We start from the raw sequence: 72,089 nt of genomic DNA on the forward strand, positions 1-72,089 counted from the left end.
ATGTAATCAATTAGAAAAAGAAATGACTTTATAGGGTTGAGAATGCAACTTGGTAAAGCAAACATGAAAAGAATACAAACCTAAAAATACAGCAGTGGTGGGAAACATTTAAACCGGTGATTGATGGAGTCCACGAGTAATCAAGCACACAAACATGCAAGAGCAAATTAACCAGTAATGACACTTCATGGATGAATAAAGAAATAGGGCAAAATTGAAGAAAGAGAAAGCTAAGCGCATGGGCAACAAAGGCAAGGATAACAAAAAGGAAAATGAATCAGTTCAGGAAGAAATTTGAAAAACAATTAAGAAGGAAAATGCAGTATTAAATTCTCAAGGAATGAAAAAATAATGAAGTGTTCTGCACGCATATAAATAACTGAAGATAAATCAGGTTAGGGATAGTGCTGCTAATGTACACATGATAAGTACTTATAATGACGGTGAAACTGCAGAAATATATAATTACTTTGCCTGTTATTGCTGGAGAGACTAACATGGAGGACACGACATTAGAAGAAGAGAACAAAACAGATAAGAACACATTTACAAAAGAGAGGAGATAATTGGCAGATTAATCAAATATAGAATAAAACTAAGGAAGGATGTTCTTGCTACAGAGGGAGTACAGCAAAGATTTACCAGACTGATTCCTAGGATGGCAGGACTGATTTATGAGGAAAGATTGAGTCGATTAGCATTATATTCACTGGTGTTTAGATGAATGAGGGGGGATCTTATACAAACATACAAAATTCTAATAGGACTAGACAGGGTAATGCAGGAAGGATGTTCCCGATAGTGAAGGAATCCAGAACCAGGAGTCATCATCTAATGATTTGCCGTAAATGTTTTAGGACTGAGATGAGGAGAAATTTCTTCCCCCAGTGAGTGGTGGGCCTGTGGAAATCACTACCACAAAAAGCAGTTGAAGCCAAAACATTGCGCTGGAATTCTACCACCCCGCCATCCATGGGAATTGGAGCGAGCAAGGGACGGTCAGTGGGAAGGTCCCTTGAACTCGGGCAGGATTTTCCAGTCTCGAGTTAGAGTCTATAAAATCCTATTCTGTGTATTTTCAAGATGAAATTAGGTATAGATCTTGGAGGTAAGGAGATCAAAGGATATGGATGGAAGATGTGATCAAGCTATTGAGTTGAATGATCAGCCATGATCATAATGAATGGCAGAGCAGGCTCGAAAGGCTGAATGGCCTATTCCTGCTCCTATTTTCTATGTTTCTCAAACCTGTGGTAGAGATTTCATTTGAACATGTTCAAAGAAGAAGAGAAGAATTATCAGAATAAATGTTACATTTACTTATAAATTGGCAATGGAAATAGGGCTGGAAAATGAGCAGCTAATGTTATGCCTACATTTAGAATGGGAGATGGAACCTCCAGGGAACTGTAAACCAATTAGTATAACACTCTCAGAAAGAAAAATAATAGAACCCTGACTCAAAAATTTAACAGCAAAACATCTAGACACTGAAAACATAATCAATAGTAATCACCATGGATTCCAGAAGGAAGGTCATATTCAACCAAATTTACTGAGCTATGTTGTAAAAATAAAGGAAAATGCAGCTATGGCAATGCAGTTGACATAATAAAGGAAATTTAACATAGGCAAGTGCATGGATTTGGTTGAGGGTGTGAAATACCAAAACAATGTGAGTGCAAGTCAGTTCCAGCCTCTTACCTTCAACATGTAACTGCAGCATGTTAGACTGAATGCAAGGAATCCCCTTCAACACGTTCACAGATCAATTACAGCAATTATAAGGCAATGCGTTAAATGTCATATATTTGGATTTCCAAAAACAGTAGGCTCGTGATTAAGGTCGGACTGTGCGAAATCGGGGGATGAGTAACAGAATGTATAGCAAGCTGGCCAGAAAATAGAAAACAGTGAAGAGGGGTGGAAGTTTTGGCAAACAGATAGACTGGAATGTCACAGGGATTAGTACCAAGATACTATTGTTCATAACTGGGGGAGATTCTCCAGCCTCCCTGCCAAGTGTTTCCTGCTGGTGGGAGATGGCGCATTGTTTGCCAGCAGCGGGATTCTCTGGTCCCGTCGCTGCCAATGGGAATTCCCATTGATGTCACCCTACACTGGTGAGAAACCCATGGGCGGGGGTATGCTGCTGGCACGACCAGAGAAGCCCGCCGGCGTGAACGGCCAGAGAATTCTAGCCTTAATGTTAATATAAATGATTGATGGCTCCACACACACACACATCCACACACACACACACACACACACACACACACACACACGTGCAAACACACTCATGCACACACACCCACACACACACACACACACGTGCAAACACACTCATGCACACACACCCACACACATGCAGACACATACATGCACATACACACACACATGCAAACACACACGTGCACACATACCCACACAACCACACATTCCCTTCTGATTTAAAGGTTGAAGTAGATGTAAAAATGCATTTCCAACTTTCTACCCCTCACCACAACCTAGCCTTTGTGCCTTTCTGCGTCCAAAAAAGCACAGCCTAGCAAGGCAGCAGAGTAGCCACAGAAAGAGACAGAATCTGCATGGGGTAAGACATTGAACACAAATGGGCTAAGCCAGAAAAAGGGGCATGTTTAATGTAGGTGCCAGCTTGGCAGAAGATGAAGATGTACACTTATGAGCGCTTTGATCAGGCAGCCAACAGAAGAATATTAATGGGTAACATCCAATGAAATGGTTGGTGAATTGAGAAGCCTGCCAGAAATTCTCGTCAATGTTAAGGAGGTAGTGGTATATGGAACCAGCTTGGCACAGAACCTCGTACATAGTTCAGCGCCCATCCTCTTCAGCTTGGAATGATTGGCCAGCTTCATTCATGCACTCACATCCCCAATCATGATACAGCATCTCATAGCCAATAATTCAGCTCCCATTAAGTACAGCTAGCAGTGGAAACTCAGACTGCTGTCATGTAAGGCCAAGCAGCTGCCATCAAAGGGATAGATTACAGTATTCAAAGGGGCTTGCAGGATGCCACAGTAATCCATAATCTGCCCTCTAACAGCTTACTAAAATTCATAAAGCTCAAGTTATGAAATTGTACTGCACATAAGCTTAGCGATGAAAAGCCTTAATTTGTATCTATTATTGGAATGTTAAGCCTTGAACTTGGTAACTCTTGAAATGCCAAAATAGTGTACTGTAACATTAAAAAAGAACATGCGGAGTTACAGCTCTGGCACATCTGGCGGCTGCTTGGTCACCAAGGATCTTGACACTTGCTCTGCTGAGTACAACCTGCTCCTTCAGAGTACTCCAGGCAATGGAAACATTTCTTAAGCACACCAATGATCTGCTCTATTACATTTCATATGGCAGCAAGGCTAACATTATCTCCATACTGCACACACATATTGAGCTGCGCAGCAGAATTACCAGCCCTGCAGCCAGCAGATAAACCTTGTAGCCCAGTAGCCTCTCTTCAGTTCGTCATAGCGTCTGACGTATGACGCTATGTGGCAATGCCACACAATGAAAGCTGTAGGTGCTGATCTGCATGATTCACTACCAAAGGTCACACATCAGCTGGACACTGTGGGAGAGAAATCTCTGCTGATTCCGACACAGGACAGAGTTGATATATATGTGTGATTCATCTTTGCAGTGTGGAAATCCTACTGAAGCTGTATGCTTGCTTACTCTGATTCGCTCTGGCAACAGACAATGGAATGTAGTTATCTCTCTTTGTGGATGACCTTAGTGGTCACATGTACCCACAATGAAGAGTAAACTGCAAAATAATATTGGCGATTACTACCCAAACAATCAGAGAAAAGGATGCTGATGGGTTGGCAAGTCAACTCTAATTGGCTGAGGCATTGCCATGGAGAAAACAACAGGGAACTATTGGCTAAAATTAGCTGGGAGTTTTAGACTCCCCATTCTATTCTCCATGGCAACATCTCAACCAATTAGTGTCGACTCAATCAATAGCCTTTTCTCCGGTAGTATAAGTTGTTATGATTTTTTAAAATTTGGCATTCTTGGGCTTATCCTGATGAGTGTCCCAACAGTGTGTCTTTTTTTACAATGACATTCAAAACTGTTCAGCTTTAACTTGGAAGGAACCAACTCCATGAACATTCTTTGCCACAGTCACCCTCACAGTCACTGACAATGTGATTCTTGCCCTGCTCTGAAGTTGGAGTTGCAGTTGCAGCAGGTGACAGCTTTCATGAGGATATCCTTACTGAGATTGTTCCTTGCCAGCTTTCAGCTGGAGTTTGTTTTCCCTGAGCACCATGGGTGGATGGCCACCAGCTGAGAGCCCTTCTCCCTCTTTTAGCAGCTCCTTCTGCTCATTGTGACCTCTTTTCATTCTATCAATTGTGCTGTATTCCAAAGGAATGCCCACTGGTGCATCCACATATGGGAGCTATTGGTTTCTGCAGAAACCTTGAACTCAGCCAAATCTCCTTCAGCACATGTCATGCCATGATCTGCTTACTACTGATGGCCAATTACTGTGCACACACTGACATCCTTACTAACATGGCATCAGCTGCAATTTGCCCTGTGTCCACAGATATCACTTGGAAATTTAGGGGCACTTCGAGCTTTATGATTTCTGTATCCAGTGGCTTCTTTTGCCCAGCCAGACCAACATTACACAGAAAAAAAATGAATTGTTAAAACAGTTTGAAAAAGTGGCATTGTTTTTTAAAGCACTGAAGGTGTAACACTCTCCTGCAATGATTACAGTTTATCAGCGTGTAGCACACACAGAGCATTTGAGTTCACTCAACTTTCCTGGTCATGTTAACATGCACATTTTATATGGCATACAGCAAGCTAATTATTCACTAAAAATAATTGATCTTTGTGTTTTCCTCAAGGTTGGGGCTTGGTTTCTCACTAAAATCAACTATTACACATCCCATGACATTATTAAAATGAAATTTAATCTTGCTGATAAATGGATAAGCATGTTGCATGAATCAGGATGACTCCTGGTTCTTGAAAGTTTGAGGAATAAAGTAATAACTGCATCCCTTCTGCCCATATTAACTCTGCTAAGATGTTAATTAAGATCATTTTACATTGCACTAATTTATGTAATTAAGTAAACTAGTTTCTCCTCAGAGTGACTATATTCATGCACACAATATTTTATTATATTGCAGGAACAGCCAGTTGGTTTGTGGAGGCCAGTACAGTATGTCAACAGTAATAACAACCAAGAAGTGAGTAGTGTGGACAATCTGTGCAGTCTGGAGCTAATAGCGAGCAATATTGTGTAATGCACGAAAGTGTCAGCTCTTGGGCTGAGGGGAGAAATGGGAACTTAATCAAGGGACAAGTGTCACTGACAGGTCTGTTGTCACATCAGGCTGAATCATAGAATCCTTACAGTGCAGAAAGAGACCATATGGGCCATCGAGCCTGTACTGACAGCAATCCTACCCAGGCCCTGTCCCCGTAACCCAACGTGTTTATCCAGCTATCCCCCCTGAGCTAAGGGTCAATTTAGTATGGCTAATTAACCTAACCCACACATTTTTGGACTGTGGGAGGAAACCAGAACACCCAAAGGAAACCCACACACAGACATAGTACAAACTCCACACAGACAGTCACCCAGAGCCGGAATTGAACCCAGGTCCCCGGTGCTGTGGGGCAGTAGTGCTAACCTTTATGCCAGCAGGCCGTCATTGACCAAGTATTGAACTCGACAATTACAACTTGACATTAACAGGCAGGAAGATCCCCATGCCTACCCCTTGATGTGAGACCCAATCTTTCACCCAGTATGAAGCCCATTGGTGCGCCCACAATCTCTGCACACCACTTCACAGGTGATTCACTGTGAGGAGAAACAGTTTTACTCCGTTTTATTATTGATTTCTCCCTGTCAGCACTCTGTCCTTCAATGGGAGATGCAATCCCCTGCCCATCACTTCCAAAATCAAATCTGATCAATGCTCTTCACTTGGCCACTAATCATCCTGGTCCAAGATGCAATTTATCCATTCCCTAGTCCAAGGCTTAAATATCCCCCATCCCCAACCACCACCAAGGCCCAACCTCTTGCCCCGTCAGGCCAAAGCCTAATCTCTCATCTCCCTACCCTCCCTGGCCACTGCTCTTTCCACTTCACAGAAACACTATTAGGGGTATTTTGCATCTCACCATTCAGCTGAAGGTGCTGCACCCTGTGGATCCCCAGTGGACGCAAGTGAGCATGATCACATCTCTAAGCTAGAGATTTTGTTTTCATTTAACTTTGACAGTCTCTTAGACTGTTCAAAACCTGTAATGCACAAAAACATTTTTTTTAAATTACTTACGGCACAGTGAATGAGATTATATATTTCAAAATCTTACTTGTTATATGATCACCTATTCAGCAGGGACAAAGGAGAAAGTTTTAAAATTGAGCTGGCCAACTGATGGAAAGTGGAGTTTAATGCAAAGATGATCAAGGTAATTAGTAATAATGCAGGGAACTAAAACTGTATCTACATAGTGAATGGTCTCCTCAAGTCAAGAGTAGGAAAGTTGGAAAGATTTGAGTGTGACTACCAATCATACAATGAAGGTGGATACCATACTACCCATTTCAGCATGGAGCAGGGAATCCTCTCCCCTGCAGGTTCTAGAGATACAGGTGTTCTGGTTCTATTGTGCCTCCTTCTGCAGTGCAGGAGGAAACCATTTGGCCTATTGATTCTGCACCAACTCCATGACACAGCACCTTACCCAAACCCAGCCCTCTGCTCTATCCCATACATTTATCCCACTAATCCCCCTACACATTTTGGGACACAGAGGGGCAATTTAGCATTGCCATTCCACTAACCTGCACATCTTTGACTGTGGGAGGGAAGTGGATCTCTCGGAGGAAACCCAGGCAGATCACAAGGAGAATGTGCAAACTCCACACAGACAGTGACCCAAGCCAAAAATCAAACCCGGGTCCCTGGAGCTTGAAGCAGCAGTGTTAACCACACTGCTACTATGCTGCACTATGAAGACCAATATACCATTTGTCCTCTTTACTCCATGCTGTACCTGTGCGCTTACTTTCAGCTACTGATGCAGGGGATACCAAGGTCTCATTGAGTATCCACCTCTCTCAATTTACATCTATTCAAGTAATATTCTATCTTCCTACTATTGCTACCAAAGTGGATAACCTCACATTCATCCACATTATGCTGCATATGCCCACACATTCAGCCTGTCCAAATCATGCTGAAGCATCTCTGGACCTTTCTCACAGTTCACCTTCCCACTCAACTTTATAACATTTGCAAATTTGGAGATAATACATTCAGTTCCTCTTCTAAATCATAGTTCCCTTTTTCAAGTAAGTGGCAGTTGGAATTTAACCCTGAAAAGTGTGAGGTGAAATACTTTGGAAGGAATAAATTGACAAGGAAATATCCAATGAATGGCATGACACTAAGAAGTTCTGTAGAACAAAGGGACCTTGGCGTGAAGACAGTAGGGCAGGTTAGTAGGGTGGTGGAAAAGGCATCTGGCTCACTCGCTTTTATCAATCAAAGCATAGATTACAAAAGCAGGGAAGTAATGTTGGAGTTATATAGAATGTTGGTGAGGCCACAGCTAGAGGACTGTGTGAAGCTCTGGTCACCACATGTGACTCCACTGGAGAAGGTGCAGAGAAGATTCACCAGGATGCTGCCTAGGATGGAACATTTAAGTTATGAAGAGAGGTTGGATAGGCTTGGGTTGTTTTCGTTGGAGCGGAGAAGGCTGAGGAGCGACCTGATCGAGGTGTGCGAGATTATGAGGGGCATGGACAGACCGGATAGGGAGCAGCTATTCTCCTTAATTGAAGGGTCAGTCATGAGCGGAAATAGGTTCAAGGTGAGGGTCAGGAGATTTGGGGGTATGTGAGGAAAAACCTTTTCACCCCAAAGGTGGTGATGGTCTGAAATGCACTGCTTGGGATGGTGGTAGTGGGTTGACTTATCCTTTAAGAAGTATTTGGATGAGACCTTGGCACAGCATAGCATTGAAGGCTAGGAGCCAAGTGCTGGTAAATGGGATTAGAACATAGAACACAGAACATAGAAAAACTGCAGCACAAACAGGCCCTTCGGCCCACAAGTTGCGTCGATCATATCGCTACCTACTAGGCTTACCTATAACCCTCAATCCTATTAAGTCCCACGTACTCATCCAGAAGTCTCTTAAAAGACCCTATCGAATTTGCCTCCACCACCACCGACAGCAGCTGATTCCACTCACCCACCACCCTCTGAGTGAAAAACTTACCCCTGATATCTCCTCTGTACCTACTCCCCAGCACCTTAAACCTGTGTCCTCTCATAGCGACCATTTCAGCCCTGGGAAAAATCCTCTGAGGATCCATGCGATCAATACCTCTCAACATCTTATACGCCTCTACCAAGTCACCTCTCATCCTTCGTCTCTCCAAGGAGAAAAGACCAAGATCCCTCAACCTACCCTCATAAGGCATGCCACCAATCCAGGCAACATCCTTGTAAATCTCCTCTGCACCCTTTCAATAGCTTCCACATCCTTCCTGTAATGAGGCGACCAGAACTGAGCACAGTCCTCCAAGTGGGGTCTGACTAGGTTCTTATAAAGCTGCAGCATTATCTCCCGACTCCTAAACTCAATCCCTCGATTGATGAAGGCCAGTATACCATACATCTTCTTAACCACATCCTCTACTTGTGAGGCCAATTTAAGAGTCCTATGGACTTGGACCCCAAGGTCCTTCTGATCCTCTACACTGCTAAGAACCTTACCCTTGATATTATACTCCTTCATCCCATTTGACCTGCCAAAATGGACCACTACACATTTATCCGGGTTGAAGTCCATCCGCCACTTCTCCACTCAGTCTTGCATCCTACCTATGTCACACCGCAACTTCTGACTTCCCTCCAAACTATCCACAACACCACCAACCTTTGTGTCGTCAGCAAATTTACCAACACATCCTTCCACTTCCTCATTCAGATCATTTATGAAAATTACAAACAGCAGGGGTCCCAGAACAGATCCCTGGGGCACTCCACTGTTGACCGACCTCCATGCAGAAGAAGACCCATCTACAACCACTCTCTGCCTTCTGCAGGCAAGCCAGTTCTGGATCCACAAGGCAACAGATCCCATGCCCTCTCCCTTTCTCAAGAAGTCTTGCATGGTGGACCTTATTGAACGCCTTGCTGAAGTCCATATAAACCACATCTACCGCTCTTCCTTCGTCAATGTGTTTAGTCACATTATCAAAGAACTCAACCAGGCTCGTAAGGCACGACAAAGCCAATTAGGTGGGAGGTCAGGTGTTTCTCGTATATCAATGCAGACTCCATAGACCGAAGGGAGTCTTCTGTGCTGTATGATTCTATGACTCTATGGATCAGAAGCACCTCTCCTTCCAACACCCCCCACCTCCAACCTCGCACTCCCCCCACCACTACTCCCCCGCAACCAAATTGCCACATGCACCACCTGAGAAGAACTAGCAAGTGGGATACTAACACAAAAAAAACAAACTATGTTAAGAATTCATTTTGAATTAATTTTAATTTGGTAATAGAAAGCAAATACTTCAACATGAGTCTGAAAAATATCAGCATGCCAAATTAGGTGCAATTTAACTAATCAGGGACTGAATTATTAAGAAGTAGGTATTAAGTCAATGCCAACACTCAAGTACTAAACTGAAAAACGTGGAGTGTTCAGATAAGCCCAAGGAGTGTTCATTTTTTATCTGGCCATGCCAAAGTTCTCTGCGTAAAAATTGCTAATGAGGTCACTACCCCTTTAAGAAAGAGAGCAGTGCATAAGAATGCCCCACCCAGAACATAGTGACTGACAGAGAAAACAAGAAACCTGAGCAGTGTCTCACAGTGTCAGACTGCTTCACACAGTGTTGCGTATAACAATTTAGTGGGGAGCCCATCTCAGACTCTTGTGCTGTGGGACTTTCAGCCCACTCTCTTCCTGTGTCTGTGCCTGTGGATATAAAGCCTGAAAACAATTTTTTATTGAAGCTGGTGAGTCCTTTTATTTTAAGAATGAAAAGCAGCATTAGTATGTCATTGATTCATTTCGTGAAAGCTAAAGTTAACTTTTGCAAGGGTTGAAAGGATATTCCTAACTTATTCTTGGGAGCATAACTTACATTTAAGTTCACACTGTAATTAAAAACCACTCAAATAGGAATCATAAACTCAGCAATATTCCTAATTTTCACCAAACTGCCTGTTCTTCCATATGATGAACAGCAATCAGTAAAATTGCAGTTTACAATTGTGTTATTCCCTCCCCCACTCTACCATCCCCACAAACAATGTGGTTGTTCAAAGTGATTCACATTTTTGTCTTCTACTTTCCCCCAGGTGAAGAAGGCTCTGAATTTTCGTTCAAAATAAAGACACCATCCATTCAGGTAAGAAACAATGTGAGCCAGTCTGTCTCAAATATCAGTGAAGGAATTCGAGTGATACTCCTGAAACGAAAGGTGGGCAGAGTCACAAAAATCGTGGAGAAATGAGTTTCCATTTCGCAGGGTAGAACAATTTATTCTGTGCCACATCCCTGGGCTCTCCCTATTAAATGAGGGATTACGCCTGCTACTGTTTAAATCCTCTGACTGGAAGATGTTTTGAACTCTATACTTTGATAGTCAAACATTGATATACAGGAGATGAAAGGAAAAACCTCTCCCATAATAAAGGAAAATTGCCCTTCTTATCAAGCGAAGATACAGTCACATAATTTTACTTTTGAACTAGAATCACCATTCTTTCTTTCAATTATTGAATGCTTGTTTTTATTCCTTCCTACCTTGGGATATGTATATTGTCAAACTTTTTCGACAGAGATTGTGCAATAAAATTCCGAGTCTGGATGTCGAATGCTCCATGTTTACATTTGGGGGTGTGATAGTTATGGGAGGGGTTGGGGTGTGGGGTGTGGGATGTGGTGTGGTGGGGTGGAAAGTGGGGATACCTTTTTCAGCCCATTGATGCCAGCAAGGAAACGATAGATGGTGAGCTCCTGTCAATTATATGTACACTTTTATACTTCTGTTCATCCACCTTCTCCAGTTTTGGGTAACAGCGTGTACAGACTAGCAATGCAAATATCATGTGGCCAAGCTGCATACCAAAAGAATGTCATCCTGTACAATCTAGTGTTGCCATTTTAGCTCTTGTCCAGTGGCACAGGGGAATCAAATGTGTGAGTTGGCGCAGTGGTCACCACTCTGCCTCACAGCATCAGCGACCCATATTCAGTTGCCGGCTTGGGTCACTATCATTGTGGAGTCTGCATGTTCTCCCCATGTCTGCGTGGGTTTTCCTCAGGTGCCTCGGTTTCTTCCGAGGGTTAGGTGGATTGGCCACGCTATATTGACCCTAGTGTCAGGGGGATTAGCAGGGTAAATGCATGGAGTTATGGGAATAGGGCCTTGGTGGGGTTGTGGTCAGTACAGACTCGATGGGCCAAATGGCCTCCTTCTGTATTGTAAGGATTCTATGATATGTATATGTTAGGGGGATTAGCCATGCTAAATGCATGGGGTTGAAAGGATAGGATGGGGCAGTGGGTCTTAGGTAGAATGCTCTTTCAAAGTGTTGGCAGATTCAATGGGCAGACTGGCCAACTTCTGCACTGCTGGGATTCTATGTAATGTGAGATGGCATAGGCACTGCTTATATTGTCATAGAGTCATAGAGGTTTACAGTATTGGAACAGGCCCTTTGGCCCAACTTGTCCGTGCTGCACTTTTTTTTAAGCTCTAAGCTAATCTCAATTGCCCGTGTTTGGCCCATATCCCTCTATACCCATTGTACCCATGTAACTACCTAAATGCTTTTTTAAGGACAGAATTGTATCCGCCTCTATTACTACCTTTGGCAGCTTGTTCCAGACATTCACAACCCTCTGTGTGAAAAAATTGCCCCTCTGGACACTTTTGTATCTAAGCCCTCTACTTTTAGACCCCCCCTACCTTTGGGAAAAGATATTGACTCTCTAGCTGATCTGTGCCCTTCATTATTTTATAGACCTCTATAAAATCACCCCTCAGCCTCCTACGGTCCAGAGAAAAAAGTCCCAGTCTTTCTGTAATATCCTTTCTATAATAGGGTGAGCAGAATTGCACACAGTATTCCAAATGTGGCCTTACCAATATCTTGTTCAACGAGACATTCCAACTCCTGTATTCAATGTTCTGACCGATGAAACCAAACGTGCCGAATGCCTTCTTCACCAGTCTGTCTATCTGTGACTCCACTTTCAAGGAGCTATCAACATGTACTCTTTGATCTCTTTGTTCTGTAACACTCCCCAACACCGTACCATTAACTGAGTAAGTCCTGCCCTGGTTCAATCTACCCAAATGCATCACCTCGCATTTGTCTAAATTAAACTCCATCTGCCATTCGTCAGCCCACTGGCCCAATTGATCAAGATCCCATTGCAATTGGAGATAACTTTCTTCACTGTCCACTATGCCACCAATCTCAGTGTCATCTTCAAATTTACTAACCATGCATTCCAGCATTGCAAGTGTCAGCACAATAAAAAGATGAAATCAAATGATGTTGTTCACAAGCAGTTGACAAGCCTGTTATTTTTAACAACTAAAACCACAGCAGCATCTTGTACTTAGAGCAGCTCGAACAGTGAGAAGTGTTTCACAGAATCAGGAGGCGAAATGAGTAGCAAACCAAAGGAGAGGTGATGAAAAGGTTGATTAAAGATAGAAAGGTGGAAAGGTTTCAACAGGAAACTCTGGAGACCCAGCCCAGATAACTAAATGCACAGCTCCAACAGTGTGTTGAAGGGAATGGTGACACACAAACTGTCAGAGTCAGGGAGAGGAGGTGAGGGGGTTGAGGAGGAGTGGAGGGATGAGCTGGGGAGGCGAAGCGGGTTCTGGAGATGTAAGGCACTGTAGAACTGTGGGGTAACATAGATCTGCAAAAATGGGAGATGCTCAAATGGGATAAGATGTGGCTGCACAAGTTTGAAGTGATGGAACGTATAGAAATTGGAAAACAACCGGTGGCTAGATGTAGAGAAATGTGGGGAATTCAGTGGTACCACACTCCAATGAGCCAATCATTGTCAAGCTGCTTGAAAAGGGAAATATAGTTGCCTCCACCATTCTCTTTCTCCTGCTCCCACATGATAGTGACCCTCATGATGGTGAGGTTGTGCAGAGTATAGTGGACCATGCCAAATTATGGCAGAGGATCTGGTAAGTCCTGCAGGCTCCTCCAGAAATGTCCAGGCAATGCACCCGTGTGTGCAGATATTGGGCAGGATTTTCCAGCCGCATTTGCCCTGATACTGGAAAATCCCACCCCAGGTCAATAGACCTTTCTATGGTCTACCCCTCAGTCCCTACAATTCCCGTGGGCTCATCATTTTGAGCCCAAACTGATGCCATACAGGCGTCATGTAACCGAATTTTGTGTTCAATGTATTTCATGGTAATTGGTAGATTTCCTCTGGTACAGAGGAAGGGCTGAGTTTGGATTGGAAGAATTCAAGCAAGAGAGCTTTGGGTGAGAACAGCTTGGAACAAAGGCCTGGTCAGCTTGATCTCACACTATATCAATGACGGTTAATCAAACTTTTAGACTTGAAGGTTAAATTAATAGAACATAGAACAGTACAGCACAAATAGGCCCTTTGGCCCACAAGTTGTGCCGATCATATCCATACCTACCAGGCCTATCTATAACTCTCAATCCCATTAAATCCCATGTGCTCATCCAGAAGTCTCTTCAAAGACCCCAACGAGTTCGCCTCTACACCACCGACAGCAGCCGATTCCACTCACTCACCATCCTCTGAGTGAAAAACTTACCCCTGACATCTCCTCTGTACCTGCTCCCCAGCATCTTAAACCTGTGTGCTCTCATAGCCTTGGGAAATAGCCTCCGAGAATCCACCCTATCTATACCTCTCAACGTGTTATAAACCTCTATCAGATTGCCTCTCAACTTTCGTCTCTCTAGGGAGAAGAGACCTAGTTCCCTCAACCTATCCTCATAAGGCCTCCCAATCCAGACAACATCCTTGTAAGTCTCCTCTGCACCCTCTCAATAGGTTCCACATCCTTCATAAATGCACGACAGATCAGCCATGATCTTATTGAATGGCGGGGCAGGCTTCAAGGGCTAGATAGCCTACTCCTGCTCCTATTTCTTATGTTCTTATGTTCTTATAAGCTGGTTGGTACTTGAATTTGGAGTAAGCCTATGGTTGTGGCGGGTTTTCCAAACTCGCTTCATGTGTGCACAGTGGCACAATGGTTAGCACTGCTGCCTCACAGTGCCAAGGATCCGGGTTTGAATTCCAGCTTTGGTCACTGTGCGGAGTCTGCACATTCTCCTTGTACCTGCTTGGGTTTCCTCCAGATGCTCTGGTTTCCTCCCACAGTCTGAAAGACGTGCTGGTTAAGTGCATTGGCCATGCTAAATTCTCCCTCAGTGTAGCTGAACAGGTGCTGAAGTGTGGCAACTCGGGGATTTTCACTATAACTTCATTGCAGTGTTAATGCTACTTGTGACACTAATAAATAAGCTTTAAGAAAAACTGCGTAATTTTACCAGAAAGCACACAATAAAAATGGGCAATGTGTTTTAAACTAAATATTTAAAACAAATGAGCAAATGAATGATCTCACAAAATTACTTGATAAAACTTATCAGGTCCTGAGATTGGGTGTTTCATTAGTTGTTTGATAATCGGTTAATTTGGTTGTTTATTACTGGTTTGGTCATTGATTACTGTTAGGTGGTTCTTGATACATCACCTGGTCATGTGCTGACTTATTGAATCATTGGTTACCTTTTAATGTTGATGTGTCCAACAAATCTTTGCAGGAACAAATAACTCCAGAAATATTAACTGTTTATTAACCTAAAGAAAAAATACACCTGAGTAACAAACAAAAGCTATTTTTGGCTTCCAACAGTGTGTTATGTAAAGAGAGTGAACCAGTAATCCTATTTTCCATTGCATATCTGATTTTATGCAGCGGTCATTTAATTGTAAAGTTTACTAGGAATTATTGGCCAGGATTTTCCACCCCCACCGCTATGGGTTTTCCGGTAGTGGGAGATGTTCGCCGTTGACAGTATCTTAAGATCTTGTCAAAGTCAATGGCCATTTGCGTTGCTTGCCCGCTGTGCCACCAAGGAGCCCATCTTAGGGGTGGTGGGGGAAGATGGGGGGGTGGTGGACACCATCTTCGGAGAAACTGAACAATCCTACTGGTGGGAAAAATCGGGACATCCCAGGCATTTTGTGTTTTAATCACAGTCATTTACAGAAACAGCAAGTGCTTTCCTGTTTCCCATCATGTCATACGAGTTGGGATTAAAGGACGTGGAACAAAGGTGTCGAGTTCCAAAACAATCATGAGCTATTTGAAAGGCAGCACAGAATGAGAGACTGAATGGCTGACTCTTATTCCCAAGTCCCTGTCTTTTGTCTCTGCTTATCTGGCTATGATTGTCTTCCACCTTGAAAGGAACAAGTATTGAGTTCAAGAGCCTAACCGCTCTGAAAAATAATTAATTTCATAAACAGTGCACAGTCATCTCTGTACCATCGCACAAAGAATGGATAGATATAAGGAAACACCTGCTTTATCACACAGGTTAGAAAGGCTGAAGTTGTTCCAATTGCAATGTTGAATTGCTCCTGACCAGTTGGTCCAGGTCTTTGGCTAGGAAACCCTACTTCTGACCTTGATCAGACAAAAGATGCACACCTACCTTCCTCCACTTTTTCTGAGCAATGTTTCAATGAAGGAACCTGCATATTTGGCTGAGTGCAGTAAAATTTATAGGTAGTAACGCAGGTTGCACAGCGGTTAGCAGTGCCGCTTCACAGTGCCAGGGACCCAGGTTCAATTCCTGGTTTGGGTCACTGTCTGTGCAGACTCTGCATGTTCTCTCCATGTCTGCGTGGGTTTCCTCCAGGTGCTCTGATTTCCTCCCACAATCCAAAAGACATGCTAGTTAGATGCATTGCCGTGCTAAATTCTCCCTCAGTGTACCTGAACAGGCACCGGAGTGTGGCAACTAGGGAATTTTCACAGTAATTTCATTACCATGTTAATGTAAGCCTACTTGTGACACTGATAAATAAACTTCCAATGCAGAGAATCCATGCACTGGCACACCCCTTTTTCGAGCACTAGCAGCTGTATTCCAGGAAGCAAGAATCCCTTTAAAAATAGTGGCTAAAGAAGTAGGGTGGGTAAGATAAGTGAGTAAGGAGGTTTGGTGGATGAGAGGTAGGGTGGGTAAGGTAGGGTATGGTGGCAGATGGATAGGCTGGTGCATGGGTGAGGTGATTAGTGGAGGGTGAATTCACATCAGGTCAAGAGGGCTAGTCAGGTTGTGATCTAGTCAGGCCAGGTTGTGGTGGGGGGGAAATCAAGTGACGGGGGCAGGTTTAGGTTGGGTCAAAGGGTGAGTCAGATGGTAGGGGCTAGTTAGATCAGGTTGGGAAGGAATCATGGGTAGTTGGGGGTTTAGAGTGAGTGATTGGGTGCTTGTTGTACAGTTATCCAGGGGTTAGACTAGAATTCTTCAATCTAAGGTTTCCTGGGTAAATATCCAATGAAGCAGATCGGAACTATTCAAAGTCTCTGGTTATAACTCAGAGTTGGAGACTTTTTCAGGGAGCAGGGGAGCAGTGGAATTGCCCATCAAGTTCAAACTTCCCAGGCAATCTCCACAAAAACCTTGTGTTGGGATTTCCAAATGGTCCTGTGACATATATTCTATATGTATCCAGTCTTCAACTATCCAGAGACTGGGCCATTGTAGCATTCATTAGCCTCATCTAATTTATCTGGAAACCACTTACATGAGTACCAATTCTTACATCTGCCATTAGCTTGCAGCTATAGTGAAATAGGCTGGGCTTCTCAACCTCACACGTGGCTGGGATTCTCTAGTCCTGGAGATTTGGTTGAGTGTCGAATTCTCCGTTCTCGCTGGCAGCGGTGATGGCGTTTATGAAACTGGAGAATTCCAGCAAAATGGGGGGAGTTTTCCTGTCCCGCCCACCACGGGAATTGTAGTGGGTGGGAGGAGGTAGACCATGCAAAGGACTGTTGACCTCGGGAGGGATTTTTCTGATTTTGGGTTGAGTGCGGCTAGTAAAATAGTCTATGGAGAAGAAGAAACTATGGTAATTTGTTCTGATGAAAGGCCACTGACATTAAACTTTGGGTGAGATTTCCTGGCCATGCCAGCTATAGGGATTGTCCGGTCCTGCCGAAAATCAAAGGACTTTTGACTGGATCACCGTACTTCCCACAGCAGATACTCTTTCAGAGAGTTGGTACTGTCGGGATTCTATTCTATAGACCTCGCCATGGCTGGGTCAGAAAATCCAAGTGGTTTGTCTCTCCACAGGAATTACCTGACCTGCTGAGTATTTCCAACGCTTTCTGTTTTTAATTCATATTTCCTTCATCCATAGTATTCTGCGGTGTACAAGGAATTGGTTCACTCTGACTCAAATATCCAGAGGCCAGTCATCCTTAAGGAAAACCATCAAAGCCCAGAGAAATGTCAATAGGAAAGGGATGAGGACATTTTGGAACTCTAATAGAAAAGCAGAAAGCTGCATCAAGTGTCGTTAGCCTTTAAAAGAGGAAGCAAGATTTGACCTTCGAAAAAAATAATTTCCATGGAATCTATGTGTCACTGGAAAGGCTAGCATTTTCCTGCCAATCCTGGTTGCCCTTGAACTGAGGATTAAGTTCAGATCAAGTAACGAAGGCAGATTTCCATGAACCAGATGGGCTTTCATGACAACTGATAGTTTTGTGGCTACTTCTGGCTTTTTAATTCCAAATTTTATTAACTGAATTTAAATCGCACTATCTGCCATGGTGGGATTTGAACCTATGCCTATCCTTACTATCCAAAGATGTGTGGGTTAGGGGGATTAACTATGGGTAAATATCTGGCTGGCCTGGGCAAGGTACTCCTTCGGAGAGTCAATGCAGACTCGATGGGCTGAATGGACTCCTTCTGCACTGTAGGGATTCTGTAGATTCTATGGAGGCTTACATTGAAACAAAGTCTCAAAAATGACTCTAGATCACCTAACATCTGAATTGCAAGGCCAGTGATACTATCACTACGCCATTCTCTCCCCTGAAAAGTACCAAGTTACATTCATTGTTCCATTGTGAAGGTTCAGAGTCTGTTTAAGGATAACACCCAAAACCTGAACCTGTACTCCTTCTTAAGATGCTGAGCAACTTGCTGTGTGTTACCAGCACTCCATTTGTTTACGTTACTCTTCTCCAAGATCAAGTTCTCGCATTTTTATAATTCTGTTTCCACGAAATGCTTTTTCCATCCTTAAGTGCAGCCATTAACAGATGCAAATGGATGTTTGGCAGCTGTTTTTATACTTAAGTATGATGATGTTTGGAATAACAGAAAAATGTGGCCCGAATGAATGTTTATAGTCCATTTTCTCTTTGCATCAAGTTAGTCAATAAGACACACTTCCACTTTCTCATTGCTGCCAAAACCTGGTAATTTTCTAAAATACCTTCATTAAGTTTTATCTTCCATTGGCATTTGTAATTTTCCCATGCATTTTTGACCACAATAATGAGCAGTGTGAGGTGAAATGGTGATAGAAATCTCTTAGCAATCCTAAGCGCTGACATTGATTGCTGCAGAGTGAGTGGGGAACATTTATTTTGAAGGCTGTTTCCTCCGCAGTAGTGAAATATTAAAATATGAGTCAGTGCAAGATTTAGATTGCCATTAACTGGACGACTTGGCAACACAGTGGTTAGCACTGCTGCTTCACAGCGTCAGGGACCCGGGCTCAATTCTGGCCTTGAGTGACTGAATGTGTGGAGTTTGCACATTCTCCCTGTGTCTGCGCAGGTTTCCTCCAGTTGCTCCAGTTTCCTCCCACACTCCAAAGATGTGTAGGTTAGGTGGATTGGCCATGCTAAATTGCCCCTAACTATCGAAAAATGTGTGGGTTAGGGGGATTAACCATGGTAAATACGTGGACAGCCTGAGTAAGATAGCCCTTCGGAGAGTCAATACAGACTCAATATGACCTCCTTCTGCACTGTAGAGATTCTATGGAAGTTTACATTTGGGGAAAAAAAAGTACCAAAAATGACACTAGATCATCTGCTTGCACCTTGAACTTTCCTTTAACTTAGCCTGTGTTTTTCAGTCTTTATTCGCAGTTTCATGTGTGTGACGCTGCAACAGAGCATGCAATGAGGAGCTGACCTTCTCAAACCCCCCCTCCATCCACCTGTTTGATTTGATTAGGGGCACAATAGCACCATTATAAAAATCACAAATTCCATGAAAGTGAAAAGTAAATAAAGCCTCAGTCTGAGCAAACAATAGCTAAAATTCAGACATAGCCCTTATCTAGTGAGGCACAATCACACTGTATGCTTAAGAAATTTTGTTAAACAAATATTTAGCTTATAACACATTGATACAGTACATAAGATTTCAATATTTATCTTGCTGTCAAATGGCGAATTTTCACATTGATGCCCAATGCTGGACGGATAAGAATGTGGCTGTGTTGGAATATGACTTAATGCAACCATTTTGTGTGGCTCCAGTGACAGGCATGATAAATTGGCAAGAGGTAAGCGTGGCTGCATTATCATATCACTGTCATTCTATTTTACCTTGCAAAAATACATGTAGTGTCTTTATTTGCTAAAATAATATCGAGAAGAAGTTTGTTCAAGCCGCAACATGTGCATCCAACTTGAGTTCTCCTCCAGAATGTTGCATGCAGCAAACATCCCACTTTTGGCTAGTGTCATCATTGGGGAGCGGCCAAGAACATTTCAGCAGCTTCTCCATGTTACAGGAAGGAAACCGATTCAAAAAATACATTGCGTTGCCTGTTTTCCCAACTGCTGCCTCACAGCGCCTGGGACTGGGACTGGGGGCACAGTGGTTAGAACTGCTGCCTCACATCTCCAGACACCCGGGCTCAATTCCAGTCTCAGGTGACTGTCTGTGTGGAGTTTGCATGTTCTCCCCATGTCTGCATGGGTTTCCTCCCACACTCCAAAGATGTGCAGGTTAGGTGCTTTGGCCATGCTAAATTGCCCCTAAATATCCAAAGGTATGTAGGTTAAGAGGATTGGCGGGGTAAATGCATGGGGTTATGGGGTTGGGGCCTGGGTGGGATGCTCTTTTGGAGAGTCAATGCAGACTTGTGGGGATTCTATGATTCTATTCTATGATTCTAACTAAGGAACATCCTGTATGAAAAGCAGAATGATTACTGTGGGTCACTTCACAGGGCAAATGCTTACTCCAATGAATGACTGTGGAGTGAGATATGAATAAATGTAAAGAAAACCTCTCCTGAATACTTGATAACCTTTGTTCTACCATCACTTCTCAACTAAAAGCTCTGGAATTCCCTCCAGATCTTGCTGCCTCTGCCCAGCTTTTGCCTCCTGAAAAGTTATCTCTTTGACCAAGCTTTTGGTCATCGCTCTTAATATCTTATAGTGATGCAGTGTCAAATCTTGTCTGATGAAGTGCTTTGGAACTTTTCAGTTTCTCAAAAGAGCTATAAAAATGAAAGATGTTGTTGCCGTAAGTAGCATTGAGAATGCCTCACTGTACATCAGGGTTTGGGCAAAGGGGACTAAAGATTGACTTGTGGGATTCCTGCAGCGGTAACAAAATCAACAGACGTTTACTGGGACCCATAGGAGCAAGATTAATTCAGCAGCCATAGCTCATCTGTGACTTGCTTTAAATTTAAAGTTTATTTATTGCCCCAGTAGGCTTACGTTAATACTGAAGTTACTGTAAAACCATGAAGTTACTGTAAAAATCTCCTAATCGCCACACTCCAGTGCCCGTTCAGGTATACTGAGGGAGAATTTAACATGGCCAATGCACCGAACTAGTGTGCCTTGTGGTGAACAATGTAACACACTTCACAAAATATTTTGTATAATCTATTAGCCACCCGATAATATAATCTGCTCTCTATAGCAGATTTCAGCAGAGATTTGTTAAGGGGAATAGAAACGTTCATCGTCTACTAATCATAGAATCCCTAAGGTACAGAAGGAAGCCATTCAGCCCATCGAGTCTGTACCAACCACAATCCCACCCAGGCCCTGTTCCTTTAACCCCACGCATTTACCCTGTTAATCCCCCTGAGACTAGGAGAGACGGAGAAAACGTGCAAACTCCACATAGACAATGACCTAAGGCTGGAACTGAACCTGGGAGCCTAGCGCTGTGAGGCAGCAGTTGGGAGAACAGGAAATGGTGTGTCTTTTTTAAATCAGTTTTCTTCCTGCCCCTTGGAGAAGCAGCTGAACTGTGCTTTGAGGCTGCAATGCTAACCACTGAGCCACTATGCCACCCCTCTTTCTAGGTTGAACCCTAATTTCTTTATGTGATTCATATGGGAGATGTATGCACAGTATATTGTTTGAAATGACATTATCATATTCGATCTGTAAGAGATGAATCATTATGTAGTTTTGTTTCTCTTGTAGATTGACGGTTGATACCATGGACTGGAAGACACTACAAGGCGTCCTTAGCGGCGTAAATAAGTACTCTACAGGGTTTGGACGGATTTGGTTATCAGTTGTCTTTATCTTCCGGGTGCTAGTTTATGTGGTGGCAGCAGAGAAAGTGTGGGGTGATGACCAGAAAGACTTTGACTGTAATACCAAGCAACCAGGGTGCACCAATGTGTGCTTTGATTACTACTTTCCCATCTCCCACATCCGGCTGTGGGCTCTGCAATTGATCTTCATCTCTACGCCTTCCCTGCTGGTTGTCATGCATGTGGCCTATAGAAAAGACAAAGAGAAAAAGTATCATCTGAAGCACCCAGATACCAACACCAAACTCTATGAGGATGCTGGGAAAAAACATGGTGGGCTCTGGTGGACCTATTTGATCAGTCTGTTTTTTAAAACCGTGATTGAAATTGTTTTCTTGTATATCCTTCATCGGATTTATGACAGTTTTGATATGCCTCGTCTGGTCAAATGTGAGGTAGAACCTTGCCCCAATGTAGTAGATTGTTACATTGCCAGACCGACTGAGAAAAGGATTTTCACCTATTTTATGGTTGGGGCATCATCTCTTTGCATTGTTATAAGTGTATCTGAAATGATCTACTTGGTCTTTAAAAGGTGTTTCAGATGCTGTATGTTGCATTGTCGGAAAAGAAAATCAGAATTTATTGAGGTTAAGGCTGATTACCATGCCCACGCACTCACTCATGCAAATTACTTGCCTAATGGAAAGTCACTGGACTACATTCATGCTTCTGCCCCAAATCTTTCCTCAATGTAACATGTTTCTCCCATTTCTCAGTATGGTGATATGAGGGTGACAGCGCAACAGCATTTGAACTTTTTAACCAAAGCTATATCATTTTCAATAGCAACCTTTGCCAACATTTCCTCAGACAGATCGGTAGCTAGGGATGTATTTTTCAGGCTGGTTGGGTTCTCTACAAGCAACAGACAAACTAATGTAAGTCGTAGAGGAAGGGAGGCAATTTAGATCTCGCATAGCAGGGATTTAGGCTTCTTGGTGATCTGCCAATGAGCGGCTTTGCTGGTTTATGACAGACATATCCATTGATGGGACTCTTCCATCCTTTTGCTCAGGAACAACACGCAGGTATGTAGGCAGCTGTCTGGGAGGACAAGAGGGAGAAAGAAACATTTCAGGCAATGAATGAAAGTTGCTTTATTAATATTTATTTCTGTCTTCATAAGCAAACGTTATCGTGCTAATTGTTAGCACTGAACACAATATCCACTTTTGAAATCAATATTAGCATTTGTTTTAAACGTTTCATCAATCTATTTCTGGCGATTCTCAATGTTGGGAAATATGCCAGTTATACAATTTAGTTAAGATGTGTTACAAGCCAAAAATAGAAAGATGAATTTGCATACATTTGATTGAGAAAATATTGAAATGCACTTGATAAATGACTTTATATCCAGTAATCTTAGCTCCAATACATCACCACCACTCCAGTCAATGATAATATCATCAGAATTCATTTATTAACTCAAGACCATTTAAGATCATCCCTCTGCGTCTTCCTGCATGAGCAGTATTTCAAAACATTAGATCAGGATAATGTGGTCAAATATATAAAGGGATGAAAGTTTTGATCATCGGAATGAATCAATTGTGGCCATCTCCACACACACACAAGCATGATAACTGGCATGCAGAATTTTGCACAAACATCTTGAACAAAGAAACTATATGAAGTTTGTTGAAACAGTTGTAAATAAAATTTATTTTTTCAGGAGAAATGAGATACTGGAATATTAAACAGCACATATTGCAATTTGATTCTTTCAATATCCTGAAGCTCCTTTTTGGGACCATTCAGAGAAATAAAGCTGCCTAAGTTTTACCTTGCACATACAGTACAAACTGCCCTCTCACACAGAAAAAAGCAAGAAGTGCTAATTCCTCAACGTATGAAATATGACGTGGAAAGAGTCAGTGTGGAGGGCATGTCAAGGGCCACAGAGCCATGAATTTGAAAAGTTACTAGGGAATGTCAGGGAGCAGGAAAGTTAGAACTTTATAGCTACTCTGATCCCCACACTTAGAACAGGTCAACTTAACTATTTCTGACGACTATACTCAATGCTTTGAAGGAGAATGGTTTTGGGGAACGCAGCATTCACTGTTTGCCCTCTTAAGACCTGGTGCATTCCATGAACAAGCAGTGCATTTTTAAAGCATTTCACTGACAGACAAAGGATTATAATTTTGAATAACTGTTGCTCACTTTATCTTCTGCAAACTTGTGGCTATTGCACATCATAATCAAGTACAACCATACCATTCATTATGACTTAATTACAAGTCCTGCATAAACGTATAATTTTAGTTGATTCAATTTAATATTGGTAGAATCAAGAAAGCATCAGTGTTTGTGATGTCTAAACTGTTTACATAGTGCAAATGTATGTTAATGTTTTCTGAAATCAGTGTTTATGATATTAACAATGCCAGCTCAGAAATATTGATGTATAGCATTCTGGAGAGCTAATAGACTTCCACGGACTATGTTAATGAATTCCCTTGTATCCTTCACCGAATCTGCTATCCCATTGGAGAGCTTTGGTTTAATTAGCTGTTGAACTTTATTAGTGATGCTGCATGAATTTACAGTAAAATCTTCCAAGAGTGCACATCAGCTTTGACACATGTAGACAGGAGTTAATAGTTAAAACAGCAACTTGACCTTGATAAATGACTCGGTATTTCTCAAAGACTTTGAAAATACAGTTTCAAGTGGGATGGGGGTGTAAATGATGAAGGATGGTTGAAATTTGGAATGGAATATATTGCTTCAATCACAATCAAGGGTGAAATTGTGATAAAGGGAAAAACGTCAATGGGTTGCAGGTCAACTTTTAGTTTGGCGCCCAGGTGTAAAAATTATGTTTGTAGTAAACCCTTGATTTTTATTTCCACCAACTGATTCGCAGTGGCAGCTGCACGCCTGAGTGGTAAGCTGCAAAGCTTCCACTGCATTGCCTGAGTAAAAGTGTCATATTAGACAGAAATATCAGCTTTGGTGGAAAAGGGTCAACTACTAATGATGCACAATGCCCAATTACCTGTTCTATTGAAGTCAATTGAAAGGTAAATCAGGTAGATGGAAATTAGCTGGCCTATAAGTTCCTGCAAATGTTATACCCCCATTGAAGCTCAAAGTTTCACTCAATGGCTGGAATTTACCAGTATGTCTGCCCTGATACCGGAGGCTGGCGAGGCTCGAAGAACAGCATTCTGTTGGCTTCGGGCAGGATTGTACGAACCTTGGACGGACGTGCCGGTAAAATTCCACCCAATGTTTGAAAATGGTACTGATTGTCTATCTGTGTATTGCAGTCCATGTGAGCCTTAGACTAAGGCAGACTTGCCTCCAAGCAACACTGTGCATCAAAAGAAAACTAATAGGAAATCTTAAGTGTGGCATTATGTTTTGTTTCTCACATGCTAGGGGAAGGAATCTTCACCAGGTAGTTATTTATATTCCTGTTTTGTTGTTTTATGTGGACCAAAGTTTTACCCGCAATACTGAATGTATTACTTTCCTATGGAAATGCTATCACTGGCTGCATATTCAACATATTTTCCACAGTTTTCTACTTCTTGAATGACCAAGTACTGTGCATTTTTCCTTATTTATATTGTACATATTTTAGAGTAAAGTGAATAATTCATTAAATAAATATTTTCAATTAATTTAAAAGTGACTCATTTATCTTTTATTTCTTATAAGAATGAGCATGATCCTCTCCTCCTTCAGATAACTGATATTTTCTCTTGCGGTTGTCAGTCTGAAGTAGAAAGCTGACCAAAAGGGTGGGCTTTGTGAGATAATCCCAGACTTCTGCCCATTCCAGAGAACAGAGAGGTTGCCAAGACATATGAAAAAACTGTCTTAGGTTGATTTAACTGCTCCACTTTCTCTCCAACTGCTGTACTGAGGCTGTACTACCAATATCCCCAAGCCCCCACTCCCGGGAATGTGGCACAATGGTATACCTTCAGTTCTGTTGCCATAACTGAGATTAGTGAACCATCATGTTGAGAATTTCCAACACTCTGGCTGGAATTTTACTGTCCTGTCCACCACAGGAAACTGAGCAGGCGGACAATGGGAAGGTCCATTGATATTAGACGGGATTTTATGGTTTTGGGTGAGTGAGGCCATAAAGTTCCACTCCCTGCATTTAGTTATTCAATTTGTTTGTAAAATAAGCCAACTGCAAGTAGAAATATCGAATTAAATACTTGCTGGTGAAATGAAGCAATCTTTCTATAATTTAATAGATTCTAAGTGCACTCAGTGCAGTAAGGAAGGAGGATGAAGAGTACTTCATTAACATCCAAACCAGTGGAAAATAAGGTACGTTGAATTTTGAAGCCAAAATTCACAGCTGTCTGCGTGGACGACCTATATAGTGTGGTTGAGAGATCAGGACAGTTCAGCATGGCATTAGAGGAGAATGATCTTGCTTGATAAAACTGTGAAGATCTTTGAAAAAGTATTGGATACATCAAAGAAGACAAAAAGAAGCTTATTTCTGGAGATGTGTCAGGGTGGCAGTTGGCTCCCTCAAGGATCAGTGTTGAGTGATTTGCTCTTCAATGATTAACAGGTGGGATTAGAGGTAAATCAGTCAAAAATTACTGAAGTTTGCGAGTTGGCGATGGCAGTAAGCAAACAAATTCATCAACTGATGAAGAGTCCTGACAAATTGAGCTGATAAATGGTAAAGTATATCAAAGGTGACAAGAATAAAAATGTTGACCACACTAGGGACAGTAGCACAGCAGTGATGCTGCTGGTTCAGTAACCCAGAGGCCTGGAGACATGAATTCAAATCTCATCACAGCAGCTGTGAGATTTAAATTTAATAAATTTATAAAACTGGACGGAAAACCTCACCTCAGTACGTGTCTCACATGCCAGGGACCCAGGTTCGATTCCAGTCTTGGGTGGCTATGTGGAGTTTGCACATTCTCCCATGCCTACGTGGGTTTCCTCCAGGTGCTCTGATTTCCTCTTACAGTCCAAGGATGTGCAGGTTTGGTGGATTGGCCATGGTAAATTTCCCCTTAGTGTCCCAAGATGGATAGGTTAGAAAGATTAGCCATGATAAATGTGTGTGGTTATGGGGATAGAGCAAAGGGATGGGCGTAGGGTATGCTCTGTTGGAGAATCAATGCAGCCTTGATGGGTTGAATGGCCTTCTGCGCTGTAGGGATTCTATGGTTATTACCTGATCTGGCCTATGTGTGACTCCAGACCAGCAGTACTATAGTTGACACTTAACTTCTCTCTAAGTTGTCCTAGCAAGCCTCTCAGTTATATTCAACTCCTACAGAAGAGTTAAATAAAAACAAAACCAGGCAGAGCATATGACATTGACCTAGGCACTGGAAATGACAAAGGCACTCGCCTAGTCAACCCTGCAAACTCCCCACTAACATCTAGTGAATAATCACAAAATTGGGAGATCTGATCCTCAGCCTGAATCATACCTTACACCCAATGTCTTAGGTACCACCATCATCAATTCCTGGGTATGTTGCCAACAGTGGCAGACCCATTAGAAGTGGCAATGGCACAATGGTATACCATCAGGAGGAAGTGGCCCTCGGAGTCCTCAACATTGACTCCAGTTCCCAAGTAGCTTCATGGCATTAGGTCAAACATAGACAAAGAAACCTCTTGCTGGTTTCTTCCAACTACTCCCTCCTCAGTTGATGAATCAGTACTGCTCCATGTTGAAAGAAACACTGAGGATGGCAAGGGCCTGGGATTTTCACTGGATGAGGGATTTCAATGCCCATCACCAAGAGTGATCCTGTAGCATCAATACTGACCAAGATGGCCAAGTCCTCAAAGACGCATCTGCCAGAATAGGCCTGTGGCACAAGGTGAGAGAACCAACAAGAGGGGAAAACCTATCTGACTTTGTACTTATCAATATATTTGTCACAGGTACTTCTGTGGCAATATTGAGAGGAGTAACCACTATACAGTCCCCATGGGGACCCTGTCATCTTCATATTGAGGATGCCCTTCATTGTGCTATGTGACACTGGCGACATGTTAAGTGGGATAGATTCAGAGCAGAATTAACTGCTCAAAACTAGGCAACCGTGAGGAGCTGTGTTACATCATCAGCAACAGAATCACATTCAACCACAATCTGTAATCTCATGGACTAATTCTAACACTACCACCCAATCAGGAAGCCCACCCTGATTCAATGAGGCATACTGGGGAGAATGTCAGGAGCAGCACAAGCCATCCTGAAAATGTAGCCTATGAAGCTACAACATGTGCATGCTAAACAATGGAAGCAGTGTGTTATATACAGAGCTATGCAATCAGGCAACCAACAAATTAAGTCAAAGATCTGTGGTTCTGCCACACACAGTCAAGAATGGTGGCGGGCAACTAACTATCCAGAGGAGAAGGCTCTGAAATACAGCCACATCCTCAGTGAAGAGGGAGGCCATCATGTCAGTACAAAAGGCAAGGCTAAAGCATATAAAACCATCTGATATGTTGAGTGAATTATGCATGTCAGTATTCTCCTGACATCCCAACTGTCACAGATACCAGTCTTCAGCCAATTTAGTTTACTGTCTGTAAAATCAAAACACCTGCGTGCTAGGAATGATTAATAATAGACATTGAAACAATGAACTCAATGGTGTTAGACTACAGGATACAGCATAGGAAAATCTTGTGGGATATAGCCAGACGGATCATTAAGACTGTGGCTCATCTGTCAGTAGGATCTTGTAAATAAGGTCTTGGAATAGAATAAAATCACAGGGTAATTCCTGATCTGACACAACTGCAGGTATTTTGAGACCTCACTCGGGCCAACGGAGAATTCCATTCTGCGAGCCCCGCCCGTCCTAATTCCAGGGCAGGTGCGGCGGTAAAATTCCAGCTAATGTGAATATTTTCAGCCACCGTGGCTAAGTGCGTCAGTAGTCATAAAAGTTGTCACTTCCTCCATCAGTCACTATAGAGGGTGTTTGCACCGTATCATGTGTTTCAGACTGCATTCATTATTCATCAACCGGAATAATGCCACTTCACTGACTGGCATGTAATTCACCGGTCTCGCCATGACCTTAGCATTCCCTAACCCTGGGCACCATATTTAAATGGTGCTCCTGCACAGCATTTGCACTCTCTGCAGCCTAGGACGCTCCAGCAAAGACTTGGGGCATGATCTTACCTGCCTGCCGTTCATGCCACACTCTGGCTGCAGTGAGGTCAGAGAATTTGGCATCCAGCCAATTCCCTACAGTGGGATGGGGAAATCCCACCAGCGTGAATACTGATAAGGTTCCGGCCATGGTTCCCAAAGGTAGAGAGCATTTGTGCCGAAATTCTGTGACACCTTACTATGTTGAACATAGTCGATGCCCACCACGCTAATGTTCTCTATCTCAGCTCTGGCCACAGGACATCCACCAAGGCAACCAAGGTTTGCAAGGCAGTCGCAGCAGTGGAGATCAATGCAAATGCCTGCAGAAGAGGTCAGCCATCCACTTCAGGTAGAGGATGAATGATCTCCTCTGTTCACCAGGTTAAGTCAACCATCTCATCGCCCTCAATTCATACACTCACAAACCCATCAGATTTGCACAAGGATCTCACTCGGCACCTGCTCAATGGATTTCAGCACTCACTCTCTCACACCATGACATCTCCATCTGGCTTCATCTCTGAAATTTGCATCCTAACCCTGTCCAGTTCTCCATTTACCACCCACTTACACCAGGCAACCTCACCATCTGCCCTTGCATGTGTCTTGCTCACATTTTCTCTATCTGTCTTCATGCAGGACATGCTGGTTGACAACAAGAAAGAGAAGTCGTAGACTGGGGATGGAGATCCTGTGATCAAGGTCCTCGCAGACTTCAAGAACAGAGTTTTACAGCTGGTCAGAGATAATGAGGACTGTGTCTGCACTGACATTGACAGTGCATGACCAAGTGAGGATCCTGCACTGAGACATGCATCAGACAATCATACTGTGAGTGAGTTCTCCTGCTTCAGAGTCACCTCCCATGCTCTAATTGTCTCTGCTTTCTTTTGTGGCACCTCTGGAAACCTGCTGAGGAGGAGGATACACCAGCCCATGCTGGACACGCCAAGCAGGATCTTCAGGTCTTCGCCCTTCAGAGGCTGTCTGCCAAGGTTGTCACAGTTAACAAGGTGCATGAAGCCAGCAGAATACCTCCACTTCCACTGTGGATATCGGGGAAGATCAAGATATGGTGGCAGAATAAGGACAGTGTAAAAGGTGTAGTTGCAATGCATTGGCATGGGTGTTAACCACATGTACATAATGTTTAATGTAAATAGATGCACAATAATTTCATATCGTCCCTTGTCTATGCCTCTTTCTGTTGAGCTGTGTTACTGTCAAACATGTGTGATACCTTGGTTCCTGCACACACGTGTGGCAATTGGAGCTATCATGGACCTCTCTTCTATGCACTGTGCTACCATTTCATCACAGTGAGTATCCCGTTTCAAGGTCATTCTCCATGTCAGTAATGCCTACTTTCATGGAAGTTAGTAATCAATAATGCCTACTTTCATGGAATTTAGGAATTAAAGGTTATGGTGAGTGGTCGGGTAAGTGGAGCTGAGTCCACAAAGAGATCAGCCATGATCTCATTGAATGGTGGAGCAGGCTCGAGGGGCCAGATGGCCTACTCCTGCTCTTAATTCTTATGTTCTTATATGTTAAAGGTGCTTGTGGAATGAACCTCGTTCCTATGCTTCGTTGGATCACATCATCTGCATTTTTGGCTCTGTACGATTGAAGCAGGTATCTTCTATCTCATCTGTATTCTTCGAAGGTGAAGGTGTGGTGTTTAAGGAGAGATGTGCTCATTAAAGGAGAAGACTCAGGTACCATTCAACCCCATCTACCCAATCATATGAGCATATATTCAGAGCACTGCCTTCAGTCAAGCAGGTTTCCAACATTGCCATTGTCAACCTACCAAGCTCAGCAAAATGTGGGAGCATCTAAGCACCTCAAGATGATGAAGCAATGGCACATTTGCATGTAGGTGCTGAGATGTACAATCTTAGGCATCTCTCACTCTGTAGTTGTGACTGTTGAGGGAAGAAGGGTCTTGTCACAAATTTGGTAGGCAGAACAGTGCATCCCATTACCTTGATATTCCAAGAGGTTACTGATGCTATTTCCTAATGACCATTTCTGGAGGCCAAAACAACCTTTAAGGTGTCATGGATCTGTGATCTACTCAGGATCCATGTGTTGTGGATGCTTCCTGAGTATCTGGCACAAGCTGCATGATAAGTTTGTTATGGTCATATACCAGCCACACATTGAGTGAATGGTTTCTGGCTGACATACTGGACTGTCTATTGCCAGGAAACCTCAATAGCCGCATGAGCGCAACTGATGGCACGCTGCACCTGTGGGAATCTAGGAATCTCAGCAAAGCCCAGTGCTCCGACATCCTGGCTTGCTGGATTTCTATCGATGTTGACAATATTATGGGTCTTTACAAAAATGGCATCTGTGATCTTCCAGATGCATTTATGGGCGGATATTTGGAGGCCCCGCTATAGTCCCAGTGGAGCCCTGTAAGGAGAGCGTAGAGGTTGAGTGCAGTGGTTACCTTTACAACCACTGACAATGGATGTTCTCCAAATCACCATTGTATTTTTCTCATTCTTCTCTTCTGTCAATAAACAATATTACAGTAAGATGTCTCACAAGACCAGGTTAAAGTCCAACAGGTTTATTTGGTAATAAACACCACTAGCTTTCAGAACGCTGGGAACTCCCCACTCACCTGATGAAGAAACTCCCCACTCACCTGATGGAGGAACAGCGTTCCAAAAGCTAGTGGTGTTTATTACCAAATAAACCTGTTGGACTTTAACCTGGTCCTGTGAGACATCTTACTGTGTTTACCCCAGTCCAACACCGGCATCTCCACATCAATAAGCAATAATGCAGGCAGTGATAATGCCAGGCTCCATCATCCTAACCGTCTCCTCACAACAGCGTCAAAATGAAATACACAAGAATTAGCATTTGTTTCCAAAGGTCAACTTTCTGTCAAGCAGTCATCTGTGATTGTGGGCACAAGGCCTTTTGACACTGGCCCATGAAATGATGCCCAGCGAATGGTGCATATGAAAATTCACCACAATTCTTCCCTGCACCACCCGCCTCCCCACATCCCAACTTCTGATAACTGGATATAATTGGCCTTTGTTTGTCTTCATTGGCTACTCACCATGTGCAGTGGGTAACTATTCTGCCCCCACTTTGGCTTCTGGAAAAATGACTCAGGCCAACTCTAATGATGCCAGCAAAATCAGCATGCTGGCAGTGCAAAATTAGCCAGTCACTCACCTCCATTCCTAACCCGTATTGAGCTGAAAATCAGATCCCTGAGCTACAAAGGGAAACACAGAAATAGGGTTTATTCACAGAGAGAAGAGGGATCTGGGTGTACAGCTACACAGGTCGCTGAAAGTGGCAATGCAGGTGGAGAAAGTTGTCAGGGCATTGGCCAGGGCATTGAGTTTAAAAATTGGCAAGCCACATTGCAGCTTAGTTAGGCCACACTTGGAATATAGTGTTCAATTCTGGTTGTCACACTACCAGAAGGATGTGGAGGCTTCGGAGAGGGTACAGAAAAGATTTACCAGGATGTTGCCTGGTATGGAGGGCATTAGCTACAAGGACAGGTTGGAGAAACTTGATTTGTTCTCATTGAAATGACAGAGGTTGAGGGGAGACCTGATAGAAGTTTACAAGATTATGAGAGGCATGGACAGAGTGGATAGTCAGAAGCTTTTTCCCAGGGTGGAAGAATCAATTACTAGGAGGCACAGGTTTAAGGTGCAAGGACCAACGTTTAAAGGAGATGTACAAGACAAGTCTTTTACACAGAGGGTGGTAGGTGCCTGGAACTCGCAGCCGGGGGAGGTAGTGGAAGTAGATACGATAGTGAGTTTTAAGGGGCATCTTGACAAATACAGGAATAGGATGGGAATAGAGGGATATGATCCCCGGAAGGATAAGGGGTTTTACTCCATACAGGCAATATCATTGGTGCAATCTTGGAGAGCCAAAGGGCCTGTTCCTGTGCTGTAACTTTCCTTGCTCTTAGAAAATTGATGAGAGTTCTTTTTCGACACTTCACAACTTTTAAGACTGTTGCCAAACTTAGTTGTTGACAAATCAGATAAGGGACCTATGTACTAAATTGTGAAAATTGTTATTAATCATATGTAGCAAGACAGTCTTTTCCAGCCTAATGTTTTGATCTCATTGGCTCAACATGCTAACCAATATCTTGCATTACTATTTATGTAGTGAAGTTATTAAATTGTTTACTTGCTGTATGAGTTTTTCTGGAAACATGCAATGGTACAGCACAGAGGAAAGGTATTTGCCCATAGTGCAATGCCAAATATCAGCAGCAGCAATCCACTTAATCCCATTCTCCTGCATTTTCTCCGTTCCCTTTTAAATAAAATATCTTTCAAATATTTATCCTCTTATCTTTCAAAAGCTATTATGGATTCTGCTTTCTTTTGGGCACCTCATATCTTAATAGTCCTGTATAAGTAAAACAAATCTCCAAACTGCTCCCTCAGTTCAGCTGCTGCAAATCTTTTTATCTCAAAGTAAGTTGCTATTAAGAACCAATAGAAATAATACCATAAGAGTTAGGAGCAGAATTACGTCAATTGGCCCATCGAGTCCACTCCTTCACTCAATGAGATCATTACTGATTTGATGTGATATTCCTCAAATCCACTTTCCTGCCTTAACCCCATAACCTTTGATTGAAAATCTATCTCAGCTTTGAACATGTGTAACGACCCAGCCTTTACAGCCTTCTGTAGTAAAGAATTCCGCAGAGTCACTACCCTCTAAAAGAAGAAATCCCTCTTCACCTCTTCCTCAAGGGGAGGCGTTGGCCTAGTGGTATTATCACTGGACTATTAATCTAGTTAATGTTCTGGGAAAACGGGTTCAAATTTTACCACAGCAGATAGTGGGCTTTGAATTCAATTTATAAAAAAACCTGGAAATAATAATCTACTGATAACCATGAGACTATTGTTGAAAAAACCCATCTGATTCACTAATGACCTTCAGGAAGAAATCTGTCCTCTGTACCAGGTCTGACCTACATGTGATTCCAAAGCCACAGCAACGTGGTTGACTTTCAACTGCCCTCAGGCAACCAGGGATGGGCAATAAATGCTGGCCATGTTCCACGAATCAATAAAAAAAAGGGTGACCCCTTATTCTGAGATTATACACTCTTGTCCTAGTCTCTCCAACAAGGGGAAACAACCTCTCATCATCCACTCTGTCAAGAAATGTTTTTGAGAATTCACTATAATCTTCTAGTACCACAACATCTCATAGTCAGCAGTTGCTTGAAGAAGGCCAAAAGAAAACGTTCGTGGAGTGATTGGATCAAGCCAGTCATTGTTCATGGGAATCGCAATGCACAATTGTTGTAACATATACTTCATACTAATTTCAGTATTAGTGACATGCAGCCCAGTGTTAAGCAGGGATTCTGAAATTCCTCTGGGAATAGCACCCACTTAAAACCAGCCTGCACTAATTCAAACCAACTTGCCCCTCTTAAAGATAAAATGCACTCTGGCTGGAGAAGCTGCAGGAATAGGTTAACAAGGAGATTACAAGTATAAAAAAAGGGAGAAAGTGACACCACATCTCTGTAAATATATCCCCAAGATTCTTGAATGTAGTCTTGAAGGCCTTGGTGCAAGAAATGGACAGAAGGATAAAAGTCCTCTTCCCACATGGGGCCAAAATTCTCTGCAGGCTGACAGGACAACGACAGTGGGAGCAGTTAGTTGTTGCAATCAATGCTGGCAATTCAGTTCCACGGTGACTTGAATCAGGACCACAAGTAGTTATCTCACCTAAAGGTGGTCACAATTAATAAATAAATTTTCACATGTCACATCCTCACAAAGGAGCCCGTAGCTTCGCACAGACTACTCCATTCACCACCCACTCTTCACTTACCAACCAGCAGTTTCGATTCAACACCACTCATATCTCATGTTTGTAACCTCACCCAATCCTCACAGTGACTTCATACTTCCGCATGCCTCACACATGCTCCTCATATTTACCGCACACTGCCAATATTCAACTAGTGTGACAGACACATCACCCAATCGCACTGCACCACATTCACTTACACGCTTCCCTCTCCCTTTCAGGACAGAGTGAAAGTGAAAGGAATATTTTTAAAAAAATGTTTACAATTTTGTCATGACTTACTAATTTCAGTAAGAAGTGCATTCATGTATAACCAAGTGGATTTGCAGTGTCTGTAATAAGTTTCAGTTCATGTCCATTTGATTTTTGCTATGTATTTTAAACAGTTGTCTCTCCCAATTTGCAGAGTCTCCCTGATATGATCCTTAGAAGCCTGTTGAAACATAAGGATTTTCAGCCACATTCGCCCCAAGACTGGAAAATACCATTCAAGGTCAATCGGCTTTTGCATGGTCCATGTCCTGCCATCTACAATTCCCATTTTAAAGTTTTTTTTAAGTTTTATTTATGAGTCTGCTAATGTAAGCCTACTTGTGTGTCACAAGTAGGCTTATATTAATACTCCAATGAAGTTACTGTGAAAATCCCCTAATCGCCACACTCCAGTGCCTGTTTGGGTACATTAAAGAAGAATTTAGCATGGCCAATGCATCAAACCAGCACATCTTTTGGACTGTGGGAGGAAATCGGTGCACACAGAGGAAACCCACGCAGACTCTGCACAGACACTGACCCAAGCTGGGAATCGAACACAGATCCTTGGTGATTTGAGGCAGCAGTGCTAACCACTGTGCCACAGTGACAAAATTCTGCCCTTGGAGTTAAATGAGTTCTACATTTGCAGTGGGAAGTATGCAATTTGGCTAATTCAAATACTTTAGGAAAGTGTGTCCCTTAAGATGACATATGTAAGTCTCCTGTAAACTGATGTGAACTATCTCCAATAAGTATTGCAGAATCCAGCACAGATTGAAAATCTAGAGTCATATTCCACCACAGTTGGTACATTACATTTTTAGCTTGGTTTCTTAAAATTCACTGCAGTACTTTTGAGGCTTTAACATAGGCACAGAACAGTCAGGCCACATGTAAAATGCACAATTTTATTTCCAAACTCTCCCCCTTCCCTCCCTCCTCATCCCTCCACACTTCCCTCCTTCCCCCCTTACCTCCTTGTTTACAGAAACAACAGAACTGTTGTGTTCATATGTAAAAATATTACTAATCGCTGTGTTAAAGGGAAAAAATATATTTTATTGTAAAAAATTTGAAGAGATGAGGCAATTAAACAAAATGATATAGTGCAGCTGCTGAAATAAAATATTTATTTAAATGTTAACATGATGTCAAAGTTTAGTATTTATAACATCGTTTTTGTTAATGAATGTTTTCCATTAAGCTTTACAAAATTCTGCTAACACTTTATTGAAATATTAGAACAAAACATTGAAATAAGAAATTATACAAATGCATTATTGAAACATCAAAACTGAACAATTAAATCTGAGATTTATAAATGAAGTAAGCAAGGCAGAAGAATACTAATGGTAAACATGTTTAGATTTTCAATAGCCCAAAATGTGAACTCTCTTTTGCTCAACTTCAGGCAATAAGGTGTCCGCAATCTGGTCCAGGAAGTTTCAACTTCTTTTCTTCCAAATTACATTTTCAGTTTGCTATTTCCAAATTCTAAATTAAAGCATATGAACACTTAAGCATGCCACATGTAAAGTTATATAAGTTAGCACTGCTACATCACAGCACCAGGGACCCAGTTTCAATTCCCAGCTTGAGTCACTGTCTGTACAGAGTCTGCACGTACTCCCCGTGTCTGCGTGGGTTTCCTCCAGGTGCTCCAGTTTCCTCCCACAGTCCATAGGTGGATTAGCAATGCTAAATTGCCCCTTAGTTTCAGGGGATTAGCTAGGGTAAATACATGGGGTTACGGGGATAGGGCCTGGGTGGGATTGTGGTCGGTGCAGACTCAATGGGCCGAATAGCCTCCTTCTGCAAAATAGGACTCTATGATTCTATAATAATGCAGGTTAACTAGGAGTTTCACAGGTTTAAAACAATTAACAAAACCTATGTTCATTTGTACATAATAAATAATACTCATCTTCAATCATAAAAATAAAATTAAGTAAAACACTATCAATGGGAACAGGATTAATTACTTGAAAGAAACAGGAAAAAAGCAATAAAAAAAGCTTCAACATACTTTATAATAGCAGGGTAATCTTTTACTGTTTTTATGTAAAATTGCTATTTCCAAGCAAAACATCAGTGAACATTCCCAGTCTGGCCCTGTCATAAGGTGGCCGTGCCTCGAGTCTTCCTGTACTGAGCTGCGGCCTGCAGAGATTGTATCGCTGAAGGCCGAAGGATGCTGCTCCCATCAGGAATTGGACCTCAATTTTTGAACTTATATTAAGTGAGCAAAAAGAGCAACCCTTGTTGACAGTCCATGGCTTTCCACTGCTAGTCAGAAATAATAGGCCACGGTCTTCTGGTCTTAAGTCCAAATTAATGCAGAGTAAGACAGTCACCAAAGACTCACAGAGACAGCTGGGCAAAGGGGCTGTATGTTCATGATTTGCGCGGATGGCAGCAGGGGTCAGGGGGAATAGGAAACAGCCAAACCAGGGACAAGGTAGCATTTTGTTCCTCATTATCTATAGGATACCAATAAAAATATTTAAAAGTTACTTACCTGGGCCTGTTTCATCCACAGTATTGCTGCCATCAGCTTCAGCTGACAGGTTATACTTGTGACTAAAAATTTGTACATCCAGCTAATGTCAACAGGCACGACATTGGTACTTAAAGTAGGGCCCCACTCTTCTGCGACAATCAGATGTAGGTACACACAGAGATGAATGCAAATCCTCTCCCACATCTAACCACCCACCCATACCATGGCTATGAGAGATCAGGAGTTTAAGTCAACTATTTATTTTCAACAAGTTATAATTACCTTATCGATTTTATCCCAAATATCAATTAATGTAAAGAACCATAGACTCTCTACACTGCAGAGAGGGCCATTTAGCCCATCAAGTCTGCACCAACTCTCTGAAAGAGCATCCCACCAATAAGCACACCCCACCCTATCCCCATAATCCCACACATTTACCATGGCTAATCCATCTGACTTAATTATCTTTGGACACTGAGGGGCAATTTAGTATTACCAATCTACCAAATTTGTCCATTTTTGGACTGTGGGAGGAAACCGGAGTATTCAGAGGAAACCTACGTACAAACTCCACACAGTCACCCAAGGCCAGAACTGAACCAAGGTTCCTGGGGCTGTGAGGTGGCAGTGCTAACCACTATGCCACCATGCTGCCCCAGAGAAAGCTAAGCGAACTGGGCAGGCTCAGCGCACGAGTCCAAATTTGGTGTAACATCTCGTCAGTGATGACGGGGTTTTGCAGTCAGGGACATCAAATAATGCTGCCCACGAAGATCTAGCTATCTCCGTGACTGAGATCTCCCCTCACTTGGCTACAGTTTAACTGTGACACCGAGGGCTGAGCTTTCCCACCCTGCCCACTATGGGAATCATAACAGGTGGGGGCGGACCATGCAAACGTCCATTGATTTCAGGTGGGAATTTCCAGATTTGGGACGAGCGTGGCCGGAAAATCTCATCCCAAGCCTCAGCGTGTGGCAGCAGTGATGTCAGTGGGCAGCCAATCACATTGAAGTATTCACATGTGCAGCAACTTGGGAGTTAAATGGACTAAACAGCCTTCAATTTTCATGCAAGTTTTCAGATAGGGAACGGAATCATTATGATTAGATTAAGATAGCAACAAAAATAAAGACAAAGAAAATTTTGAGACAAATCCCTTCTTTTAAAAAAAAGCCACTTTGTTGTAATTAAGTAGAAATTTCCACAAATTTCACATCAGCTCCTAAGGGCTAATGTGGATTTTAACAGTAATTGTAAGACTGTAAGAGTTTTGAAGAAGTTTTCCAGTGAGATTAATGGTGTAAGATTGGAAGTTCTTGCTAATTCATAAGGTGTCCCATTGAGTTGCAGTCTGTGAGTGCCTAAACTCCTCATTCTCTGATAAAGCATAGAATCACTGACAGAAACTTCTGGATTTCCACATTGTTCCTCACATGTGCAGATCCCAAGGCTGCTGTCAGTTTCAGTGGAGTAATGGTGACTGTGCGTGTGTTACATTCCCGAAACACTGACAACAAGGACTCGTAAGAAAGAGTAGCTTATTCATTACCTTAGCAGCTGCATCATGCTGGTACTCTGTCCGCAGTTCTGAGGAGAATTCCCGCATTCCCAACATGTGACCTTTTTTGTAGCCATGTCACCATGTGGCCAGTCTCCACCTTCTCCATTTAGTTGGAATTCCCAGTAGCATGAGATGTAACAATGTGCGTCATCGGAAACAGTGCACAGAGCATTTCATAACAGGCTAACAATGCAGAACTATATACGGTGAGACATGGATTTTGTTTAAAGTTTATTTATTAGTGTACAAGTAGGCTTACATTAACACTGCAATGAAATTGCTGTGAAAATTCCCTGGTCGCCATGCTTTGGCGCCTGTTTGGGTACACTGAGCGAGAATTTAGCGTGGTCAATGCACCGAACCAGCACATCTTTCGGACTTACCAATGATGTCACAGCTGAAGAGGTCTTTGGACACTGTCATTTCTGTGACCTGGTTTTGTAAAACATGCATTTCTGGACCAAGTTGAATGAGCACCAAAGTGATACCGTCTGAAAGACTTAATCCATACAATAGTGGCCTAACACTAACCTTATGTTATCATAGAAACCCTACAGTGCTGAAAGAGGCCATTTGGCCCATCGAGTCTGCACAGATCGCAATCCCACCCAGGCCCTCCCCCAATATCCCTACATATTTGGGCCAAAGGGCCTGTTTCCTGGGCTGTTTTTGTTCTTTGTTCTTTGTATATTTACCCGCTAACCCCCCTAACCTACAGATCTCAGGACATTAAGGGGCAGTTTTAGCATGGCCAATCAACCTAACCGCACATCTTTGGACTGTGGGAGGAAACCAGAGCACCTGGAGGAAACCCACGCAGACATGAGGAGAATGTGCAAACTCCACACAGACAGTGACCCAAGCCAGGAAACAAACCCAGGTCCCTGGAGTTGTGAAGCAGCAGTGCTAACCACTGTGCTACCGTGCCGCCCATCCACTGTGCTACCGTGCTACGGCAGGGTAGCACAGTGATTAGCACTGCTGCTTCACAGCTCCAAGGACCTGGGTTTGATTCCCAGCTTGGGTCACTGTCTGTGTGGAGTTTGCACATTCTCCTCATGTCTGCGTGGGTTTCCTCCCACAATCCAAAGGTGCGCAGGTTAAGTTGATTGGCCATGCTAAAATCATGTTGAGAATGGCTAAGACGTCACCTTTTTCTCTGATAGTGCTGACGCTCCCACAAAAGAGTATAGTGGGAAGCATTGTGGTTTCACTGCTTTGATTGGGCTCTAGTTCATCCACCTTAATGATGTTCCTATGCATGGAAGACCAACCAGCTAATGTTGCTGATGGCAGAGGAAAGCTGCTATGGTTTTGATCTGCACCTTTTAGTGAAGCAATTCAACTTCCCAAATCTGTTGCATCTTTTGCCACATGCACAACAAGATTTTCTGTTCTGAGGGTGTTGGTCAATGCAATTGGGAACATCTCTCTCTGCCTTGCTAGAAGGAAAGCCAAATTATGGAGTAATCATGATCTAAAGTCCAACATAGAACAGAGGAAACTGGAAATGAGAACAATTACAGTTCAGTAAAGTCACAAGAGTGTTCAAAAGGCATTGGATCATGCGAGGCCAGAAAGATATTTTCAGTACTGCGAATGTTTGTGAGGCACACCCTGTAAAAGAATTCTTCTGTTTTGCACCTAAAATCAATGTTTCTTTTTTCTGATTATTCATTAACGTGCCGATACTAATTGCTGTTTGTGATGTTAGATCTTTCTCTTGCAGCAGCTGCTTGCAGGCTAACTCATTGTGAATTCTACAAACTATTTGACCCCTGACAATTTCTTTGCCAAGATTTTCAGGGTGAATTATATCAGTTCAGCTGCTGTTTGGTTTGATGAATTGAATGCACGTCTGTTGAGGATTATATGTCTTTTACCAGGAGACATACATTCTTGAACTTTTTAGGACGATTTCAGAGTCCTTTTTTTCTTCCTCCGTCTGGAAAACAAAGGACTCAAATATTTCAATGACCTCGATGACCATTTGTAGTGTTTTTACAATTGTAACTTTGACATGAAGACAATCGGAACTGGCTCAACTTCAGCCAGACGGAACCAGACTCCATGACACATAATTTGGATCCACACTATTTAACTATTCCTCCACCCAAAGGAATAAAGTCAGTCCCGAATGTTACCTTCCTCCTAATTGTCTAAAATTCAACTGTTTCTTAACTAGATTATAATTTCCCAGATATTGTAAAGGTCTTAATGGGAACACTCAGAAATTACCCCCCTCCACTAAAGAGAATAGGAGTTGAGTTCATGGGGCGTGTTACAGTCCAGTTGATGTTATATCTGGATGAGAAAATCCCAGAATGAAAACTTGGCTTAAAAGACCATAACTTCTACTTTTTTTATATATAAAATGTAAAGGAACAGAGTCACAGAACCATTAATTAGTTTGAACAACAAGAAAAATACTGAACATGAGAAAATTGGATTATCATACAATACTCCTTTACCCCTTAGTTTGATAAATACAAATAGATGTTAAGATTAACATGGATTATAAGGTACACTGAAAACTACAATGAACACATTAACACACAAGCTGGTATTTTAAGACCTCACTTGGGCAAGGCTCGTAAAATCCCGCCCGAGGCCAACGGAGAATTCCATTCTGCAAGCCTCGCCCACCCTGATTCTGGCTAATTCAGTGCAGGGTTTTACACTAATCCATTTAGGATTTCTTTGCCTTGAAGGCTTCTGCCAAAACTCTGAGATCCAGCTACTGATTTACTTGATTATTTCAAATAATGTCTCACAAACCTTAGCACAACTGTAGCTATCTTTCTGGCCTTACACAATCCAATGTGTTTTCAACTCTCTGTGACTTCACTGATCAGTAGTCTGTTCTTGTTTCCAGTTTTATCTTTTCTGTGTTTGACTTCAGATAACTATTACTCTGTAGTATAGCTTTTCTTTTAACAAGGCTGAGAGAGATGTTTCCTTGTTAGCCTTCTAAAACCAACTGCTTCTAGAGCTGCCTTCCCACTCTCTACATATCTCCAACTGCTCTGACCTATGCCTTCTTTTGACATATCAGACAATGTGGCACCACAGTAAATATGCCAATCCTCAACTTTTTCCCAACAATTTGCAATGTTTCCATCCAAGATGAGCGGGTTGATGTGGTGAAGTCGATGTGCCATTCTGGAACTCCTGACACCATGTAAATATGTTGGGTTCCTGAAGCACTGAAAACAAGGATTTGTAACAACAGCAGTTTATTCACTAGGTGAGCAGCTACTTCATGCTTGTACTCTGCTCATGCTCCTGGAGATAACTCATGACACGTGACCTCTTTTGTAGCCGCCTCATCACGTGACGACTCAGTCTACAATGACAAATGCTGACAGTTTGGCTGCCATTATCACAGCAAAATCTATTTCCCATCCATTGTCAAATGTTCCGGAGGACTGAGACAGACAAAGCATAACAGACTCCAAATTTCCCTCGCCAGATAAATTTCCATCAAGTCAATGAATTTGTCTAGAGTAGTAAGCTGTAAGCCTTTCCATGATTGCAGTTTCCACCACAATACTTCTATTTTTTGTTTGATTACAAAAACGTTCCACATCTTTCCTCCATTTGGCAGGCACCAAATCCATGACTGGATGATACAAGAGTATCAATTTCTCCAGGAACCACATGTAATATGATCGTGTTGACTTCAAAGAATTGTCTTTCATCAGGGGATCCTAATGTTGATTCACCTGATGTTCATTAGTTACCATTTCTGATTTTAATGAACACTCGATTAGGTAAGTGGTGTCTCTACTTGCAGTGAGTAGTGCAGTATCAATGTCCAGGCATTTGACATTTTCAGGAAAGCCAAATACTACCGCAAAGAAACCCACCAGCCATACACACACAGATATTTTATGCTCATAACCCATCGTTACCAATCCATTCATTTAGAGATTGTTTCTGTGGAATGTGAAGTGGAGAGCTGCCCAGTCTAAAGGCACAGCGACATCTGCCAAGAAAATGTTCTGATTTTCAGTTATTGCCTTCTGGAGAATTGTCTTTATGTTGTGTCTTATTTTCACACTGCTGATTCACAAGAAATGCTGGGATTATCATTGATTGTTGAAGGCCCGCATTGTCTTTTCAAGTGAGGTTTATCATTTTGCTTGGAAGACTGTGCACCTTAGAATCCCTACAGTGCCCAATGAGGCTATTTGGCCCATTGAGTCTGCATGAACACTCCAAAAATGCATAACCTCCTAACGGCCCCTGCACTGCCGATTCCCTGCATGAATTTCCTCCAGATGTTCTGCTTTCCTCCCACAGTCCAAAGATGTGTCGGTTAGGTGGATTAGCCATGTTATATTGCCCCTTAGTGTCAGGGAGATTATCAGGGTAAATATGTGGGATTACAAGAATAAGGCCTGGGTGGGATTGTGGTCAGTGCAAACTTGATGGGCTGAATGGCCTCCTTCATCACTGCAGGATTCTATTCCATCCCTGAAATCTTGCACATCCACGATAGCTAATCAACCTAACCTACGCATCTCTAGACACAATGAGACAATTTAGCATAGCTAATCCATCTAAACTGCATAGGGTGGGAGGAAATCTCAGTGCCCCCACCCAGAGGAAACCCATGCAGACACAGGGAAAACATGTTAACTCAGCATGGAGAGTCACACAAAGCCAGAATTAAACCCAGGTTCCTGGCAATGTGAGGCAGCAGCGCTAACCACGATGCCACTGAGTAGTTTGTGTTATGAAAAGGCCTCTTTCACGCAGACACAGCTATTCATGTAGAATTACTTCTGTGCTCTATCCAGTTTTTAATTATGTGCTTTTTTTTCTACAGCATGAGTAATGATCTGTACAGCTGGAGCTCAGATGTAGCAATCTTGCCTCTGAGTCAGAAAGTTGTGGGTTTCATACTCACTTCATAGTCTCTCAAAAACATAGCCTAGGCTGACATTTCAGTGCAGTATGGTGGAGTGGATTGTGGTAAGTGTTGTGTGTTGTACTGAGTGAGATGAAGACATTCTGAACTATAGGCAGCCATCATTGAATTACCTAACTATAAAACAAAAGATTCATATTTTGCAATTGTTGAAAACACACATACTTACCTTACTTCAATTTCCAGTGGGCCTTGGGCCTCCTGCACATGTGCCAACTGGGAAGTGACCACGCATGCGCAGTTGGTGTCTTTTACCATCTTTGGGCCAGAACCAGCCCTGTGCAGAAGAAAAGAAGCAAAGAAGTAACATGGTGCAAAACTGCAGATTGGCAGCCACGCCAGAGAAGGTGTCCCAGGGAGCAGGATATGGGGAAGGGAACAGGGAAAGGTCCCAAAAGAAAGTCTGAAGCAGCAACAAAGTCAGGGATTAGAAAGAGGTTCCAGAAAGACAAGGATCAGAAATAAGCCCAAATAAGTAAGTTTGAAAGAAAGAGGCAGAGAAATAGACTTCAAATTAATGTCAGAGCTACAGAGAACTGTCTTGAAGCAAATAGGCTCGTGAGAGCACCCTGAAGGTTTAAGGAGACAGCTAAATGTTGGTGACTCCTTTCTGAGGGCCTTTTAGGGTAGTGGTAATCTGCTTGGCATGGTCAAAGATCTGAAATTGTGCTTAGAAGATAGAGCTGTTCAAGCAGGAGTGATGTTCAACAAGAATTACAAGGCAAGATCTTTAAATTTGGAAATTGGATTTCCTCATGAGAAAGACAATGTTGCCATGGGGCTGCCTAGCTCACAATGTTACAAAAATCTGGGTGGGGTGTTAAGGAATCCATGCAACCAGTTTTGATCACATCTGTCATTTGTTTTGGAGTGTGACGTGTCTGACCACAGTTTGCCCATTAATTCACATGTATCTTATATTTACAATGCATTTTAGAGTATAATGTAGTTTTTATGAATTGTATATCTATTTGAATTTGTTAGTGTTTGTAAAGATATAGCCAGGGTAACAGAATTGTGTGATTTGAATCATCTTAACGTGTTGGTATTGAAATATTTCCAACTTTTGTGCCTGGTGCAATATAGCTTATTTTTCTTGTTAAATAATGGCTTTATTCTTTGTGTTCAAAGTTCAAGAACAGATTCCTATGAATTTGTTCAATAACTTTCCTCCACTGTTTCTTAAAAAGGATTAACATCCATCAAACCAAATTTCACTCAAAGATGTGACTTGTCCAGTATTAACAGCAGCTTGGACCCTAACATAATACACCTAATATGCTACAGGAGATGTCAGCCAGGATTTTCCAGCTGTGCTCATGCTAAGACTGGAAAATCCCGACTGAGGTCAATGGACCTTTGCATGGTCCGTATCCTGCCTGCTATAATTCCCGCGATGGACAAGGTGGGAAAATTCTGTTCGTCATCTTTAGGATAAGAATGTTAATCCAAAGATCTGTTGACCCTCTGAGGTGTACGTAAAAGATCCCATTACTTTCTGCTTGGGGTTGGAGAATTTTCCCCAATGCCCCTGCTAACACTAATCCCTCAATCAATAAGGGCAGCATGGTGGCACAGTGGTTAGCATTGCTACCCCACAGTGCCAGGGACCCGGGTTCGATTCCTGACTCGGTCAGTGTTAGTGCGGAGTCTGCACGTCCTCCCTGTGTCTGTGTGGGTTTCTTCCGGGTGCTCCGGTTTCCTCCCACAGTCTGAAACACGTGCCAGTCAGATGCATTGGCCATGCTAAGTTCTCCCTCAGTGTACCAGAACAAGAGCCGGAGTGTGGTGACTAGGGAATTTTGACAGTGACTTCATTGCAATGCTAATGTAAAACTTCTTGTGATACTAATAAGTAACCTTAAACCTTATGTAAAACAGAATATATCGTCACTATCACAAATTGGTGTTAGTAAATTTTTCCTGTGCTCAATTTGGCTACGTTTCCCAGTACAACAGTGACAATACTCAAAATGTATTTCCTTGATTGTATAGTTCTATGAGACATCCCTTGGTCATGAAAGGTGATGCATAAACAAAAGTAATCCTTTGTTTATTCCAAGTGAAATCAGTCCCTCAGCAAAGAAAGTGCAATTGAAGAGAAGCCTATTCCGTTTCAATTAAAGTGTTTCTCCTTTGTCCTCATTTCCCATTACTTTCTGCTTGGAGCTGCATTCTTTTTGGCAAATCATACAAAACTTTGCAAACAGTTTTGCATCCTGACATCTTCTTGGCCTCTGTCGCCCTTTTCGTCTATGAAATAGATGGAACAATGATGTTTGAGTAAAACCAGTAACCAGAAAGGCAGTGGTGCCCAAAGGAGAGAAACTGTGCAGTCTCCACGCCTTGAATTTTACATCTGCTAGTACAAAGTGGAGATCTTTCAAATCAGAATTACATGCTAACTTTGCCATTAATGCTTAGCTGCAATCGCACAAGATGAATAGACTTCTAACCACGTTCAGCTTGGCTCAGTGTGTGTAGCAATCCCACCTCTGAGTTGGTGAATTCAAACTTGCTCCATGAATTCAGCAGACAATTTGATTGGATTCTCTGGGCCCTACTTTACCATTTTGATTCTAAGTGCTGGGCGGACTTGAAACTGTTTGGATCCGACTTTTAGACCCGTTCTCAGGCACCCCCATACACACTCTGCCTACAAAAATATCAGCAATTATGAATCGCGCTGCACAAGCAGGTGGGCGGGGCTTAATGCGCCCAAAATCCTGCAGCTCTGGTTGGCGCCTCCAACTGCGCATGTGCAAAAAAATGGTAGAATGTTTCTCCCCTGCCGTATCCCTCCCAGGCTGGATAATGTCTCCTCCTGGCCCCCACAGACATTGCCCCACCCACCCCCAACATTACTAACCTCCTTATCCCCCCACCCCTTCCATCATCCAGACCGATCACAGGCCCCTGCCCCCCACCTTCCCCCTCACTCAGGCAGAGTGGCAGAGATCCTCCTTCCCCCCATTGATCTCAGGCAGAGTGGCCTCGGATCCTCCTTCTGATTTTAGGCAGTGGACCACCCCCCGCCTCCCCATCAATCTCACTCAGAGAGCCATTGAAGACTCAGCACTTACCTCCTCACTAACCGGAGCACCCAAATTGGACTTTTGTGGAGCATGCATGTTTCGCGCCGATTCTGGATGGGTGAACGCGGTGGTAAAGGGGGAAGTGCCGGTAAGGTTGGGCGTTAAGTCAATTTAAATGCACGCAAATGCATTTAAATGGCTGTCGTGCCCGTTTCGGGCACGGTCCCGATCACGGACATTTTCAGGCCTTGATAAAGGGGGAACCAGCGCGGAGGCGGGTGTGGATGGCGTTACTCACCTCACGCCCAACTTTATCAAGTCTTCATGCCTGAAAATGGGCCCAACATGATGGTAAAATCGAGCCCTCTGTTACAGTACCGAGGATGCAATGTGCAAGGTGCCTGTCTTTCAGATGAGGTGCTAAACTGAAGGAACAGCTAAAAACTGAACAGGCAACTTAGCTGCCTGTTCTGCTGGATGGTAATTGTTTCATGGTCACCTTTAAACTTTTGATATCAGATATTTTATTGAATTCTACTTTCACCAGCTGCCATGGTGGGATTCGAAATTGGGTCCCCGGTGCATGGCGTTGGGTCTGGACTACTAGTCAAGCGACAATACCACTACACCACAGCTTCCCTGTACCTTTAATAAGGAATCATGCTCATTGGCTTTCCCATAATTATCAAATATGTATATTTACCTCAGCTCAAGTTCATGTTCTGGACCTGATTCTCTGTTATTTGCATCACCTTATGGTTTTCTGGAAAGAAGCCAGGTTTGGAGGAGTGCAGAGAATGCAAAGCGTTGTTGTTGGATGGGGTTTCGGGGCGAGGCCATGGGCAGAGTTGAAAACAAGGATGAGAATGTTAAAAGCATTGGGCCAGAAGCCAATAATAGGCCTTTGTTCAGAGGGTGCTGAGTGAATGGGAGTAGGTTAGAGTATGGATGGCTACGTTTTGATTCATCCCTGCTTTGCAACTTAATAAAAGGTAATATTTACTCAAGGTCATGAATACACTTGCGATATAAAAGTGCGAAAGAGTTGCATTTATTCAGCACTTTCTTTACTGCATACTCCACATACAATGAAAAAGTGGCAACTGTTGTGTAAACAAACATAGCAACCATTATGTAAGGAATAAGCCCACATCAGCAGTTAATTCGTTTGTTAAAATATCTGTTGACAGGAAAACATTGGCAAAGACATTCAGAAAGCTCTCCGATGTCTTACAAATCATGTTCTGGGGACCCAATTTCAAATCCCACCATGACAGATGGTGGAAGTAGAATTCAATAAAATATCTGAAATTTCAAATTGTCAATTGTCCTAAAACCCATCGAGTTCATTAATGTTCTTTAGAGAAGTAAACCTGGCCTACATGTGGCTCCAGACCCACAATGTGGTTGACACTTAAATGAGTGGCCTACCAAGCCATTCAGTTGTATTTAGTGCTACAAATGGAACAAATAGAATTGAAACTAGACAGATAACAGCTTCCACCTAGGCACCAGGCAAACCCAACCCCGCAAACTCCTCTTTACGAACATCTGAGGGCTTGTGCCAGAACTGGGAGAGTTGTCTCACAGAATCATATCTTATAGATAATGGGCGGGATTTTACAGCCTTGCTCATGCGAGAACGGAAATTCCTGCCCAAGGTCAACGGACATTTCCGTCTACCATCCCTCGCTCACTCCAATTCCGTGGCAAGTGAAAATTCCAGTGAATGTCCCAGACACCATTACTATTCCTGGGTATACCCTTTGCCATTAGTAGGACATACCAGAGATGGCGGAAAGTGGTAGACAGTTGGGAGGAAGTTGCCCTTTGAGTCCTCAACATTGACTTTGGATCACTTGAAGTCTCATAACACCATGTCAACCATGGGCAAGGAAACCTTCTGCTGATTACTACATACCATCTCCCCTCACCCGATGAATCAATACTCCTTCATGTTGAACACCACTTGGAGGAAGCACTGAGGGTGGCAAGGGCGCAGAATATACTCTGGGCGGGGGATTTCACCATCACCAAGAGCGGCTCGGAAGTACCACCACAGACCAAATTGGCTAGACCCTAAAGGACACAGCTGCCAGACTGGTAGGTGGTAAGGGAACCAATGTACTTGACCTCTTGCTCACCAACCTGCAGATACATCTGTCCATGACAGTACCATTGCACAATCCTTGTGGGTTTCCTCAGGGTGCTCCAGTTTCCTCTCACAGTCCGAAAGATGTGTTGGTAGGTGCATTGGCCATGCTAAATTTCCCTCAGCGTATCCGAACAGGTGCCGGAGTGTGATGACTAGGGGATTTTCACAGTAACTTCATTGCAGTGTTAATATAAGCCTACTTGTGACTAATAAATAAATTTAAATAAAATTAAACATCTGCGGAATTTTTACTGACGGTATTCATTCACTTGTGATGTAATTTTTGGAGCAAAAAGTAAATGATTAAACCTATTCTACTGAATCTGAAGGTGACTCATCACAGCTTCAAGCAATAATTGGTTTATTACCAAAAATATTTATATGTCTGGCAGAACTGCCATAAATGACTATATTCTTCTCCTCCCAGGCTCCAGCTGAGGATCCTCCATGGTCAACAATGCACACCCTTGCTCACAATTGGCTCAGTTTCCACGCAACCTCTCCATAGGACTTGGCCCAATCACATGGCCCTCAAAGGATCGCCCCCTTAAAGGGGCCACCTAACCACATCTATCAGATGGAAATCCAATGTTACTGAGCATCGCCGATTTCAGCATCAGATACTACTGATCTGGAGAAGGGAAATTTGCTGCACGGTGGCACAGTGGCTAGCACAGCTACCTTACAGTGCCAGGGACTCACTTTCAATTCCAGCCTCGGGTGACTGCCTGCATGGAGTTTGCACAGTGCTCCCCCCCCTCCGTCTGCACGAGTTTCCTCCGGGTGCTCCGGTTTCCTCCCACAGTCCAAAGATGTGCAGGTTAGGCTAATTGGCCATGCTAAATTGACCCTTAATGTCAGGGGATTAGCAGAGTAAATATGAAGGTTTACGGGAATTGGTCCTGGATGGGATTGTCGTCAGTGCAGACTTGATGGGCTGAATAGCCTCTCTCTGCACTGTAGGGGTTGTATTCTATTATTCTGAGGTTCCACTCAGTGTTAGGCTGGGATCTGTAGCCTCCCATGGTCCTGCAGTTTTCCAATAAGCCTCTCACATGAGAGTGTGTGCGTGTGATTGTGTGTATGTGTACTTGTGTGTGTGCATGTCTGTGTATGAGTATGTGTGTATGAATGTATATGTGTGAATGTGTGAGTGTGTGAGTGTGTGTGCGAGTATGTGAGTGTGTGTGAGTGTAAGTGAGCGCTTGTGTGCAGATGCGTGTGAGTGTGTGTGCGTGTGAGTGCATGTGCAAGTTGTGTGTGCATGTGTATGTGCAAGTGTGTGTGTGTGTACAAGTGTGTGTGTGTGTGAGTGCATACAAGTGTGTGTGTGAGTGCAAGTGCGTGTGTGACTGTGCAAGTGTGTGTGTGCTTGCGTGAGTGTGCATGCATGTGTGTATGTGACTGTGCAAGTGTGTGTGCGTGTGTGCGACTGTGCAAGTGTGTGTACGTGTGTGTGTGTATGTGTGCACGTGTGTGTGCGTGTGTGTGTGCGTGTATATGTGTGTGTGTGTGTGTGTGTGTGTGTGTGTGTGTGAGAGTAGCAGCAAATGCATGAATAATTTCCCCAATGGCTTCTTAGAAGGCTCAGATTTTCTGGGTGGTGCAAAGTCTCTGGCACCGACATAAATGGCTCTTACTCATATACGAGCTTCCTGATACACGAGCATCATTTAAAGTTACTTACAATGAATCAACAGGAAATTGATTGGAAGTTGCATCAGATACTCAATTCACAGAAAACCCTGACGATCCTATATGTTTTTTTGTTATTTGTCATGGGGTGTGTGCACTGCTGGTAAAGCCAGCGTGTTTCACAACCATGTCATGTTTGACAGCAGTTAATATTTTGGGCCTAGAGTAGGCCAGATGAGGGAAGAAAAGTGGCTTTCCTTCCCTAAAGGGACAAGAGTGAGCCAGATCTGTCCTTTGAACAATCAGTGATAGTTTTATTGATACCATTGCTGATACCAGCTTTGCTGATGCCATCTGATGCCAGATTTTCTTTTCAATTCATTTTAAATTGCACCAGCTACTGTGGCGGGAATTGGACCCAGAAGATTAGCGAATGACATTACCACTACGGCACCCTCTTCCCTTCTCAGTATGAGATGTATTGAAACCCAGATCTGAGGAATAAAATGACTGTATGTTAGCCCTTGGTTTTGTAATAGAGTTTGCATAAAATAGGTGGGGTTAAACTCTCACCATACAATAAGGCCATTTTTGTACATGTTTAGTACAGACTTCCTATTACTTGATCAAATTTTGCTTTTTCTAATGTGTTCCATAATTCCCTTTCATTATTGTGATTTCATTGGATCATAGAATCCCTCCAGTGCAGGAGGAATGGCCCGTCAAATGTCCACTGACCACAAACCCCCCCAGCCCTATCCCCATAATCCAAACCCCAGAACAGAAAGTTATTCTATATTACTTAATAATTCAAGAAACATGCCCAGTACTTTTGGGGCAGCACGGTGGCACAGTGGCTAGCACTGTCTCACAGCGCCGGGGACACGGGTTCAATTCCCAGCTTGGGTGGTCTGTGCGGAGTCTACGTGTTCTCCCTGCGCTGGCTTCCACCGGGTGCTCCGTTTCCTCCCACATTACAAAAGACGTGCTGGTTAGGTGCATTGGCCATGCTAAATTCTCCCTCCGTGTACCCAAACAGGCGCCGGAATGTGGTGACTAGGGGATTTCTTACAGTAACTTTTCTGCTGTGTTAACTTAAGCCTAGTCGTGGCTAATACACAAATGTTAAAAAGTAACCTCATTTAATAATCCTGTCACTAAGGGGCAATTTATCATGGCCAATCAGCCTAACCCGCACATCTCTGGAGTGTGGGATCAAACCAGAGCACCTGGAGGAAACCCACACAAACACGGGGAGAATGTGCAAACTCCACATAGACAGTAACCTGAGGCCGGAATCGAACCTGAGTCCCTGGTGCTGTGAGGCAGCAGTGCTAACCACCGTGCCACCCCAATTGGACTGGCATGTTCCTTGAATTATTAAGTAATTACGAATATCTTTCAAAGTCAAAGCAGCCAGGACTCAAAGGGACGATGGAATGATAAGACTATCAAAAGAATTGCAAAATACTCTTTAACAAGAAGCAGCCTGGAAATTATTGCTTCATGGACGAATTGGGAACAATGCTGGTGGCATTGCTGTCATGTACAAAAAAGTCTACTGTTAATCTCTACATCAGCCATACCATTGCAGCTGAAGCCACGTTTCCCAAAACAACTTACGTGGTTTGGTTGTGGCAAATAGAAGTGATTAAAGAGTCCCACTTTTTCCCTTTGCGTAATACTGAGATGGGATCTGTGCGACATGCCAGTACAGCGCCCTGTGAATAGACTGCTTCATGAAGAGGATTGGGAAATTATTTGGAAGTAAATGTACCTGAGACCTCACCTGTGAACACCACTGCAAAGAGGCAAAATATTCCATAACTTGCTATTTAATACATCTCCACTTCCCTGACTCCAAGAATGAAGCTATTCAGCGTTTGGACCCACTGGGCAATAGATTGAGTGACACCAGAGGACTTTTGTCAGCACTTAATCTGAAAAGACAGGCTGGAATGTACATATACAAAAATGATAGACAGAAGATCAGAACTGTGCTTTTGATGGCTGGAGCATCACGGCCAGGCACGTCCTAATCCCCCCCTCACACTCAACATCCATGTAATCTCCTGAGAGTGACAAGATTAAGAGATAAACCAAGTCCAATAAAGGAAGCAAGTAGAATACTCCCCTCTAACCAATCCCCTTCCCCAAGCGATCAGAACCAAATCACATTACCTTCTGTACACACTGCCAAACTTGTTGAGCAATCTCTGACTCCTGTAAGATCCTTCAGTTAAGCAGGGATTAAGTTTTCTCGCTGTCAGCATTAAATCCATACTCCACCATCCAAGCTTGCGAATACACAGTCTGACATCCTGCCTCTGTCACAGCCACGAAGGTATCTCGTATCGGGGCGCGTGCGCAGAACCACCCAGGAATTCCTCCGATTTAAATAATTATTCCACACTCCAGACGCTGATTGGGCCAGACACGGCGCCTAAAGGCACAAGATATCTGGTAGAGCAGCTGTCGTATCAAAAGTGCACCTGCACTTCAAGTGTTGTAGAGGTGCGCTGTCCGTCAGTTGTTTCGACTGCATTTTGCAGGCCATCAGAGAAGAATGCAAAGCGAAAAGATGAAGGGAGAACTCATCCTTTTATAGTCAGAGCACTGTAGTCTATGCTCAGAAAGTGAACTGAAGAGGGGGTGTTATCTTTGGGCTGAAGAGATTAGGGTTAGGGTGAGGTGTGGCAGAATTTTACCAAATCAAGCAAATTTGTCAAAGTCATTAGCTGCTGCGTTTCCAGTGTTCTGGGATAGGATGGTAACAGTACTCACTTTCCCAAAATGTATCCTCTCAGATGAGCCCTGTGATCTATCCTGAGCCGGCAAGCCGTCTTCATATGTGTAACTTCCTCATGCCGAGGAAACATAACAGTGATGATGAGTAGAGCCTTAAAAGCTTCCACCAACGGCCATTCTGCACTCTGGAACAAAGAACAAAAAAAATTACAGCACAGGAACAGACCCTTCAGCCCTCCAAGCCTGCAACGACCATGCTGCCCGACTCAACTGAAACCCCCTACCCTTCCAGGAACCACATCCTTCCATTCCCATCCTATTCATGTATTTGTCAAGGCTCCCCTTAAAAGTCACTTGGAAGTGCTTCTACTTGTTATGTGTGCTGGGGCATAGCCATTTAAAGGAATGGGCCTTGTGACCTTGAACTGTAGGGATCCTTCCAGAGTGGGTAGTCAACATTTGGAGTGTGGAGCAAATAGACCTAATGAAGAACTGCCCGTAGAGTAGTTATAGGGAGAAGTACAACAGGATTTAACAGTGCTCTTTCAAGTAAGAGTCAAAGAGCAAAGGAAGTGACTGTAAGGAGAGGCATAAAATATGGGAGAAGTAACAGCGAGGACAGATTTCCCTGTGACACAAGAAGGAATCTGAAAGAAAATTCTAATCTAAAACACGAGGTTGAAGAGTTGATAGACTCTGAGGGACAAAAGCTAAGTGATCAGCTTATATTACCATTAAGTCAAATTATATAATTCATTATAGCATTAAGTTTGATATTTAATGAATTAATCAGATCCGGAGAATAAAATTATAATTAACTAAATGCAGGATGTTAACCTTAAAGGGCACTGAATTTTCATTAGATTGAAATCTGACATATGTAAATAAAAAGAGTCAAGTAGATAATAAAATAAAGGAGCTGATAAACCAAAGGAGCTGAGAAAAGAGTGAGTAGGGGGGCCACAGCACGGTGGCACAGTGGTTAGCGCTGCTGCCTCACAGTCTCAGGGACCCGGGTTCAATTCCTGGCTTGGGTCACTGTCTGAGTGAAGTTTGTACATTCTCCCCCCAACTGTGTGGGCTTCCTCCGAGTGCTCCAGTTTCTTCCCATAGTCCAAAGACGTGTGGGTGAGGTGAACTAACCATACTAGATTCTCCCTCAGTGTACCCAAACAGATGACTAAGGGATTTTCACAGTAACTTCACTGCAGTGTTAATGTAGCCTGCTTGTGACTAATAAATAAACTTTATAGAAATTGGAGCAATTTAACAAAAGCCAAATATTAATTAAATTATTCAATCAAGGTTATACAGGGATTGCACTGGACAATGAATAGCAGACTCCTCAAATCACTGCAGAGATATCACCAACTTTGCCTCTGCAAAATCCTGCAAATCCACTGGCAGGATCGGCGTACCAACTCAAGCGTCCTCTGCCAGGCCAATATCCCCAGTATCGAGGTACTGATCATGCTCAACCAGCCATGATGAATAGGCCACATTGTCCACATGCCCAACACAAAACTCCTGAAACAAGTGCTCTACTCCGAGCTCCACAATGGCAAGCAATCACTAGGAGGGCAGAGGAATCACTACAAGGACCCTCTGAAAACTCCCCTAAATATATGCAACGTCCCCGTTGACATGTGGGAATCGCTTGCCTTAGAACACACAAACTGGAGAAGAAGCATCCGTGAAGGTGCCAATCACCGTGAGTATCACTGGATAGAGCACGCGAAGGCCAAGCATAAACAGTAGAAAGAGAACGCAGAATCCCAAGTGACCCAGAAACCCACCTCATCAAACAACCCCCCGCCAAACCTGCAGCAGAGTCTGCGGCTCCAGGATTGGACTATTCAGCCACCGCAGGACCCACTTCGCTGGAGTGGAAACAAGTCATCCTCAACCCTGAGGGACTGCCAAAGAAGAACATGCATTGCAGCTGCAACATGTGGGATTTGGAGGAAAGAATGATGATCCCAGTCAACAATATCCACAGCCAGCATCTCAAAGGACTCCAACTATGAGTTGTTGGGCTGGAGTCCCTGGTGCCAATATTGAGAGGCATCAGGGAGGGTTCCATCGCACCTTGATCCTTGAGGCAGTCACACCCATTAGGTAAGATATTGGTGCAGGTCTATTAGGTGGGCAGAGACCAAAGTGCGTTACCGTGAATCAGGCAGATACGGAAATCACAGGTGGAACGCTCACTGAAGCTCAGCTTATACTGCAAGTACCAAGTTTTGTTACCTGTTTGGATGAGGGCAAAACCTACAGGTTGAATGAGGAAACTGGCTGTGGTACCTCAGAGAAGCCCACTCCAAGTGGAGTGAAGAGACATACGGTAGTGGGAGGTGTCGTTGAGGGATTGGTACTCTTCACTGCACCCACAATCAGGAATGCCAAAGGTTGTGTTGCCTGCCTGGTGCCAGGGTTAAAGACATCACCTTCCAGATGGAAAGACTGGACGGGGACAAGGGAGGACCCTGTGTTCATGGCCCCTACAGGATCTAATAGTATGGTTAGAATTAGGAATGAGGTTCTGCTGAGAAAATCTAAGGACCTAAGGTTAAAATTAAACTGTGGAACATTACAGGCAATAATTCTTAGATTGCAACCCAGTATAAGGATAAACAGATCAGAAGGTTAAATGTGTAGCTGAAAGAGGTGTAGGAGGCAGGGTTTTGCTTCGGGGGACACTGGCACCAGTGCCAAGGAAAGAGGGAGCTGTGCCACTTATTTGAACCAAGCTGGGGCTAGTTCCTGTTGAATTCAATGACTAGGGAGCTAGACAGGGCTTTAAACTGATGGACATGGAGGGAGTTGGGAGAACTCATGAAATAGGCAGCACGGTGGCACAGTGGGCAGCATGGTGGCACAGTGGGTGGTATACAGCCTCACAGCGTCAGGGACCCTGGTTCAATTCCAGCCTCGGGTGACTGCCTGTGTGCAGTTTGCACATTCTCCCTGTGTCTGGGTGGGTTTCTTCCGGGTGCTCTGGTTTCCTCCCAAACTCCAAAGATGTGCAGGTTAGGTTGATTGACAATGCTCAATTGCCTCTTAGTGTCAGGGAGATTAGTGGGGTAAATATGTATGGTTATGGGCAAAAGGCCTGGGTGGGATCGTTGATTGGTGCAGGCTCGATAGGCTGAATGGCCTTTTCCTGCACTGTAGAGGTTCTATAATTCTATGATTCAGTGAAATGGTAAATACATAAGCAGTAAGAGAAACATTGAGGTTGTAAAGCACAGCAGCAATCTCAGTACAAATAAACAGAGGGATCAGGAAGGGACTGTAAGCTTAACAAAGGTAATGAGACATTAGTGATTAAGATGGTAGTAATAGAGAGAAAGTGAACAAAATTAAAGCTAAAAGTGCATTATTCACAACAAAATAGATGAATTAATCTCACAGTCAGAAATTAATAGGTTTGATCTATCATATGGTGGCAGAGTAACCAGGGTCAGGAACTAAATTTCAGGATATTTGATGTTAGGAGCAGTGATGAGCAAACTGCGACTTTGGGACTACATGCAGCCCATTTGGGTTCAGAGTGTGATCCATGAGACATTTTGTTGACCGTCAACCATGTGCAGGGTTTCCAGGTTGCACAGGTTTCCGTCTGCGTAGTTTTACTTTCTACTGGTATTACTAAAGTGATACGCATGTAAAGAAAGGAAATGTGAAGTGAGGTGTGTGCTGATTGCACCCTACGCTGAATGCCTTGCACTCCCTCTGTGTCCAATATTTCTTTTATTTTCACCATTAAAGTTGATACTGCAATTAATAATTGAATGATTAAGCATTTTCCAAAACTCGTAATGAAATATTTAGCATGTGTTAAATATATCCAACCTTATACATAGGATCATGATTTGTGAACATGTCCAATTTCAATCTTGCGGTTCACTGAGATGACAGTGGGCCTCACCAGTCTAGGTTGCCTATCACTGGTTAGGAGGGATAGGCAACATTGAAAGGAGCAGGGATAGCCCTAATAATAAATGTGATAGAAAAGGTGGATCTTAAAATTAAGATGTAGAATCGGTTAGGCTAGAGTTCAGGAAGAACAAGAGGCAGAGAACACCAGTGGGATTAGTTTTTAGGCCATCAATCTGGAATTCATAGAATCCCTAATAGTGCAGAAGGAGGCCATTTGGCCCATCAGGTCTGCGCTGACAACAATCCCATCCAGCCCCTCCACCTGAAACCTCCTGTATTTATCCTGATAATCTCCCTGAGGGTCAATTTAGCATGGTCAATCAAGCTAACCTGCACACCTTTGGAGTGTGGGAGGAAACTGGAGCACCCGGAGGAAACCCATGCAGACATGGGGAGAATGTGTAAACTCCACACAGGCGGTCACCTGAGGCCGGAATTGAAGCCGGGTTCAAAGATGAAGACTAGAATTGCCCATGAAGGAGACAGCAGAATTCTCACATTGTATTTGTTGTAGCTTCTCCGGACCGGAGAAGCTACAACATCTTCCACGAAGCCTTCAACATGTTCTCAATGAAGACGATCGTCTCGCCAAGACCATCCCCATACCCCCACTTCTTGTTTACTGTGTTTGGGTGGTTTGTTGAGAAATCCATGGATGCTGTCCTGGTCACATCTGAAAGCTAATCTCAGTAGGGATGACCATGGAACTATCATCAATTGCAGAGAGGTTCGTCTGAGGGAGGAAATCTGCCAACCTTACCTGGCCTGCCCAGAGCACAGCAATGTGGCTGACCCTTAACTGTCTTCTGAAATGGTCTAGCAAGCTACTCAGTTCAAGGGCAATTAGGAATGGGTATCAAATACTGACCCTTGCCTGTGACACCCAAATCCCAGGAAAGAATTTAAAAAAGGGGAAATCAATGCATTGTAAATACAGGATAGATATTGGGGACCTGTGGATGAAGTGCGTTTTCAAAAACAATTTGATTAGGTGTCTGGTATGGAAGCAATACTTAGCTCTCTAAAAGCAAAGGTTGGGAATTTCAACTCTCAATGGATTGTAGAGTTTGGGTGCTTGCACAGACTGGGACCTGGATGCATATGCACAGTTCTACAATTGTTATGTTCTTTGGGTCTAGTGAACCTGTGCAAGAGAATTGATGTAGAGATGCCAGCATTGGATTGGGGTAAGCACATTAAGAAGTCTCACAACACCAGGTTAAAGTCCAACAGCTTTATTTGGTAGGACAAGCTTTCGGAGCGCTACCCCTTCATCAGGTGAGTGGGAGTTGTGTTCACAAATAGGGCATATCTAGACAAACTCAATTTACAAGATAATGGTTGAAATGTAAGTCTTTACAGGTAATCAAGTCTTCAAGGTACAGACAATATGAGTGTGGAGAGGGTTAAGCGCAGGTTAAAGAGATGTGGATTGTCTCCAGCCAACCTCACGATGCTCCACTTCCCCACCTTCCACCCTAAACGTGTTAAAGAAGCCATCCCCTATGGACAAGCCCTCTGTATACACAGGAACTGCTCAGATGAGGAGGACCGCAACAGACACCTCCAGATGCTGAAAGATGCCCTCATAAGAACAGAATATGGCACTTGACTCATCGATCGACAGTTCTGACGCACCACAGCAAAAAACCATACCAACCTCCTCAGAAGACAAACACGGGACACAGCAGACAGAGTACCCTTCGTCGTCCAGTACTTCCCCGGAGCGGAGAAGCTACAACATCTTCTGCGAAGCCTTCAGCATGTTATCAATGAAGACGATCGTCTCGCCAAGACCACCCCCATACCCCCACTTCTTGCCTTCAAACAACCGCACAACCTCAAACAGACCATTGTGCGTAGCAAACTACCCAACCTTCAGGAGAACAGCGACCACAACACCACACAATCCTGCCACAGCAACCTCTGCAAGACGTGCTGGATCATCGACATGGATGCCATCATCTCACGTGAGAATACCATCCACCAGGAGCATAAGCAGTAAGAGAAACTTACTACTCTTACAACTCAGCCAGTGTTGCCTGATGCACTGCAGGAAAGGATGTTCCGAGGCATGATACAGTGGGGAGACCATGCAGACGCTAAGACAACGGATGAATGAACACTGCTTGACAATCACCAGGCAGGAGTGTTCTCTTCCTGTTGGGAACACTTCAGTCTCTGATCTTCGGGTAAATGTTCTCCAAGGCAGCCTTCATGACACACAATAACACAGAATCACTGAGTAGAAACTGATAGCCAAGTTCTGAGGACGACCTCAACCGTGATCACACTATCTGTAACCCCCACGACCTGCCTGGGCTTGCAAATTCTCACTAACTATCCTGGCTGGAGACAATACACATCTCTTTAACCTGTGCTTAACCCTCTCTCCACTCACATTGCCTGTACCTTTAAGACTTGATTATCTGTAAAGACTCACATTCCAACCATTATCTTGTAAATTGTAAGTTGCGTCTGTGTCTATATATGCCCTGTTTGTCAACACAACTCCTCACTCACCTGATGAAGGGGCAGTGCTCTGAAAGCTTGTGGCTTGTGCTACCAAATAACCCTGTTGGATTTAACCTGGTGTTGCAAGAGAATAGAGTCATAGAGGTTTACAGCATGGAAACAGGCCCTTCAGTCCAACTTGTCCATGTTGTCCTTTCTTTTTAAATCTCTAAACTAGTTCCAATTGCTCGCATTGATTGAATTGATTGATTTGAAAAAACAGGTCATGTGACCAGGGGTGGCGTACCATTGCCAGTGAGTCTCCCAGGAAGGGGACGTGGAAAGGTCCCAAGAGAGGCGTGGACCAAGAGGGACAGGAAATGGTCCCGGTTCAGTTAAGAGAGGAGCTGAGAAACAGGGAAGATGTGCAGGGAGCTGATTTTAAGTGAGGGTTTTGAGGGAAGCTCCAGTAATTGAAGAGAGCTTAGGAGAAGGCCTGAATATCCAAGATGGCAGCTAAATGTTAGTGACTCGGTGCTGTGGGCCACTGGGGCAAAGGTATCCCTTTGGAGCTCGGCACAGCTGAAGAGCTGAAGTTGTGCTTGTGCGTTGGTGCCTGAGTGTATATTTGGGAAATGAGGGGAACGGAATCTGGGGAAATGACATTAAATCTATGCAGGATGGACCATATTTGAAGCTGTCCAGGTTAGAGTGAGTTCCCAAGTTAGATCATCAGAGGTGAAGACCAGAATTGCTCAGAGACAGACAGGTTTTCCCATTTTAATTCTAAGTGCTGGGTGGACTTGAAAACGGGGAGCCTTTCAGATCCAACGTTTAGACCCATTTTCAGGTGCCCCATATGTACTCTGCCTAAAATAGCAGCGATTCCGAATCACCCTGCAGAAGCCTATGGGTGGGGCTTAATGTGCCCAAAACACTGCAGCTCTGATCGGAGCCTTCAACTGCGCATGTCCAGTAAAAAGATATAGAAAAACGTTCCCCTGCCACATCACTCTCAGGCCAGATAGTGCCTCCCACTGGCCCCACAGACATTGCCCCACCACCACAACACTGCTGACCCCCTTATCACCCTCACCTCCCCACTATCCAGACCAATCACAGCCCCCTGCCCCCCTTCTCCCCCCACCAATCACACGCAGTGTGGCAGCAGACCACCCCTCCCTCCCCCCACCAATCACACTCCCTTGCCCCTGCCCCCTCACACCCAACAGAGAGCCATCTGACCCACTTCCCTCCCTCCCAATGGAGAGCCACCTGACCCACCTCCCTCCCCCCAACAGAGAGCCGTCTGACCCGCCTCCCCACACCCCTCCACCACCAGAGAGCCATCTGACACACTTCCCTCCCCCCACCTGAGAACCATCTGTCCCACCTCTCTATCCCACCCCCACCAGACAGCCATCTGACCCATCTCTCTACCCGCTCCACCACCGATCTGAGTCAGAGAGCTCCTGGAAGCTCTGAACTTACCTCCTCAGCAGCTGAAGTACCCGAATCAGACCTGTGCAGACCATGTCTGTTTCGCGCCGAATCTGACGAGCGAACGCAGTGGTAAAGGGGGTAATGCTGGTAAGTTTGGGCTCCCAGCCCATTAAGTCAAATTAAATGCATGCAAATGCACGCGGCTGTTTTGGGCTTGGTCCCAATGGTGGCCACTGTCAGCCATTGGTAAAGGGGGAACGGGCATGGAGGCGAACGCGGGTCACACTACTCACCTCATGCCCAACTTTACCAAGTTTTCATGCCTGAAAACAGACGCAACTCGATGGTGAAATCGGCCCCAGAATTTCAGTGGAATTGGTTCACTGGCAATGTTTACTGACATCTGGTTGATTTGTTGAAAGATCCTTGGACAGTGCCTTGATCACAGCTGCAATTATTGTGTAATATAGCATGCCTACACACAGTTTGTTAATTCAAATGAACCTCATATTTACCCTGAATGTTAGAGTACAAGAGAGTTAATGTAAATTATTTTTTAATAAAAGCAGAAAACACTGGATAAACAAAGTGGAGAGAGAAAACTCTTTGAATCAAAATGATCCTTCTTCAATCTGAGCTGAAATAACAACCTCAGCGATGTCATCAATTTCTTCACAGCAAATTAGATGCTTTGCCATGTAATCATTGTTGAATGATATGGAGATGCCAGCATTGGTCTGGGGTAAACACAGTAAGAAATCTCACAACACCAGGGTAAAGTCCAACAGGTTTATTTGGTAGCACAATTCACTAGCTTTTGGAGCGCTGCCCCTTCATCAGGTGGAATTCAGAACTCAGCATTCCGAAAGCTAGTGGCTCGTGCCACCAAATAAACCTGTTGGACTTTAACCTGGTGTTGTGAGACTTATCATTGTTGTAATGCAGTCAACACAGCAGGCAATCTCCAGAGAGAAGTCCCACAATTAATTAGATAGTTAGCAAATCAACTATTTTTATTGATCCTGTTGGGAAATTAATGTTGGTCCGAACACTGGAGAGAACTGTACAGTTATTCTTTAATTAGTGCCATAGGCTCTCTTACCATAACCTCGAGAACACAGACAGTTCTAATGCTTCAGCCAAAAGACAGAACAGCACTCCCTCCGTACTGCACTGAATTGGCTTATTTTCTTCCATGATATCTGTGTCCTCTGCTTCTTGATCTTTCCACCAACTTGAACAGTTACTCCCTGTCTACTCTCCCTGAATCCTCCTGATTTTGAACACCTCCACTAATCTCCCTGCAAGGTTCTCTTCTCCAAGGACAACAGTCTCAGCTTCTGCCAGCATTCTTTCTACGTAACCAAGTTGCTCACCGCAGGACCCCTCCTCACGCCACACAGCTGGTGGTTAGAACCTGGAATGCACTTACTGACAGAGTGCTGGTGGCAGACTCAATTGAGGTTTCCAATAGAGAATCAGCTCCTTTTCTGAAAAGGAAACATTTTGCAGGGCAACAAGGAAAGTCCAAGGAGCAACATTGGGTGAATTGCATCTTCAAAGGGACAATACAGACACAAGTGGCCAAAACAACGCCTCTATGCTGTAACCATTTTACAATTCTATGATATTATTTTGGACTTAGCAGCAAAACTGCTGTGCTGCTGGTACCTATAGAATCTAACAGAAGCTCTTGTGTTTGGCCAATGTAAATCTCCAAGCCAAGATGTGTTAGTACAGCTTTTCTTCACCCTTCTATAGATTTCATAGAATCCCTACAATGCAGAGGGAAGCCATTCAGCCCATTGATCCTGCCCCAGCAACAATCCCACTCAGGCTCTAACCCCATAATCCCACCTACTTAGACCTCCATCCCCCTGACACAAAGAGGCAATTTAGAATGGCCAATCCACATAACCTGCATATCTTTGGACTGTGGGAGGAAACCAGAGCACCCAGAGGAAACCCATGCAGATACGGAGAGAACGGGCAAACTCTGCACAGACAGTGACCCAGGACCGATTTATCACACGTTTAAATATTCAGGCTGAATATTAAAACATAAGTTAGATGTTGTAAATTATCATATCTTTTTGGCTTTGTATAATGAAGCTTATGTATAGTTTTCCAAAACATGTGTAATCTTCTGGCTTTATTCACTGAGCAATATCTTGAATCACAAACTCTATTTCCTTTAAACAAAATGTCATTGCTCCATTACTGGATCTTACCAACAAGTTGTGGTCTGGCCAAGGATTATAAGATTACAGAAAGTCACAAGCAAAATCATGGAATTGGAGACAATACATTAGCATGGATAGAAGATTAATCATAGAGGCACTGAGTCTTAAATTTTACAGCACAGAAAGAGGCCTTTTGGCCCATCATCTGTGCTGGCCATCAAACGCCATAACATTTTAATCCCATTTTCGAGCATTTGGCCCATAGTCTTGTATACAATGTATTTTAAGTGCTCTTAAATGTTGTGAGGGTTCCCATCTCCACCATACTTTTAAGCAGTGAGTTCCAGATTCCCACCACCCTATTTGTGAAAGTTTTTCCTCAAATCCCCTCTAAGTCTTTAGCCTCTTGTCTTAACTCTATGCTTCAGGGTTATTCAGCTGGCCAAGGGGAAAACCTTCCTGTCTCCCCTATCTCTGTCCCTCATAATTTTGTACACCTCAGTCTGGTCCCATCCCATCCTTCTCAGCTCTAAGCAAAACATTCCCAGCTTAATCAGTCTCTATTCACAGCTGAAACACTCCAGCCAAGGCACCATCCTGGTAAAGGATAGACAAATTTTTGAACAGTAAAGGAATTAAGGGCTATGGTGAGCAGGCGGGTAGGTGGAGCTGAGTCCACAAGAAGATCAGCCATGATCTTATTGAATGGCCGAGCAGCCTCGAGGGGCCAGATGGCCTACTCCTGCTTTCAGTTCTTATGAAATCTCCTTTCCACCCCCTCCAGTGCATTCACATCCTTCCCATAGTGTGGTGACCAAAATTGCACACAGTACTCTAGCTGTGGCCTAATCAGTGTTTTATACAACTTCATCATAACCTCCTTGCTCTCATATTCTATGGCTCAGTTAATAAAGGCAATTATGTCTTCTTAACCACTTTACCTACCTGTCCTGCTGCCTTCAGGCATCTTTGGACATGCACCCCAAGGCCCTGCTTGTCCTTTGTATTTCCTAGAGCCCTACTGTTCATTGCCTATTCCCTTGCTTTGTTAGTCCGTCCAAAATGCCTCATCCCACACTCTTCAGGCTAATGTTCTATTTGCCACTGTTCTGCCATCTAACAAACCCATTGATGCATTCTGCAATCTAAGGCTTTCCTCCTCACTATTTACCACACCACCAATTTTCATGTCATCTGCAAGCTTACTGACCAGCCTCCCCACGTTCATGTCTAAATTATTAATGTACTCTACAAACAGCAAGGGATCTAGCACCGACTCCTGTGGTATACCACTGGACACAGGTTTCCTGTCACAAAAACAACCTCCAACTGTTACCCACTGCCTTCGCACACTAGTCCAATTTTTGATCCAATTGCCTTAGACCCCATAGGCGCTTACCTTCTTGATGAGTCTCCCATGCAGAGCCTTGTCAAAACCAATAGATAGAATATTGTGTGTCAGGCTAAATATGGTATTCCATAGAAACATTAAAAAATGGAAGCAAAATAGGCCATTTGCCCTTCAAGCCTGCTCCATCATTCACTTTGATCATGACTGATTATCAATTTCAATATCCTGATCCCAGCTCTTCCCCCCCGCCCCATCCCCTCCCATATCCCTTGGTCTCTTGAACTGAAGACCTATATCTAATTTATTCTTGGAATCACATAATGTTTTGGCCACAACTACTTTCTGTGCTAGTGAATTCCACAGGTTCACCACTCTCTGGGTAAAGAAATTTCTCCTCACCTCAGTCCAGAAGGTTTACCCCTTAGTACTGGACTCTCAAACCATTGGGAGCATTTTTTCTGATTCCACCCTGTCTAATGCTATTAGAACTTTATGAGTTTCTATCAGATCCCCTTTCACTTATTATGTCAGAGCCCCTGCAATTTCCTGCCTGGCTTCCCATAGCAGCCTGGGATGCAATTCATCCAGATCTGGGGGTTTGGCCATTTTTAAACTTGTCAGAGCCTCCAATACCTCCTCCCTTCCTATGTCAAACTGCTCAAGGTCCTCACAGACCCTTCTACTGAATTCTGTACTTAGGTTCTCCTTTTTCTAAGTGAAAGCCAATGAGAAGTATTCCAATGTCTTGCAGTTTCACACACTCATTTCCCTTTGGTCTCTAACAGGCCCCACACTTTCCTGGTTAACCTCTTCCTCTTAATGTATTTATGGAGCATCTTAGGAATCTCCCTAATCGTGTCTGCAAGTCATTTTTCATGCGCTCTTTTCTGCTCTTCCAATTGCTTTCTTAAGTTCCCTTGAGCACTTACTGTATTTCTCTAGGGCCGTAGTTGAATTGTTCCCTTGGAACTTGCTAAAAGCTTTTCTCTTCTTCCCTATCCAGTCCTGAATTGTCCTAAACATCCAGGTCCCCTGAACTTATTGCTCCTGTATTTCCCCCTATGGGGAACATGTTTGATCTATACTCTCCCCATTTCCTTTTTGAATGCTATCACTGCTCCGTTGTCAATTTTCCCACAAGGTGTTGTTCCCAGTCAACTTTGGCCAGCTCCTGTTTACGTAGAAATGTATAGAAAGAGGAAAATAGGACAGATGAATGAATGGCTCATGAGTTGGAGCAGGAGGGAGGGTCTTAGATTCCTGGATCACTGTGACAGTTCTGGAGAAAGGGGGGTGAGGGGACATGTACAAACAGGATGATCTGCACCTGAACCACATTAGACCCAACATCCTTGCGGGTAGGTTTGTTAGTGCTGTTGGGGAGAGTTTAAAATAGTTTGGCAGGGGGAGGGGACACAAAGCATTAGTAAAATAGCAACACATCATGCTTTAGTAAAGGAAGCAAGTCAGACTGAGTTCAGCTATGTTGAGTGTCAAGAGAGTAAGGCGAGGCTGGATAGTCTTTACTTCAATGCTAGGAGGGTAATATGTAAGACTGTTGAGTTAAGGACATGGAAGTGTGATATTTTTGCCATCACAGAATCATGGCTGATGGAAGGCCAGGGCTGACAACTCTACATTCTAGGATATCAGATCTTTAGGCAAGACAGAGGAAGGTGTAAAAAGGGAAATGGTGTCTCACTATTAATTAAGGAGTCAAGTCCATTCCTCAATACTCCATCTGGCTTGATCTCAGCTCTACACTGATAGGAAGCGGGCTTATAAGAGCCATCTGACAGCTAAACAACATAGACCAGAAGGAATCCATGCTGAAAATCTGAAACACGATGGGGCACACACTTGGCATGACTGCATAACCTCATCTGTGAAGAAGAACGCATGCCTGGGGATCTCACGCACACTGTCATCATGACTATACTCAAGAACGGATTTTCACAATAACGTCATTGCAGTGTTAATGTAAGCCTCCTTGCGACACTAATAACTAAATTTAAGTATAATTGTGGTATCTCAAGAAGAGTCTTCCTGCTGTCTACCACAAGAAAGATTATTGCTAGGATCCTCTACAATCACTTCCTCCCAGTGGCCAACAGACTCTTTCCAGAGTCACAGTGTGATTTTTGTTCATTGTGAGGTAACACAGACATGAGTTGCACTGCACACCAAATTTAAGAGAAATGCAGGGGACAGCACAACCACTGTACATAGCCTTTATCGACAATGTGAAGTCTGTGTGCGCGTCCATTCAGAAACTGATCACTGTCAACTCCTTCTGAAAAGTAGATGAGAAAATGGGCCTTTCTGTGAGGGTCATTTATAAGTAGAATCATAGAATCCCTACAGTGCAGAAGGAGACCATTTGGCCCTTCAAACTTGCACCGACAACAATTCCACCCAAGCCCTACCCTCATAACCCCATGTATTTACCCTGTTAGTCCCCCTGACACTAAGAGGCAATTTAGCATGGCCAATCAACCCAACCTGCACACTTTTGGAGTGTGGGAGGAAACCGGAGGAAAGCCACACAAATGCAGGAAGAATGTGCAAACTCCACACAGACAGGGGCCAAAATTGAACCAAGGTCCCTGGCACTGCGAGTCAATAATGCTGACCACAGTGTCACCATTTGCTTGACAATTGCCTCCCAAACTGTTCCACTGGAACTTGTGCATGGCAGGATACTGGCAAGAGGACAGCGGGCCACGCTTCAGAGATGTCTGCATGGCATACCTGGAGAGGTCAAATGTACCCGTTGACCCTGGTTTGTGTGCGACCAAATTGGAGAAATCTCACTCAGAAAGACACCAAACACATGGAGAGACTTTGACAGGAATGTGCAGAGGCGATTTCAGAGGCAGCACGAGAACCTCCATACAAACCATCAACCCAAAACTTCAAGCATCACCTGCCCCACATGCAGCAGAGTCTGCAGGTTGCCCACTGGAATGATTAGCCATCTCAGAACCCACTGAATAAGAAAGACAACAAGTCATCCGTGATCCCAGTAGAACTGCCTTAGGGAAGGGGCACACAACACCACCACCAGCAGGAATATCAGGGTACTGCAGCACAGAATTCAGCACTCCTAAAAGCCTTGCATTTGTGCAACACCATCGTCAAGATTTCCCATAACTTTTCACTGTGAATCAAGTGCTTTCAAAGTATGTTGGAATGCAGAAACCAATTTGCACCCAGCAAGTTTCACAAACAGCAATGAGATAAATGACCATTTGAAATTTTATATTGGCGGAGTTGGTTGTAGGAGTTGGTGAATGTTATTAGGGCACTGGGTGAACTCCGCTGTTCGCCCTTGAATAGGATTGTGGCACTTTAACGACCACTTGCTCGAGCACAGAGAGCCTCAGGGCGGGATTCTCTAATCCCATCCATTCCTGCTGCAGAAGAGGTCAGAGGTTTGCAGTGTCAGTTTAGTTTGCAATGGAAAGGCAGTACTCCTGACAGTGCAGCACACCCTCAGTACTGCTCTCAAAGGTGAACCCAGAATATGTTTAAGTCTCTGACGTGGTCCTTGAACCTGCAACTTACTGATTCAGATACGAGATTAATATGTCTGAGTCACCCGGAACATTTATCATGGGATTTTTTTTCTCTGTATTTCCCTGTTTCCTTCTGCTTTTGTGCCTGAATAGCTTACTAATTGGACTTCCTCAAAGACTTTGCGATCAGGAGCATGCAGGCACACACCATGAACTTTCTAACTTAATAGAATTGTCACCAGTGGACCCTGTCAGTCAATTGCCCCATACAGATCAGTTTTCTGTACTGCACCAGATAGCTGAGGTGCCCACTGGGCACCGTAGGGGCTGAGGTGCGTTATAGACCCCGACAATCACATTTTGATTTGACGTGTCTTAACTTTCCTTTGTACTTTTGTTTTTGTTCGGGCCATTCCCCCTCCTTCTGGGGAGCTGCCCCCTTTTACTTTGTCCTAATTTAATTTGAGTTTGTTTACTTGGTTGACTAAAAGAAAACCAGATTGCTGAGGGTCAGTAGGTCAGCAAACACTTGCTCGTCTCTGGTTGCTGCTCCTTACCTAACTCCACTATTTGACACATGAACATTGAGGCAATCCTATGATCCCATAGTTTAACTTCTTCTGACCCTACTTGTCAAAATATGGTTTGTTGACCACTAATAGGAAAGCAAAGTACTGTCGCTGCCGGAAATCTAAAATAAAAACACAAGATGTTGAAAAGACTCATCAGGCAAGGCAGCATCAGTGAAGAGAGAAGTAAAGTTCATGGGGGGGATTTTTCAGCCCTGTACAGCCAGCAGATCTTTCGGTTCTGCTAAAGTGGACACCACAGGGCACATTCCTCAGTGATGAAACGTACATAAGGCCCACAGGCTTTGGCAGGACCAGAAGATCCTGCCAGCACCTCCCTCACCCTCTTATCCCCTCACCCCCTCGCCCCTTCTTCTCTCGCCCCCTCTCTCACCCTCTCCCTCGCCCCCTTCCTCTCTCACCTCCTCCCTCTCTTGCCCCTTCCTCACTTGCCCCTCCCTCTCTTGTCCCTTCCTCTCTCACCTCCACCCTCTCTCACCTCCTCGTGATCTCACCTCCTCCCTCTCTCACCTCCTCGTGATCTCACCTCCTCCCTCTCTCACCTTCTCTCTCTCACCTCCTTCTCCTCTCTCACCCCTCCCTCTCTCACCTTCTCCCTCTCTCACCCCCTCACTCTCTTGCCCTTTCTCACTCGCCCCTCCCTCTCTTACCCCTTCCTCACTCACCACTTCCTGATTCGCCTCTCCCTCTCTCACCTCCTCCTTCTCTTGCTCCTTACTCTCTTGCCCCCTTCCTCTCTCACCCCCTCCCTCTTTCGCCCCCTCCCTCTCTTGCCCTCTCTCTCTCACCTCCTCCTTCTCTTGCCCCTTCCTCTCTCGCCCCTCCCTCTCCCGCCCTCTCACCTCCTCGCTCTCTCAGCCTTCGCTGCTGCAGAAAAACACTCTGTGGCACAGAGCAGGCTGGGGGGCAGGGACGGTAAATCTCAGCCAATGTTTTAGGTTGATGACTTGTTGTTGGCACCCACCTATCTTTTTGAGCTGGATTGGACAGAAGCACACAATCGTTGCGAGGGGTTTTTTTTATATATGCTCCTCCTTGCTACATTAGATTGAAGCTGTGGAAATTGTCAACTGTCCATTCAATTCTCGAACATTGGTCTGAAACAAATTCACAACAACAATGAGAATTTGTCTCTGGCGCCTGTGAGGGTTTGAAAGCTGCAGTCTCCACATTCATCTTTAAGTAGCCGAGCCTTCAGTTGGCAAGGGCCTGAGCTCTGAAATACTACAACTCTCCCTGGCCTCCCTCCTTAAAGCAATTTTGAAAACCTGCCACTTTCACCAGCTTTTGTCTTCGGTGGCTTCTGTTATAACACTGCTGTGATGCATCTTAGAATGTTTTAGTAATTTATAGGCACTATATAAATATAAGCTGTTGTTGTTTGGGGAAGTTGGGGTGTTGCACTGCTAATGTTCTGGTGACCTGGGTTCCATTCCCACCTCCTCCCTCTCTCGCAGATGATGGAATTTGAATTTGATTTTTTTTTAAAAATCTGCAATTAAAAGTCTTTTTCTAAAAAAAACTCATCTGATTCACCAATCCCTTCTGAGATAAAGAAACGCGCCTTCTTTGACCACTCTTTAATGCCCTATGAACAAGCCACTCAGTTGTATCAGATGAAACCACACAGACCACGGGACATTGAATGAGGCGCCGGCAGTGCCTTCACTGTCGCCATGGCTCTCTAACAGCATGGAGGGTGTACCTACACATCAGTAACCACAGCTCACCCACCACCAAAGGCAACTAGCAATGGGCAATAACTATTGGCCTGGCCAGCCACATCCACATCCTGTAAATGAATAAAAACACAGCCCCAGTAAATCAGAAGTTTTCAGTCTTGCCACTGAAGACTTCTGTAATTTGTGTGTAACAAAATAGGAACTAAATCTTCAATACTTAAAAACCACAGGCACATGGCTGCTTTCCAAATAAAACAGAAAAGCCTTTTTAAGTGCTCTGGAGTTTAAACCCCAGGGAAACGTCTCATGCTGATGACACCTTGCGTGAGGATGTGTAGCGTAACAGAAAACATCCCAAATCCTTTGCCTTAACACGTTAAGGACACACCCATGGAATAATACGGGGCAGTGACATGAGCAGAACTGAAACTCAGCCAAAAGATTGTCAGTTGTGCGGAGATTACAAGAATCACTTCAGTTTTCAACGAATCCCGTGCCTGAGTGAGGTCGCGAACGGGGGGAGCTGCTGAATACTCCGGTGAGTTTTTCTGAGCAAACTTTCTGCTGTGTACTTTTGCGTTTCCACCTTATTTTTTTGACCCTTTCTATCCAAGTCAACCGTCGAACAGGATAGAAGGGATGAGCCGGTCTTTCCAGCTCCCACCTTTGTTTTAGCTGCTGCTGTAGACTCTTTTAAACTCCATTACCCCATACCTTCACATGCTGCGTTACAGAAATGTAAGTGACACGGGCAACATTCACAGCTTACGGGTCTCACGGCCCCTGAGCGGCACTTTTAAGAAACAAAAACTGGACTGTTCCCCTTACTGAAGCCTGCACACCTGGGAAGTGCGCAAACCATTAAGTAAAAGTATCTCCTGAGCCACAAAGAAACATTAAGCGAATGAAAGCTCTTGCCACCTTTTTTAAAACAAAAAAAAACATTCGCTGGAGGGATGTGGAGTGCTAATTAAAGACAGGTTCGGTCACAGAAGTTAATCTGCAGTTGAGTGGATTCCAAAAGAGCCATCAAATAAATTTAAGCAAATTTGCTCCATAAATCAATCCAGCTGACTGGCTTGTTAACATCATAGGAACTGCCTGGTCTCTTGAAGCTGGGTCAGCGATAGATAGGAACATAAAACTCCAGCTCACCATCCCTCTGTGGGGCTCATGTTAACCAGTTGATATGTAATTATGCATGTTTGTAAGGGATTCTCCAAACTGCAAGTCCACCAATTCAAATTGTTGTTTCTATATTGCCCCTCAGTGTCAGGGTAGCAGGGTAAATACCTGGGCTTATACAATAGGGCCTCGGTGGGATTGTTGTCGGTACATTCTCGATGGGTTGAAAGGTCCCTTTGTG

The 72,089-nt window shown here is 43.7% G+C and overlaps 2 protein-coding genes across 2 annotated transcripts in view; both read left to right on the forward strand.

The window, feature by feature from the left end:
* Positions 1-9,901: 9,901 nt before the first annotated feature.
* LOC145357778 (gap junction beta-3 protein-like) lies at positions 9,902-22,860 on the forward strand. Its single transcript, XM_080211257.1, has 3 exons — positions 9,902-10,067; positions 10,413-10,462; positions 21,611-22,860. Exon 3 carries the CDS (start codon positions 21,627-21,629, stop codon positions 22,422-22,424), a length of 798 nt encoding a protein of 265 aa, XP_080067383.1. The 5' UTR covers positions 9,902-10,067; positions 10,413-10,462; positions 21,611-21,626; the 3' UTR covers positions 22,425-22,860.
* Positions 22,861-71,178: 48,318 nt separating this feature from the next.
* LOC145357769 (gap junction beta-3 protein-like) overlaps positions 71,179-72,089 on the forward strand; it is an 8,580-nt gene continuing 7,669 nt past the window's right edge. The window contains exon 1 of the mRNA XM_080211241.1: positions 71,179-71,261. The gene's annotated coding sequence lies outside the window, so the exon portion shown is untranslated. The remainder of the gene's footprint in view (positions 71,262-72,089) is intronic.

This window comes from Carcharhinus amblyrhynchos, chromosome 24 (assembly GCF_965287045.1).
Source record: "Carcharhinus amblyrhynchos chromosome 24, sCarAmb.v2.hapA, whole genome shotgun sequence".
Classification (NCBI taxonomy): Eukaryota; Metazoa; Chordata; class Chondrichthyes; order Carcharhiniformes; family Carcharhinidae; genus Carcharhinus; species Carcharhinus amblyrhynchos.

What these genes read in the sequence shown, in the direction of transcription:
- LOC145357778 (XM_080211257.1), top strand. Translation starts at nt 21,627, where the DNA reads ATGGACTGGAAGACACTACAAGGCGTCCTTAGCGGCGTAAATAAGTAC.